The sequence below is a fragment of the Bubalus kerabau genome, chromosome 18 (assembly GCF_029407905.1).
Source record: "Bubalus kerabau isolate K-KA32 ecotype Philippines breed swamp buffalo chromosome 18, PCC_UOA_SB_1v2, whole genome shotgun sequence".
NCBI classification, from domain to species: domain Eukaryota; kingdom Metazoa; phylum Chordata; class Mammalia; order Artiodactyla; family Bovidae; genus Bubalus; species Bubalus kerabau.
This window is the reverse complement of record NC_073641.1, coordinates 29,994,039-30,066,127: the sequence shown is the minus strand read 5'-3', so window position 1 is coordinate 30,066,127 and position 72,089 is coordinate 29,994,039.

The following is a 72,089-nucleotide window of genomic DNA, read 5'->3' as shown; positions in this document are numbered from 1 at the left end:
AGCTACAAACAAATGCAAGCAAACAGTCTCCCTCCGGCTAGTCAAGGCTATGGTTTTTCCTGTGGTCATGTATGGATGTGAGAGTTGGACCGTGAAGAAAGCTGAGCGCCGAAGAATTAATGCTTTTGAACTGTGGTGTTGGAGAAGACTCTTGAGAGTCCCTTGAGAGTCCCTTGGACTGCAAGGAGATCCAACCAGTCCATTCTGAAGGAGATCAGCCCTGGGATTTCTTTGGAAGGAATGATACTAAAGCTGAAACTCCAGTACTTTGGCCACCTCATGCGAAGAGTTGACTCATTGGAAAAGACTCTGATGCTGGGAGGGATTGGGGGCAAGAGGAGAAGGGGATGACAGAGGATGAGATGGCTGGATGGCATCACTGACTCGATGGACGTGGGTCTGGGTGAACTCCGGGAGTCGGTGATGGACAGGGAGGCCTGGCATGCTGTGATTCATGGGGTGGGAAAGAGTCGGACACGACTGAGCGACTGAACTGAACTGAACTGATGGAGAAGGAGAAGGCAATGGCAACCCACTCCAGTACTCTTGCCTGGAAAATCCCATGGATGGAGGGGCCTGGTGGGCTGCAGTCCATGGGGTCACTAGGAGTCGGACACGACTGAGTGACTTCACTTTATTTTTTCACTTTCATGCATTGGAGAAGGAAATGGCAACCCACTCCAGTGTTCTTGCCTGGAGAATCCCAGGGACGGGGGAGCCTGGTAGGCTGCCATCTATAGGGTCACACAGAGTCAGACACGACTGAAGCGACTTAGCAGCAGCAGCAGCATGGAGAAGGAAATGGCAATCCACTCCAGTTTCTTGCCTGGAAAATCCCATGGACAGAGGAGTCTGGGGGTACAGTCCATGGAGTCACAAGAGTCTGACACGACTTGGTGACTAAACCACCACCACCACCATTGTTCAATAAAGTGTTAGACTTCAGACTTGGACACAGATGATTTTAAACATGGCTCTTGTGCTCAAAAAACATATAATTTGAAGACTGATGGAGATGATTACAAATGGTTGAAAACAATGATGTAATGACTGTACTTTGCATTTAATATTATTTTAAATACGCCACAAGAATGATGTAGAATGTGTTGAAGCTTGAAGTGGTACTTTAAAAATGAGTTGAAATTGAATGTTCAAGGATACATAGCTAGGTATCACTTTCACTCTCTGTCATCACTGAGACAGCCAAATATTCACTAATGTCTATCTAGCTCAGACTCCATACACATGCATTTCCCTATAACTTGAAATATTTTTCCTTAGACTTCAAATTAAATTTTACTTCCTCAGCTCCCTTTCAATCCAGATCTGGTTAATTCTCTATTTTACTTTGTTCTTTTGTTGCTTTTATCAGACCTGAAAGCAAATAATTGTATAATTATATTTTTATGTTTATCGCTTTGATCAAAATGCAGGTTCCAAAGTGTGAGGATCAGGTATACTTTGCTCATTATCTGATGCAGTTTCTAACACATCCTAAGTACTTGATGCCTAACATGTATGAATGAACGAGCCAAGCCAAGTAGAAGCTGGGAGAATAAAGATGAACAAGACTTAGTGTTAGTCTGGAAGAATATAGCATATAACAAGAAGAGGAGGGACCCATAATGCAGTTAAGATTTTTAGGGACAGCTTTTTCAGAAAAGTTTTATAATGAAGAATTTTCAATGTGGAGAGGATTTATAGTGTTCCTAACTTGTGAAGATCACTTTGTCCCACAATATATAATTCCACCTACCTAATATAAGCCTGAATGGATACACTACAAGATCTACTTGCAGATTTTAAAAGAGTTATGAGACAAATGCCTTTGAGAGAGTAAATGCATTTGAAGCACAGTACTTTTAAAATAAATTACAATCTGAAATGGTACTCTAGGGAGAGTGGAAAGATTCAAAATGCTCTTTGTTCTTTGATTTTTTTCCCCTCATTCGTATGTAATTATTCTTCTCTTTTGTCTTTGGAATTATTGTTTTATGCTTCACATTTCAGCCTGTTTATTATATGACAAGATTAATAACTGACACAAAAATAACCAGTAATTATAGGCATTTGCTATTTTATGAAGCAAAAGAGATGACAATTAGCAGGTTTTAGAACATTGGAGATTTTATTTTTAGATGTATTTTTCCTGATATTAATTGCTATATGTAAGTCAACTGCAGTACTCAGTTGTAGTAATATAATTATGTTGGATGAAAGAAATGATAATTCAGAAGTGCATATGCGTGTATACAAATATAACACCGTTGTAAAAATTGTCCTTAGTGAAGGCTTAAGAAAAATACAACTGATTCAAACAAAGCTAAGCATTTTAGTACAAAGTGAATCAAGAGAATTGATGTTTTCTCTTGTTTAAAAGAAAAACTAAAAAATGCATTATTCTGGTGGTAAACATTGATAATGGGGGAGCTATGCATGTGTGGGGGCCAGGAATACATGGAAAATCTCTGTATTTTCTTAATTTTGCTGTGACTCTAAAACTGCTCTAAAAAATGAAGTCTTAATAAAAAGAAAAATAAAAACCTGTCTGGAATGTCATCCATGATTGTGTTCTATGATCAGTCACTCAGTCATGTCCAACTCTTTGCGGTCCCATGGACAGTAGCCCACCAGGCTCCTCTGTCCATGCGGATTCTCCAGGCAAGAATACTGGAGTGGGTTGCCATGCTCTCCTCCAGGGGATCTTTCCAACCTAGGGATCAAACCCAGGTCTACCACATTGTAGGTAGATTCTTTACCGGGGAAGCCCATGAATACTGGAGTGGGTAGCCTATCCCTTCTCCAGGCGAACTTCCTGACCCAGGAATTGAACCTGGGTCTCCTGCATTGCACGCAGATTCTTTACCAGCTGAGCTACCAGGAAAGCCCGTCCATGATTATAATAGGAAATAAAAACATGCACAGGAAGATAATCGTATTGGAGAATTTAAGTCCATAAAATTTTTGGTTATCTCTATTTTATCATACTATGAATAGAAACAATTTTGCTATGAATGGGCTTGATGTGGCACAGATATTGCTGGTTCAGGAAAAGGAGTTCAGTCAAATGTTCTCCATCCATGTAAATCTTATGTCTGGGTTTTAGGTATACAGTTAGAGAATACTCTCTTCTTTTTTAAAATTATTTTTTGTTTAGGAGCAAATAAATGTCCTGCCTCTTATTTTTCATTCAAATGTATAAATATGACATATTAGGGATATGTAATGTAATATATAATAGCATACATAGCTGAATCATTCAAGGATACATTCACAATGAGTTATATAGTATCTGACAAACAATGACTTTAAAAAAGTTAAGTTTCTTATGCAAAAATAATTCTGGAGGAAGGAAACACAGGGCGAATGTAGCTACTTCAGGAAGTCATCAGAGAAACAGGTTGCTTCTTTCTTCTTTACTAGAGTGCCCTACTATAGTTTGTGGCTTTCATCCTCATGGTCTCAAGATGGCTGCCACATTTCCACAGAACACATCTAGTATATTATGTAACTCATTAGTGAAAGAATCCTTGATTGATTCAGCATGAAGAAGAAGGCAAAAGAGAAGGGGGTTGGAATGGATGTTGATTGCGCCACCTTAAGAAGTTCCTAAACATCTAAAATGTTTACTTAAGAAGCTCTGCCTAACAAGTTCTACCGTCCCTTCAAAAGATCCCTGTAACACAGATACTTAGTCAATGCAGCTGGAGGACAGCTGCTTTGGTTACTCTAGCTGTGTAACAAACTACCCCAACTTGGTGGTAAAAACAGTTAACTTTTTTCTGTGCTCACGTATTGTGTTGGTCAGAAATTTAGATAGGACACATTGGAAATAGCTTGTCTATGCGCTACAGAGTCTGGGCCCTAAGCTAATATGCTGATGGCAAGGGCTGGGGGTGACTCTCATCATGGGATGCCTGGAATCATTCAGAGGCTACTTCACTTACATGCCAGGCATCTGGGCTGGCATGACTTGAAGGCTGTACTCAGCTGAAGGATCAGCTGGAATACCTACACATGGCCCTCTCATGCTGCCTGGACTTCTCTCAGCCCGGGGGCGAGAGTCACAGAGAGAATATCCCAAGAGCAAGTGTGACAAGTAACTCAGGTTAAAACAGCATGGTGTTGTTTTTATGTAGCCTTGGAATTTCAGAGTGACTTATAGAAACAGTCACAAGTGCACCCAGATTCATGGGGAACCAACAAAGACCCTTTTCTCTCAATAGGAGGAGACTCAAGGAGTTTTTGCAACCTTTTAGCTCCAATACTTTGGACACCTGATGTGAAGAGCTGACATTGGAAAAGACCCTGATGCTGGGAAAGATAGAGGGCAAGAGGAGAAGGGGCAACAGAGAATGAGATGGTGGGATGGCATCATCAACTCAATGGACATGAGTTTGAGCAAATTCTGGGAGATAGTGAAGGACAGGGAAGGCTGGTGTGCTGCAGTCCATGGGGTCACAAAGAGTCAGACATGACTGAGCTACTGAAGAAGACAACAAAAACACTTTTACAGGCACTTCCCTGGAGGTCAAGTGGTTAAGACTCCATGCTTTCTCTGTAGTGGGTGCCGGTTGAATCTGTGATTAGGGAACTAAGATCCACCAGGCTGCATGGCCAAAAAAAAAAAAAAAAAACCAACAGAGTTGAAAATACTGCCTTAGTAACAAAAGTGAAAAGTGAAAGTGAAAGTGAAGTTGCTCAGTTGTGTCCAACTCTTTGCGAACCCATGGACTGTAGCCCACCAGGCTCCTCCATCCATGGGATTCTCCAGGCAAGAATGCTGGAGTGGGTTGCCATTTCCTTCTCCAGCCTTAGTAACAAGGATGGGACTAAACATAGAACATGATTCTCTCTTTTCTTCAATTTTCTTTACCATCTTCACCATTCCTATCACACATTGAGGAAAGGCAGTTTTAAATCTATTGGGAAAAAATCCTTTCCTGTATTTCTGAAGGGTGGTAAGCTGTTTAACCCACCAGGCAGGATGGAGCACCCAGAAGCGAGGCTGGTCCCCAGTGGCCGAGTCTGATTACGGTGGAGCATGGCTGGGACAGGGCTGCAGACATGTAATTAAGCAGTCTCATGCTCACAAAGTGGCTCTCCTCTTAAGTACTGTCAGAAATTTTTCCATGTGTGAATTCTCTGAGTGTAGAAAATCACTTTTCTATTTTCCACAGAGTGTGGAATGTATGACCTGTGCCTATATGAAAGCAGCCAGCTATAAAGTTAGATCACTGAACAGACAGTGAAGTGGAACCAGAGAAGGCTCCTCTTTATTTGAAGCGAGGAGTGGCGTGTTGTCATATTCTTTACAGCACAGGAAAAATATCACAGCAACATTTCTGAGTGAATCAGGTCCATGAAGAACAATTTCAGGCATTAGATACCATTTCTGGTCTCAAGGTCCTTATAGTAATATCCTTTGCAGCTAAGTGCTGTGGAATGATTTAATCCTGGCTTACAAACACTTACTAACTCCAGGACTCTGGACTTTTTTTTTTTTAGCTCTTTCTCTCTTTCCACTTCTTTTTCTCATCTCAGGAGGTGGGGATAAAAATGCCTATCTTAGTTACTGTGAGGATTAAATGCAAATTCTTCCTAGGATACCCTGGACTCCCCGAAGAGTCCCCCTACCTCCCCGTGTCTGTCCCTGGTGATGGACAGTCTGCAGGTCCCTGAAGGGTGTCAGTTTCGCTTGGAAAATGTCCATGATGCTAAGAGACTGGATTAACTGTCTTGTCTATGTACTCCCAAAATGAACTTTGGGCTTACCCCTGTCAGAGTTCTTAACATTCAACCATGCACTTCACAGATTCTAACTGAAAAACAATTATGTGCCAGGGACTGTACTAGGGTCTGGAAATGCAGCAATGAATATAATTAGAACAATCTCTGCTCTGGTGTTTTGCCACTCTTGTGAAGCAAAAGAGGCAATAAACAAGGAAGCAAAATAAGAATAAAAATAATTCCACCTTGTGAAAAAGGCTATAGGGATCCAGAAAACATGGTATAACTCTCTGTGTATTAACGCTCTTTATTCTCACAACAACTTCTTGAAGAAAATATTCTTTTTACTCCCACTTTACAGATGAGGAGACCAAGGTAGAAGGGTGAAGTAACTTGCATGAGATTACAGATCTAGGAAATGGCAGAACTTGGATCCAAACCTAGACAGTCTGCTTTCGAAAGCTCATATTCTCACTACTCTGTTATTGGCTGTCTCTCCAAAGGCATTTGATATTGCATTGATATTTACTTTTCACTTTGATGTTTCTCCTAGTAGACCAGGAATAAATGGATGTTTAGAGTTCAGTCCCATGAATCATGCCCAGCTTTTAGTACATTCTCAATAATTGTTTATTGAATGAATGCATGAATGCATGCCTGCAGTGAGCAAATCTAGATGAAATAAAACATTCATCCAGTGCTTAGCATCATATAAGTATATAAAATGTTAGTTCTCCCTCCCTCTGTTACTCTCCAACTCCTTATGTTAGACTCCCATAGCCTGCTGCAAACTTGAAGTAACTGGAAGATTTATAGGGGAAAGGGGGGTCACCTTCACAATGTATCAAAAAAAATAAATTAAGAAAACAAAGTCTTTTAATTTGTTAGCAAATGACGAAAAAGAGTAACTTTGGTGACTTTTGAAGAAAAACACATGGAAGCAAGGAAACTGTAAAGTAATAAATTTCCTTCCTCCGACATAAAAATGATGGCCCCTGTGTTTTAAAGGAAAGCAATTTGGAAAACTTCCACACATACACAGTTCAGGGAAAATGTAGGGAGAAATATGAAGTTGGTTAAATGTCTTTAATAGGCACTTCAAAGTCCTGGACCATTAAATCATTTCCACAGCTTTTTGACTGTTATCACCCCCTAGCCATTGCCAAAACCACTCCTTGAAAGGTTGCAATAAATTTGAAAGGCAAATCAGATTTGGAAACTTTGCATGAGAGAGAACGGTGTCTTGTACTTTAGAAATGTTTTTCAATGTCAGGACATAGCTGCCTCTTGCAAAGATGAGTTTGGGAGCGGTGACCTTTGTCAATGACTTCTCTTTGTTAGATTTTTGCCCTACAGGATTTTGGAAGCCTGGTCACAGAACATTTAAGGATACCAGGTGGTTTTGAAATGCTTGGTTGAGCTGGGTGACTTATCTAGACTTGAATGTAACATTTGAAAAAAGCAATTCTCCTATGAAGAAAGTGAACATTTTTACAAGACTGATTAATCACAGGGCTTTCAGGAGTAACTACAATGTACTTGCTGCTGCTGCTGAGTTTGATGGAAAAGGATGGTGCTTAGACTGGATGCTTGTGTCCCTCTAAAATTCATATGTTGAAATTAGAAATCTCAAGGTGATGGCATTAGCAGGTGGGGCATTTGGAAGATGACTAGCATTTGGAAGGTTCCACCCTCATGACCAGGATTAGCATCCTTAGAAAAGCGAGCTCCCTTGACCTTTTGCATCATGAGGTTACAGCAAGAAGACTGTCATCCATGGACCAGGGAGCCAGCCCTCCCCAGACACTGAATTTGGGAGCATATCATCTTTCACTTTCTTGCTTGCAGGTCTATGAGAAATAAATGTCTGTTGTTTATAAGTCACCTGGGCTATGGTACTTTTTACAGAATTCTGAATGGACTAAGACAGATGGTAAGCCTCAGAGGAAAGCAAGAGGTCATTTCCTATGCATATATTTTTTAACCCAGTACCAGGTTTAAGTTGTTTCCAGTTAAACATGTAGAGTGTCACAATCAAAATCAGCCCATGCAACTTCTGTCCCAAACACTTTATCTCTTGAAGATGCACTAAAACTGTTCGTAGATGGTCTAGCAATGTTAGGATGAGACTTTATGTTAAATGAATTACCTGAAATGAGCATAGTTATAAATTAAAAAAAATAGTATTATATATTATTAACCACATAGTTTCCAGGCAAAGTCTCTATTTTCAATCTAATTTATAATTCCAGAGTTAGAGAACTGAGCTTGCTAAGTAGAAAAGCAGCACAAAAAGAGCAGAAGAGACAACAAGGAAGCAATGTTTGCTTTACCCCAACCTTCCCTGTCAAAGAGATGACAGTGAGGAGTACAAGCAGCCACTGAGGACCAAGTCAAGGTAGGGTAGCTGGATGCAGGAGATACAAAGGAAATGTTGCTAATTAATTAGTATGTTACTGGTGATCTGAGCTTACAGCTATGGCCTTGCACATCATAGATACTCAAGAAATTTTTAAAGACTAATTGAATGAACAGTCTGGTGTGCTTGAAAAGAAAAAGAAACAGGGTTTCTCGTGTTATCTTGCTATTAATTTGGAAAAGAGGGTTGATGAAATCAATGAATGAAAATATTAAATGCAATTAGAGGTTCAGAGATCATGTTGAACTGTGATCATGTAAAAGAGTTTAGCTAGGAATCAGCTCTTTTTTTTCACCCATTCCCTGAGGTTAGCAAATACACCATCAACCACAGACAGAATGTAAAGCCCTCATAAACACAGAATGAACAGCAGGTGGCAGCAAAGGACGCTGAACGAGAAAGTGATTTCAACAAGTATATTTGGGAGAATTCTAGAAAACTTATTTTGACAGGCTGCAGGTAGAGAGGGCACTCAACATGATTGCTTTGTTACCTGTGAGTAAAGCATCTGATATAAAAAGGAAGCGTGTGGGAAGGTTGATCATGATAACTAAGTTTAGATGCTTTTCTGTCATTTTAATCACCTTTTGACTAAATGAGAGGATTAAAAAAAGCTTACTGAAAATACAAGTATTCCACAGCAAAGCCCAACTAATCCTCTTACAAAATGGACATTTATGCTGAAGAGAGATTTTTGTAATAAGATATGACATGCAATATTTATTACAAAAATTATCATTCAGACTCACATGGAAATGTGCCAGTTGGAAGGTGATTTGTCTCTTGGCTCAGAAGAAATATTAATGGAAGCATATTAATATTGTTCAAAGAAAGGATATAAGTAAAGAAAACATTAAAACATTATTAGGTGTAGGTGGACTCGAAAATGTGACAATGCCATGAGAAAAAAAAAAAAAAAAAAGAGCATGGAGCCTCTGGATCTTCTTAAGTGTGTGTTTTAGTTACTCAGTCGTGTCCGACTCTTTGTGACCCTACGGACTTTAGCCACCAGGCTCCTCTGTCCATGGTATTCTCCAGGCAAGAAGAATGGAGTGGGGATCTTCTTAAAGTATCTAAAAATAGGAAAGATGATAACACTACAAAAATGTGCATTGATTTGTTGCAGTTAGTGGGGGAGTGTGTGAAATGTGACAGTCTGTGAATATTTATAACACAGGAGATCTATTTACAAGCAAAACCCAGAGGGACCTCAATATTAAGAACTACCATCTAGGTTCCCAAGAAAGGCTTCTCTGGTGGCTCAGACAGTAAAGTGTCTGCATGCAATTCAGCAGACCCGGGTTTGATCCCTGGGTTGGGAAGATCCCCTGGAGAAGGAAATGGCAATCCACTCCAGTACTCTTGCTTGGAAAATTCCATGGATGGAGGAGCCTGGTAGGCTTCAGTCCGTGGGGTCGCAAAGAGTCGGACACGATTAAGCACCTTCACTTCACTTCACTTCCCAAGAAAACCAAAGCAGTGGTCCTGGTAGATCAATTTTGCAAAAGAATTTATTTCTTTACATTTCAGCTATTATATCTGATGTTCCAGCTGGGGTCCAATAACCTGATGAGTAATAGATGGAGTTGAGTGTTTCCCAAGATACTTAAAACAACTGAGAGAAGGAAAGGCTCATAGCATAATGATTTTAGGTTATGGCATCAGCTCCCAATGACGTCTCGGTCCCTGAATAACTGTATGATGTTGTCCAAGTTATAAAATTCCCCGAGTCACAATTTCTTGAATGTCAAATGGGCATGTAAGAGTATCTGCTCTCACCAGGCCTTGTGAGGATTAAATATGACAATGTATCAAAATGCTTGCCTCATGTTAGTTACTTAATAAAGTCTATATATTTATTTTCTCTCTTCAGGAATATTCCCAACTATGTTGAGGTACTTCAAGGAATGTCTCTAAAACATCTCTCTTACCAAAGCCTCTGTGTCAAAAATTCCTAGTTATAATATTCTGCCTTCAGATGGAGAAAAATCCCTTAGAGAAGTAACACGGTCCAAAGGTGGGCAGATGCTAACAGTGGAGGACTGCAGACGAAGTGGAAGCGGTCAAGCTGCGGCTCCCAGGTGACTCGCTCTCTGTTTTAAACACAAAGACTGTCTAGTTAACTTTATCTGGATTCAAGGTCATAACCTTGATAGAGAGACTGAATTCTCCCTGGATCCTTGAAAAAGAGATTTACTCCTTTCTGGTCAGTTGTGGGGAGGTGGGAGGTAGGCATAGTTGGAGTTAAATAGGCTTCTGGAGTGAAAACATGGCTGCCCAAGTTCATGTCTGGCTGGAGGTGGAGTGGGTGTCATTCCCCCCAAAACATTACTATTGCTACACACACATTAATACACACTCACATTCTCTTCTTTATTTCTCTTATGTTATCAGAAAAATTATTATAAAGTGACAGAAGATTATGGATGCTTGTTATTTTGCTTAAACATTACAGATGAGAGGTTTTCTTTGTTAAGCAACCATGAAAAATAAGTTTTTTGAACTAAGTTGCCAAGAATACTGTGAAAGTCTTAAATATCAACAAGACTTCAAAGCAAGTCCCTTGATCAAACTGGTACTTACTTACTAGGAAAAAATTCACCAGGCTGGGAAGCACAACACAGATAAACCAGTCCTGAAGCCACTATGATGAATGAAGTAGGGGCTGTGGACAATTTCAGAGCTGTGTCTTTGAAATGTTCCTTCTTATGGTAACCTTAGAAAATTCACCTCTCATGATGAAGAACACCTCTATTTTACATGGTTAATGATTTATTTTACTACTTAAAAAAATCAATATGAATGTTCATGTAACTATAGATCACCTAAATGTAATACTATGTTATGATTCTTGGTGAGAATAGATGAAGTGGGAACCCCACATTCTGTTGCTGTTTATAATTTTTTCTGTTTCTTTTTAGATATTTTATCTCTAGTTGCTTCCTCCCAACGCATCCTTCTGTTGTTACTAATAATGTCAGACTTCTCTGCTAACATTTCCATCAGTGATATTGCTCTGACTCTTGAGAAGGGAAACTTAGAAAAAGTTTCAAAGATTTTATACAAAGACATTTTATACAGAATGGGCAATCACAAATCTTGGCTCACTACTTGGTCAGAGGCTCCAAAGTCAGCTGTTTATTCCCTCCTTTATATCAATTTATTTGTGAAGATCATTACAAAACTGTCAAAAATAGTATTTTTGGATTGCAAGACTGGGGGTTACATTGGATGAATGGGGGTAATAATAAGTTATCTAATTTTATCTTGGTATGTTAACGGTATATTTTCCTTAAGATATATGTGTCATTTTTGGGGGGTGGGTACCATGAAAGCATTTCTAGCTATGTTGTGACTACAGAAAAGACCACATCTCAGGACTCAGCATTTTCAGTAATAGTTGTTATTTCAGAGAATGAATAGAATAATGATACATACATCAACTTTTTCATTGAAATAACACTGTTTTGTTAAGTGAGTTTTAAATTAACAAAGTCTAGAAAGTGCCTTAAAATTACCTAGTGAGATTACTCCATTTATTGAAGAGAAAATTGAGATACAGAATGATTAACGGATTTGTCCAAATTGAGACAGCAACTTACTGCAGTGCAAACACCGGAATCCAGACTCTAGCTGTGAGCCAATTGCTATTTCTAGCCTTTCTCACAATTACAATTTGATACTAACATTATTATTTTCATCATTATTGAAGCTCTACCTGTGTTTACCCCAAGAAAGGAAGAAACTAAGAACATAGTCTCAAAAATCTTAAATTATTTCAAGATACAACCTGCCATTAAAATTCTGAGCAAGGTTCTCCAATAAATTGAAAAAAATCAGTTGAATAACATCTCCCAAGTAGCCTGGGGTAATGATGAGCCATGGTTTTCTAAGCAGAATCAGTAGCTATCTATCAAAGGATGTATATCACAGTTGTGTTAAACCAATCAACTTTTTCACGTGCACTCTAGTAATTATTTTGGAAAGAACCAGAAATTTTCAAATATTGGTTCTTTACCCTGCCTGCATATTAAATTATCTGGGGTGGGGGTGGGCAAAGTGCCTGAGTTCCACCTAAACTCAATGTATCCGAATCCCTGAAGAATTCAGACTGCCCAAGGAATATGTGTGTGCGTGTGTACGTGTGTGTGTGTATGTGTACAGTTTTGTTGCTGTTGTTTAGTCGCTACGTCGTGTCCGACTCTGCGACCCCATGGACTGTAGCCCACCAAGGCTCCTCTGGTGGAAGGAGAGGCTTCCTCCGTGGAATTCTTCTGGGCAAGAATACTGGAGTAGGTTGCCATTCCCTTCTCCAGGAGGTCTTCTGCGTCCAGGGACCAAACCCTCGTCTCCTGCTTTGGCGGCGGCTTCTTTACTCTGGAATCCACTAGGGAAGCCCGTGTACAGTTTAGGCTACAATTTATTAAAACTCCCTAGGTGTTTCTAGTATGGAATCTCATCCTCAGCCGTATCCCACTTTAGTCCGCTAAGGGACAGCATCCGACCGCTGAAACTCAGGCATTCCGCCAAGGCATCTCTTACAGTTTGGTCGCAGTAGGGGGCGCTCGGGCACCGAATTTCCTCCTTGGCCACCTCATCCCCCCCCATTCCCCTAAAACGCAAGAAGTCACCGCAAAAAAAGGCATTCATTTGGAAGCCAACGGAGAGGGAAAAGACAGGGAACTGCCCTTCATGATTTATATATCCGAGAGCCGGCAAGTGGTCCTTTAAACAGTATCCCCAAATTTGGCTTTAGGGAACAGCTGACCCAAAGGCAGCCCCCTTTCTTTTCATCCTTTGGACTTGGAAAAACTTAACTTCCCGCAGGGGTAGAGTCCCAGCCCGGCGGCGGGGTGGGATGGTTTATGGCTTTGGATCTTGAACAGTTCACTGTTTAAATAAATCTTGGTGAGCAATGGAGAACAATCTCCACATTAATCTTGTGTAATTAGCGTTATAACCCTCAGCAGCCTAAGAAGCACTAAAGACAAAGCTTTATGCAAATATCCCTTCCCTCGCCAGCCGCCCCTTCGCCTAGCAGGATCCCTCTCCCCCAGCTCTTTCTGCCCCTCCATTTGGGCTCTGGCGCAGTTTGTGAGCCTCTTTTTAATGACAGGCTCCACCGGATACCTTAAAGTTAATGATAAAGTTCCTGACCTTAAAAATTAAAAAAGGAGAAGCAGGAGCAACCTAAGGAAGGGAGGGGTTTGAGCCTGCCGAGGCTATTAGAACGATTTAGCCTATTGGAAACTGGCACCTGCCTTTGGCAGCCGGTATTGTCCACTTAAGGATAGAACCTACTGTGTGGAGAGAATTAGGGGCTGGGAGGAGGCATTTTCTCCAACCAGCCGCTTTGGGGGGGGGCACACCTAGAGTGGGCTCTCTTTCGACAGGAAGGGGTGGCTATCCAAGTTCACCCCCAAGGACCCCACACCGCCCTCCAGACGCGCATATTTCCCAGGCATTAGTCAGGAACTGAGCCCTCGGCTGAGAATCGTTGCTAAAAGGAGATACAGCCCTAAAGGAGGAGAAGAGTGTGGGGAATTTCAACACACAAGTCTTTACTTGCAATTGCGGGGAGTATGGGGGAAGCAGTGCGCAGAGGCCGAGATGCGCGCACAGCCCGCACAGACACCGAGCCAAGGGCGTGCAGATCCCCTGCCTGGCTGTGGATTATCTGCTCTGTGTTTACTGTTTCGGAGGGCTTTACGTGAAGCGAATAAATTTTTACTTGCTCCCAGGGACTGGCTTGTTGTTTTATGACATGTACTTATTTAAAGCCTCTTTGTCGGTGTTGAAATGGTCCAAGCTCCCAAATACTGTGCAGGACTGGGAGCATGGAACAAGCCGGAATGCAATGAGCATCACTGGCGTAGCCAAACGCGGTGGAGAGGCGAGCCTTATTCTTTTCTTACACACACACACACACACACTGAATGCTTGCTTTTCTTTTTCACAAACCAGAACCTAATGTTTTTTAATGTCTTATGCAGAGAGCTAAGGGAATGCAGTCTAGAGAATTATACCTGAAATACTGCAGGCATTGAAGAATTTCCACAAAAACTGTATTCTGATTAAAAACAAACCTCAATACAAATCTATTTATCCTCCTTCCATCTGTATCCGCTTAGAGTTTATTCCTCCCTTTTCCGACTCTCCCTCCCCCCACCCCGTACCTAAAGGTAAGCACAATGCTAGGCAAAAGCTAAGGTTTGGCTCTTTTAACCCGTAATAACTGTCGTCTCTACACTTTGTTTATGAAATGGAATAAGAATGGGAGGGGGACTTCATTTAATGGCACAACCAGGCTGTATAAATACAATACTCATTTTTTTTAAGTGAAGTGGATTTGGTTTACTCTGAAGAACAGTAATTCAAACAGCACCTATCTGCTCCAGATAGAGTAGCTATGCACATCTATACAGGCAAGTTTGAAATTTAGAACAAGGCTTTGATTTATTCCCTTTCTATCAGTGATTAATGCCCCTTAATTAGCTAATCTCAAAGCCATTATTTACAACCAGGGCAGACAAAGGGAAAACTGATGATCCAACACTTATGTCAGTTTGAAATTTTGAGACAACAACAAAAAAAATGCTTTATTCAGAGTGCAGTCCTGAGTCTTTCAAATGAACCTCAAAATAACAAAGAAACCCAAAAGAAAAATATTAAAAGCCAAAACAAAATAAAATAATTAAGACCAAATCAAACCACCCCTCCAAACAATCCTAACTATATTCTTCCCTTTCTTACAGAAACTTGAGAATGTTGATATTTAAACAAAAAGTAATCAATCCTTTGTATCTTCCTCTCACTTAAAATCTACGAAAGTTCTCAATTTTGGTGGGTGAAGATGGGGAGGGGTTTATAGTTGAGTTTTTGAAAATCGTTGATGGGGAGTTTGGGAGTTTGAAAACAGTCTTCTCTTTGTAGGTTTTCAAGGTAGGCGTTCAGGGCTAGGGGACCAGGCTTGCATCTCAAAATCGGGTGCTTCAAAACCCCTTCTCTCTTGGGCTCCTAAGGCGCCTCTTAGCCCAGGGGCGGGACCTAGGTTGAGAATTTTTGTTTTCACTCCGCCAACGCGACGGGCTTTCAGAGGCTCAATTTCAAGTGACCCTTAAAACTCATTTCTCGAGAGAGTTACAATTTCTTCGCTCTTTCTTGGGAGAAAACCAGATAGATCGTGTATCCTTGAGGCGTTCGGAGCTTCCTTCTTGGGGGGCTTGAGCGGTTCACCTCGGGAGCTGGCCTGGTTGCGGAAAGCCTTGGCGTTGCCTTGGAAAGGGGAAGAGTGGGCCAAGCCTGAGCTTGGACCTTGGATCTCCACAGGTCGGTTCAGGCCACCTGGCTCGTCTCGTCTTTGAGGCTCGTCAAAGAGGGCTCGTCTGGCCCTCTTTGTTCCCTTTCAGAACCTACAGAGATGAGAACATCCCCTCATCCCCATCCCTTTTCTCCGGGGAAAAACCGTTCCTGCGCTGCATCTATAGTCCTTTTGCGCTTTGGCTTGTTCATAAATAGAAAATACAGAAAGAACAAGAACCCGGGAAATGTTTCCAAGCCGACGTGGGCAGACAAACAAGGGTGGGACTGAGGGGCGGGGAGCTTGAAAGGCGCCCAAACCGAAAGGTTTGGAGGGAAGCTGTGGATTTGTTCGTGGACTCCTGAATCCAAGACCAGAACCGGAACAGAAAACGATCTCCGGAAATCGGAGCGTGCCCTTCAGGCAGCAATATAATGGGTGTCGAAATCCCGTCTGGAAAGTAGCCGGCCAAGGAGTGGGAAAAAGCACAGGACTGGATCGTAGAGAAGGGGAAGGAAGGGCTTCGGAGCGAGGCGTGTGTGTGTGTGTGTGTGTGTGTGTGTGATTGAAAGGGGGGGGCGGGTGGGCTGGGGAAGTGCCTAGGGGAAGAAGGGAGGAGGGAGGAAACGAGAAGGTAGAAAGAACCTACAGGAGCGAAGGAGGAAAAGCAAGAGGACCCGTGTCCTTTGTTTGAAAGCACTCGCATCCTAAATCGTAGGAACGAGGTCGTCATTAGCGCTCTGACCCGGAGGAGAGACGCATTAGAGACAGAAATGAACAGAGAATCTCCCCGCCTGGTTTATTTCGCTTTCCTTGAAATCCTCGGCCTCGAGGTTCCCGTCGCCTAAGCTTGCCCCCTCTCTCTCCCTCCTCCGCCCCTTCTCCGCACAAAGCCAGTGACTGAGAAGGGAGGGAAGGAAGGAGTCAGTAAGAGAAAACCAAAAGCCTTGCCGGATAGAAAATAAAATCTGCGCATCCAGATTACCAACATGTTCCCCCCCCCCCCCCATTTTGCGTCGAGTTCTTTGGAAACAGTTGTTGGAGTGATAATTTAGCCTGAGAGATTATTAAAGTCTGAAAGTTCCCAAAGATTGTGGAATCCTGCTTGTAAAAATACTTTTTTTTTTTAACTGTTTCTTTTTTCTGTCTTTACCAAAAGAACCCCCGAGAATGCACTTCGGTCTTGGGGACTGAAGGCGTGGTGGGCAAACAGCTGTTGAATGCAAACAAAGACTATTCTGAATCCGACTCTGGGGTTCCGTCTAGGAGATTTTCCTTCTCCTTCCCATTCCAGTGGAAAGAAATGAACTGGGAATGGGCTGGGCAAAATTGTGCGTTTATGGCAGACAGATGGGACAGGACAGAATGAACCTTAAGCAACAAAAGGATGTTCAAGATTTGGTTTCTAGGTGTACAAATTTGGAACGAACAAAATAACCAAGGAAGCACAGAGATACCAACACTGGGGAAATATCTACAATGTTAACTCATAAACAACTCATCCCTCTCCTTCTCTACCTTCTTATGGATCAAGAATTGTGACCCCATCTAGCAAGCTGCCATGGAAGCCAAAACTGCAGGACATTTTGAGAAACAAGGCTTCAAACCTGCCTGAAACTAACAAAGCAATCCTTTAGTCTGCCAGATCACCTCTTTTTTTCCCCCTCTTCTCCCCCCTCTCTCCTTCTCACCCTCCCTTCTCCTGTCTTTCTCCAGCTAGCCTCACCCCAATTAGCCCCCAAGAGCAAGTCAGTCTTACACCTGCTGGCTGGATCTTGATGGGGGTGGAGGGAAGAGGTGGGTTTGGTTTTCAGCAGAGCAGTGGAGGCACCTTGTCAAGCCTGCCCACTTCCCCCCACCCCACCACCAAGGATCCTCTTCGGGAGTATCTCGGAGCCAGAAGCCAGGCAGGCTTTCTTCCGCCTGCGTCACTGCTCACAGCCACTTTCAGTTTCTTCTATCCACCAGTGCCTGCCACCTCTTTCCTCTGTCCTCTCAATGAGCAGTTCTAACACAGAGTTTGCAAAGCTCTTCTGCTGACTTAGGGTGCCAGGTTTAAAAGGGGGAGAATAGAGTGGCTTGAAAGAGAAGGAGAGATCCTTCTTAGATGCTTTTTAAATTTTTAATTTTATTGACACATCTTTGAAAGATTTGTTTTGGTATAAGGCAAAGCTGCCAATTCCAAATACAAACAGATGGACACACACTGTGTATATCAGATGTTGGGAATAAAAATGGTTTATTGATTGAAATAATAGAGGCATTATTTTGATTTGTCTTGACATGAATGCTGATTTATAAAGCTCTTCCCCCACTGATTTCTTCTTGTAGTCCAGACACATGGAAATGATCAAAATCTCACCAAAGCTCACCTTGGTGCTAATCAAGAGTGCTCAATGCACGTTATAAATCTGATATTATATTTATTGCTTATCTTTATTTGAGAGGTTAGTCCCCATCCTAGGATTGTCCCCTTTCCAAAAAAATGGGGGGGGGGCGGTGCATCTGTTTTCACTTTGCACTTTCAACGGGCTGGAGCAGACAATAGTGTGAAAAACATCTGAAAATATGAGGCGACAGAGCTGCATGTGTGTTTCATTTCTACAGTGTTAGGAGGAGAAAAATAACAAAAGAAACACACCACACACACGCACACTGGCCCAGGACCATGCACAAAAGGCTCGTTGACCCAGGGCTAACATACAAGACGAATTAAAGAGAGGAGCACATCGTAGGAGGGGCCAGGGCAACCTGGGGCCGGGCAGTTTGGGAAAAGATCAAGGGCAAACGATAGTTAAGAAATTGGACACGGGTAGGGAAAGAACAGAAGGAGAAAGCAAAGTGTCCAGGACTGGAACTCGTGTCCCCGAGGAAGAGAATAATAAGTTTTCTTAAAACACTGAGTGTTTTCCTTTGCTGCACGATAAAAGAAAGTCATAAAACATACACAAATCCGTCCAACGAAAGCAGCCAGTCACCCCAAACCTAGCTGTCTCTGATTAACTGTTGCTGGGTCACAAGAGACCCCCATCTGGCTCCGAGACTGCCTCGACGGGACAGGCTGCGGGTAGGCTGAGGAACGCCTTATCCCTGAGGGAGGCAACCAATATTTGTGGGGTTTAAAGAGGCAGGAATACAAAGGCAGGAGTGAGTTTATCTGAGTATCAACGGATCCCCAACAGATAACTACGTAAAAAATAACAAAGCCCAGTTGGTAAGAGGGGAAAAGATTTAGTATCGGGGAGAGCATCAGAGGGAACGAGGTTGAGCACGGCTGCTCCAGAGCTGAACCTCAGCTGCGAGAGGCAGCCAATCCCCGGGCCTGCGGGAGCCGGGGACAGAGCCCTCGGGCCACGGAGAGCTCGCGGGAGCCTTCCCGCCGTGGAGGAGCGAGCGCAGGGACTCGCCGGGACCCCCGCGGGCGGGCACTGGCCAAGCGTTTCTGGACCCGCGGCCGAGGAGGCTCCTAGGGAAAAGAGGTGGCGCTTGAGCAGCGAAGGAGATGCCTGTATTCCCAACTTCTTCGTGCCGTGTCTCTGCCTCTGTTTCCCCCTCGGTCTGGAGGATGCGCTATCAGCAGAGACATCGCCGCGGGTAGGGGATCGCTTTCCTGAGAAAGCCCGGCACCCCAGAGTTAAAGAGCAAACTTCGGTTCATCCTGCTCTGCAGACCATTTTCTTTTTCTTCCCAGTGTCTGAATTCATTGCTCAGCCTGTTGCTCTCGCAGAGCCCCTGGGGGCTCCTTCCCTCCTACCCCCCGCACCGATCTCCAGTAGGGTGTCTTTGCCGGGACGCCGGTCCCCCACCCCCGGCCCCAGCAGGGACACGCGCGTGTTTTCCTGTTGAAAGCAGTCTCCGACTTGGCGTGGCCGGTCCCCTCCTGAAGCTCACCTCTGGCAGTCGCAGGAAGTTCCTGTCCAGTCGTTTGCTTTCCTCTTGCAGGGTCAGGATCGTCTTCAACTCCCGAGGCTGCCTTCTCCGGGCGAGTTCCACGATAACTGCACATTTCTGTACATTTAGTTCTTAGGAGATTTAGAGAGCGCGCTTTCATGTGTATGTACATCGTCTGCCGACAGCCTCTTCGCGTTAGGAAATCTTGTTCCCCCTCCCCACACGTACGCGCACACATTTTTATTTTTAATAAATGATTTAAAAAATCAAAACAAACCTCTGAATCAGTCCGCCTAATTTTATGCTCCATCTCCTCTGTATGTGCTACATCCTCTCTGCCAATCGATGGGAAAGAGTGTTTAGGGGCATTTGCAATTTCCTTTGTCACTTGCCACTCTCTGTGTATAGATTTTACATATCATTTGTTTACCAAATCAGTTGGTGTGTTCTCAGCCCAGGATTCAGGATTTGCGTTCCTGTATTAATTAATTGCCCAATACTCGAAGGAGAGGACTTGCAGAGCAAGCCACCTGATGCAGAAAGGGTCAGCCCACATTAAGGCGCTACAAAGAGACGGTTGTGACAGATCCCGGCCCTGTGGAGGCTCGGAATTAACTCAGAGCCCTCTGCCTTCCTAGGACTTTTTAGAAAAAAACACCATCGTTTGAAGAGGGGGCGGGGTGCCGAACGTTCCCCAGCTTCTATCTCCAGGCATAACAAGATACTTCTTGCCCAGCCCAGAGTTACTGTGTAGTTTCATTCCCCTGACTGCAGATAATATGTAGCCACTTCAGATCCTCTGGCCGGATGATGCTTTTACCTACATACTGGTATTGAATAGCCTCAGGTTCTTCCTTGGGTCTCACTGGTTTATTGATTGACTTCTTCACTAGACTAAGATCATGATTTTGTAGGGCTGAGTGATAGGGAGTTTGTGGATGATCTTCTTACTACCCTAATTAAAATTCACACACAAAAAATTTAAAGGTAATTTGGCAATGGTGGCATCCTCCGAAAGCTTCCTTTAGTTTATTTCATTTGTTCAATATTTATTGCTTTATTCCACAAAATGACCTTTACATTTTAAGGCTATCAAAATTCCTCTTTAAATGTTTGCATGCCAATTTGAAGTATTCACGGCCACACTACCCTAGGCCGGGGGTGGGGGTGGGAATGGCAAACTGGAGCGAATGATCACTTCTCTACTTCTTAAGCAAATCTTGTAAAGAAAAAAACCTTCATCACCATTCCCATGCCAGTTGAACAACAGGTATCTCTTTGATGGATCAAGAGTTTTGTCTGTTTCAGCAGGTACAAGAGTCTATGGCATTTGAAATTTGTAAGAAAAAAATAACTATTTATGAGATATATTTTGGAGACTAATTTTTACTTGGACCATTTGGTCTATCATTTATGAAAGTTATCTTTGGGTGTAGTATCTCTTTATACCAAGCTTTCAGGAGTAACTAGAAACACTGAGGAGAGGTGGCAGTGCTGTCTGAGATGCTAAGGGCAAGGGCTCCTGGGTAAACACAAGGAAGCCCTGAGGCAACAACCTTACTTTGGGGCACAGCTGTCACAATGAGTTCAAGGTGGCTTCTTTTACTCTTGTCTTTACCATTGAACACAAGTTGCCCTTATCTAAGATTATAATAAAAACCCTGGCACATCAAGGCTGCTTCTGGACCAGGATATAGACTATTTCTTTGGAATGAAAGAACAGTTGATAGAAACCCTTTTGGTTTTCCACGATTTTGTCTTTGTATCCTGTGAGCAGAAGTGAGTTAACAAATGGGATTTGGAATAGACTACAAATGGTTGCCCTCCAAATATTAAGCTCCAGATCAGCATATAAGGAATCTGAGAAAAGAGGTAGAAGGTCTTCCCATCTGATAAAAGTTACATTGTAACCTGATTGAAGGGTTGGCAAAAAACAGTAACAGACACAAATGCTAGCTTGTCCTCATCCAAACATCAGCTAGGCCAGAACAGCTTTGGGCCGAAGAAATTCCAGCCCAGTTCCCTTTATTATATAATCCTATGTTCACTAGGCAATTCACTAATTATAATTTAGCTTGCTATATATATTGGCTTCCCTGGTGGCTCAGACAGTAAAGAATCTGCCTGCAATGTGGGAGACCCAGGTTTGATCCCTGGGTCTGAAAGATCCCTTGGAGGAGGAAATGGCTACCCAATCCAGTATTCTTGCCTGAAGAATTGCATGGACAGAGGAGCTTGGTGGGCCACAGTCCATGGGGTAGCAAAGAGTCAGACATGACTGAAGCAACAGAGCACATATATCTGCTGAGTTATGAGAATATGAGTATTGAGATCTCTGAGATTATCTATCGCAAAGGTTATTCTGGTTTTGACATTGGTCTTAATGACATTGGTCAAAGTGATTCTACTCTGAGTGACACAGTCACTCTTGGTTTGCTAAGAAATAAGTGTTCCAAGCTTCCAAGACTGAGGATTAACCCTTGATGCCAAAGCAATTTCTAGGAAAGGCACCCAGCCATGTCTTTGGGCAATGATCAGTTATATCTTCTTGGGAACAACAGCCAGTCATTAGCCATCTGTTCTAACATTTCAACAGACAAAATTTTGCCACTGTATACCCAGTGTCGAAACTCTAAAAGTGACTAAGTATTATTTTCTAAGTGAACAAATGAAAATATCAAATATGTCCCTATCTTTTATCAAAAATTAATTCATATAAGCTATTCTTGATATTAATGATAGTTTTGGTTCTCCACCAAATCTTGGAATTATTAAGTATGATATCAACCTACCCCTATAATTTATTGTATCCTTTTGTGTTTCAATGCAGTTTAACTGAATATGCTTTAGATGCTGAATTCTCCTATTTGATCAGAATGTGTGTTGATATTTTATTATTTTATAGGCTTTGTTTCTAATTCTATTGACTCTCATTTTTCCCTAGTGAAAGGAACTACAAAATTTATTTAGCTGTCCCCACAGAAAATTTTTATCTCTTGATTCTAACAGTTGCCCATCACTGAAAATTTTATGTTAGGTTTCCCTGGTATGGTGGACAATATTACATCCACTACATCACAAATGAAGGCATCTAAATTTTGTAAAAGTTTAGATCCTACCTCTGGGGCTATTGGATGATTTAATCAGATAAAACAAGCCAAAGATATTTCTGGCACTTAGTGCTAAAAAAAATGCATTAGTTGCCACCATTTTTAGCACAGACATCCTCTGACTAATACTTTTAGGGAATAGAGGTATATTGACACCTGTTCCTTTTTCCTTGCTTGTAGCTAAGAGCTTAGAATTCTTCCTCTTATAAATATATTTGAAGTTATTTTTCCCTAAATACATTTCATTAAAGCTGTTTATGCTCAAGGATTTAATATAAACGTAGAGATTGGTGCTTGCCCTGTGCAACTGTTTTTACAAATTATTTTAAACAAAGTTAAAATAAGGTACAATCCATCACTGAGCTCTTGTTGACCTCATTTTTCACACGTCTCTGCTTATGGATAGTTTACTTACCTTTCCCGTTTCTCTGAATTGTGGAGTTGGAAGAAAACTTGAAGATCAAAAAATTATGGAATCATTGAGTTTTCAACTAGATATGAATTTAGAGATATCTGGTTTCTAGAATACAAGCCAATTCTTTAATCATTCATGGTAACTATTTTTTTTAATCCTCTTAAATGTTCCTTTAAACATGTACCTAAATTATATCTCCTAATTTCCTCTTTTTCAAACAGGCTCTTCCAGCCTTCTTAACACTTTTCTATTAGTGGGTTCATGATTTTTTCTTACATATTCCATGCTACCTTTCCTCTAATAGCTAATTTTTTTTTAAATGACCCTTTGCATTTAAATATATTTTCTCTAATTGCTAGGAATTGAAACAAAACTCCCTGGTTATCTCCAGTTAATTTTTTATAGATGGCATTTTGCTAGCAACTCATCAGAACTGCAGTAGATAGGATTTGCATGAAAAATTATATATTGTCACTCCAAATTTCTCAATTTCACATTTCAGTTTCTTTTTTTAAATAGTATTTGAATGAATATCATTCCATCCAGATTTATGACCTACCTTTTACTTAACTCTTGACTATTCTGTCCTGCTATAACTATGATGACTCACTCTGCAAAATTTTCAGTAAATTTTGAAGCAAAGAAATTCTTCAATTTTAACATCATTTCTTCCCCCTTTAAATGCAGTTTTTATGGATTACTTAACATATATGAAAAGATGAGAAAGGGCCAAAAATTTGAGGATTTGGGCCAGGCTCTGTCATTATAATTTGCTGTGTGACTGTAATGAACCCCATAAGTTGTTCTTTGTCAATTTCCTCATCTGTTAAATGGAGATAGCAATTATTTCCTCCTTATTATAAAGGTTATGTGATGTGTATGAATGTGTGTGTTAGAAAGAGAATCAAGTTAGACCACTTAATTTAAAGACCCAAGGAAGGACCACCTCCAGTGGGCCATACCTTGAGTTAGGTATGCTACATATATTTTTCCATTCAATAGTATCATCAGTCATATTCCTGAAGTACATGCATGTATGCTAAGTTGCTTCAGTCATGTCCAACTCTTTGCAACCCCATAGACGGCAGCCCACCAGGATGCCCCATCCCTGGAATTCTCCAGGCAAGAACACTGGAGTGGGTTGCCATTTCCTTCTCCAATGCATGAAAGTGAAAAGTGAAAGCAGAGTAGCTCAGTCATGTCCGACTCTTTGCAACCCCATGGACTGTAGCCCACCTGTCTCCTCTGTTCATGAAGTTCTCCAGACAAGAATACTGGAGTGGGTTGCCATGCTCTTCTCCAGGGGATCTTCCTGACCAGGGATCGAACCCCCATCTCTTCTGTCTCCTACATTGCAGGCAGGTTCTTTACCACTAGCTCCACCTCGGAAGCCCCTCATGAAATATATTTTGAGGGAAATGATTCAGCTTAAATTTGCAACTTGCTACTTTCTTCTCTATCTGGTTCCATGTTGCCAATCAAGGTACAAAATCTTGATTTGGTCTTTTTTTCATTACTAGCCTGTGTTTGTTTTACAGATGTGGTGGCCTCTCTTAATCCCATAGGAAAATGATCACACAGATATGCTGAAAGCTCTATTTGTTTTAGAAACATTTTCTCCCTGACAGATGCTTCAGACTTTAGAACTGGGAATCTTGCTGTTAAGGTTTTGGCTTTGCCCAAATTCTTGTTGAATTTTGTTTTTCTGTTTTTTTTTTTTTTAGAACTTGAAAAGGAAAAAATAATTTTTAAAATTTTATTATAGTTCTTGAAAAATTATTATTATTTTATTATTATTATTTTTAATTTATGAATTTTGGTTATGACTTTGTCTTTGTACTTGAGTTTCCCTATTGGTGTGTGACCATATCTTCCGTTTAATGGTTGCAAAGAAGGTTTAGGCTGTATTGTAGGGTAGGGTGTGTAAGTAGTCCATCATCTGAGCTCAGAACATCTTTGTTGTGTTTGGGTTCATCTGCCAACAGGATGCAGTACTGTTTCTTGAAGTCAAGAGTCCACAAGCTCTGGGGACAAATGTTTCTGACACTCCCTCTTGCCACAGAGTCCTTTTGGAAGTCCTCTTGGACTTCCCTGGTGGCTCAGATGGTAAAGCGTCTACCCACAATACAGGAGACCTGGGTTCAATCCCTGGGTCGGGAAGATCTCCTGGAGAAGGAAATGGCAACCCACTCTAGTATTCTTGCTTGGAAAATCCCATGGACAGAGGAGCCTGGTAAGCTACAGTCCATGGGGTCACAAAAAGTTGGACATGACTGAGCGACTTCACTTTCTTTCTTGGCACAAAGAGGAGAGATTTCTGACAGCCTAGCTATCTGGTACTCAAATACCCTGGACACCATAATAAACTCACAGGGGCATCATGGGATATTTTGAAAGAAACAGTGACATTCAACCATCTGATAGACACTGCAAAACTACTATATCAGGACTCCCCAGGTGGTCCAGTAAGGGAGGCTCCATCTCCCAATCAGGGGGTCTGGGTTTGATCCCTGGTCAGGGAACTAGATCCCACAAGTGGCAACTAAAACATCCCACATATCTCAACTGAAGATCCCACATGCCACAATGAATATCAAAGATCCCACATGCTGCAACTCAGACTTGGCACAGTTAAATAAATAAATAAAATACTGATACCTTAAAAAAAAAATCTGAAACTATCAGATCCCATTTTCAACATAAGATCATGCTACATTCCTTTAGATAATACCATATTTTTGTGAAACTGGTATTTTGGAGTTTGCTGTGACAAAAAGCAAGTACCACATCAAAATCAATGTGGAACAGGAAATAGAGGTGACAGTGTCCAATACGTTTCCAGATTTGTAAAGTTGCATGGTGCCCAATATAGATACACATCCTATTTGCAAATATTCGTGGTTATTTAGGAATAGAATTGGAGAAGGCAATGGCACCCCACTCCAGTACTCTTGCCTGGAAAATCCCATGGATGGAGGAGCCTGGTAGGCTGGAGTCCATGGTGGTATCTAAGAGTCAGACACTACTGAGTGACTTCACTTTCACTTTTCACTTTCATGCATTGGAGAAGGAAATGGCAACCCACTCCAGTGTTCTTGCCTGGAGAAGCCCAGGGACGGGGGAGCCTGGTGGTCTGCTGTCTATAGGGTCGCACAGAGTCGGACACGACTGAAGCGACTTAGCAGCCAGCAGCAGGAATGGAGTACAAATTTTTTCTTTCAATCACATGTGTTCAAGTGGCCATTAAGTTGTTAAGACATAAATACTTAAGTGGTTTGTATCCAACTACTTGATTGCTGTTGCTGTTTAGTTAAGTTGGGTCCAACTCTTTTGCGACTCCATGGCCTGTAGCCCACCAGGGTCTTCTGTCCATGGGCTTCTCCAGGCAAGAATACTGGAGCGTGTTGCCATTTCCTTCCCCAGGGGACCTTCTTGAGCCAGGGATCAAACCCCGAGTCTCCTACATTACAGGCGGATTCTTTTACCACTGGGACACCTGGGAAGCCCAACTACTTGATAAATAGAACTATATTTATTGTTTATTTCTTTTGACCACAGGATAGGATGAGAAAACTACTGAGACAGGAATAAGAGTGTGAACATGTAATTTTGGGGAGCATCTGGTCTTTCACTGTGGTTTCTAGATCAACTGTTCTAGAACCTTTTCCCTGAGTTGGGCCTCTCAGTGCTGAAACTGAAGCAGACCTGAAACTGCTCTCAACATTTGCAACAGTTTTAAGCTGTGGTTCCCTCTATTTTATTTCCCACCTGCTTTCTGTCTTTTAGAAATCCCTAAAAATTTCTGACCCACTAACATCAATCCTTTATTTTGCAGTGATATTAAGGATTTTCAGAGTGGAATGGAGTAGGATGATGGGGGTGGGGTGGGGAGGATATAATGCCTTGTGTTTAACCTCTCATTTTTATCCCATAAACACATTGGAGTCTTTAGGTAACACTGAGTTTACATACATTTTAAAAATCATTTTTCCCCCTTTATTATTTTTCTAGGTAGTCCCTCAATTATTTATCAGCTATTTTTTTTTCTTGCATTGGATGTCATATTTTGGAAAATTTCTTCTTTACTTTACTTAGAGATATTTGGTACTTTACTAAACACATCATTTTGTATAGAAGAAATAGTTTTTCTTTGCCAGTTAATGTCATTTTATTTCCTTGAAATTTTACTTTTTGTTTCACTAATGTTTACCAAATTATGTTTTTAATTGGCATTTTATTTTAGGTCCTTTGCTGAAATTAATTTCATGAAGAATTATTTGGCCTTTGATCTCCACCTTGGATGTTGAAATCACTCTCACAACCATGTTGACATCTTGATTTACTTATGAATATATCTCATACTAATTTTTGGTCACGTTTCATTAGAAAATGGAATGTTTTCTTTTCTGACCTATCTTTACTACAGATATGCAGTCATAAACACTGACAGATGATTAATGATCCAGTTTAGAAGTCTGAAATTCTCATGAATTGCTCTTTTCTGAATTGAACTTTTTAGTAAAATAGCTCTCCTTTTCATACTTGGGACAGCACTAAAGATTTCTCTTCATAAGAGAAAAAGTCATCCCTCTATTTTAGTCATTTTGAGCTGCTATAGCAGAATGCTACAGTCTGGGTGGCTTAAACAGCAAACATTTATTTCTCACAGTTCTAGAGGCTGGGAAATCTAAGATTTGGGTACCAGTAGATCTGGTATCTGGTATCTGGTGAGGGGGTTCTTCCTGGATTACAGACAACTGCTTTCTTCTTACCTCCTCATATGATGGAGAGAAAGCAAGCAAGCACTTCTGTCTCTTCTTTTAAGGCCACTAATCTCATTATGAGAGCTCCACCCTCAAGACCCAGTTACCTCCCAAAGGCCCCATCTAAAAATATCACCACATGAGGTGTTAAGACCTTAAGGCCTGTATTTGGGAGGACTCCTTCCACCACTGTTAAGACCTTAAGGCCTGTATTTGGGAGGACTCCTTCCACCACTGTTTATAGATTTCCTCAGTTGGCTAGCACTAAGCATAGAAAAAGCCAAAGAACTCTTTAGCCACGTGTATCTGCATCTGCAGATTCAGCACTTGTGAGAAAGTCAAATGAGATTATATTTACATGACATAAAATAACTGATTAGAAACTTCAGTCACGTTGGCTATTAGTCCTCACACACACACACAGACACACACACCCCCCCCACTGTCAGGCAGGTGCGCACACCAAAACACAACCTGAGCCACCCGCAGTTAAGAGACAACAACATGTATCAAAGCTGCCGTAGCATGTACCACCTGGAAAATTTCAGTGGATTATAAAAAACTCAAGACACATCTTTGCTCCTACCCCTGACTGCAGTCTCATTTCTCATCAGGATACTGCAGTGCCTAGTGCTAACTTGTCTAACTGTACTGTTGGAATCCATTAGTTTAGTCTACCGAGTGAGCTGTAACAGAGAAAGCCCTGAAGCAAAGAGACACTGAATAGGTTGATTTTGGTGAGTGGGCAAGAGGGTGGAAAACTTTCAAGGCTTTTTCAGTGTCAGGAAGGTAGTAAGTAAAGTTGTCATGGCCCATGCTAAGCCTGGATTTCCCAGGGTGTAAGATGAGCACCCAGCCATCCTGGAAGTGGGTTTACGATATAGAAAGTGAGATACAAACCTTAGCTATGTTGAAATTTTGCCTTGTGTCAGTCCTGTATGTCTCTTTGAGTTTGTTTCTCCAAATAACAGATTTCTTCAATAGACCCTGGAGAAGGGAATGGCTACCCACTCCAGAATTCTGGCCTGGATAATTCCATGGACAGAGGAACCTGGCAGGCTACAGTCCATGGGGTCACAAAGAGTTGGACATGACTGAGTGACTTTCACTCACTCACTCGGACTATCATTCTAATATGTATCTTTTGCTAGTAATGGGTCAACTCAAAGAAGCTCCTGTTTGAATTAATACAAATTCCAAGGTAGTGGTTCCAGTTTCTATAGTGGGGTTTTACTATATATTATTTCCTTTGCAGAACTCCTGGAAATTGATGAGATTGTTTATATAAAGGACTTGGAGTAATTTTGCTAAAAGTTCTGAGAAATAACTAAGAGATCTTTCATCTCATGGGACTTTGGGGCATAGGGCCCTGGCTAAGGCTTATATTCTATTAGCCTATTAAGTTTTGGATGGTTATCTAAGGAATGTAGGGGAGAAACAAACTCAGAGAGACACACAGGACTAAAAGGAGGCAAAATCTTAACATAATTAAGGTTTGTACTTCATTTCCTTTTTCACAAACCTACTTCTGTGACGACTGGGTGCTCATCTTACACCCTGGGAACTCCACGCTTAGCATGGTCCATGACAACTTTACTAACTTCCTTACACTAAAAAAACATGAAAGTTTTCTTTCAATTGGAGTTTTCCTGGTGACTCAAATGGTAAAGAATCTGCCTGCAATGCAGGACACTCAGGTTTGATCCCTGGGTTATTAAGATCCCCTGGAGAAAGGAATGGCTACCCACTCCAGTAATCTTGCTTGGAGAATTCCATGGACAGAGGAGCATGGCAGGCTACTGTCCATGGGGTTGCAAAGAGTCAAACATGACTAATCGACTAACACAAGGCTTCAATGAGAAAAATGTGGAAAACTTAAAAAAAAAATTGCTTGGGAATAACTTTTACTTCTTTATTCTTCATTTTGTTGGTCTAATTAAAGTTTATATGCTAATTCAATTAGACTCTAAAAATTGCTTAATTAAAATTTCACTATTTCCACTCTTTTCTGGAAGGCAGATTGCTAGCCTATTGCTACAAAATTAGTGGTGCATCTTGACTGATAAGAATTCTCAATTTCTTAGCAGAGTTTTGTCCACAACTACTTTAGAGACGGAAAACTTGAACATACGTATTTAAGGGATACTTAAATCAAACTTGAGTTTCCTAATTTTGTTTGTATGATTGGTCATGCATGCCTAAGCTAGAAATATAAACTAGTGAATAAGTTCAAAAATATCCAGGTAATGCTAGCTGAAATGTTCCCAAACTAAGATAATGATCTTGATCATAAGCTCAGCTTGGCAGGCGAAGCTCCTTATGTCCCATTTCTTATTTAAATATTTGATTTCTTAGAGGATTGCTTAGAACAGGGCCACTATAACCTGGGGGAGAGAAAACACTCACTCAAAATGTAGTTACTAGAACAAAGACAGACTTCTTTGTAAAGAAATCCTATTTTGGGTATGTTTGAGTTGTCAGTGGTTGAGGTACGCTAGAGTGAAGGCATTACTGTGTTTGATCTTGTGATTCACTGTTTAGCCAACAGAAACTATGTCCCTATCATTGCAGCATTGTAGAAAAATAGCATTATATTTGAGAAAACATGCTATAGAAAAATATTGTATTATAAAAAAATAGCATTATAGAAAAATATTTTGATGGGTCTTTCTGGTCATTGTTTAGCACATTTATTTTCTGTCACAGGCCTGCCTTGTGGTCTCTTCAAATGGCAGTTCATCCCCATTACCATGGATACTTTTATTTAGTCAATACACAATAGCACATTACAACCGCAACTGTTGTTTCAGAGATGAGGAAGCTGGGACTCAGAAAAAGAGAGTGAAGTACTCAGGGTTACACAGAATTGCTTGGTTGGAAACACAACAGGAACAACAACCCAGTTCCTCTGGTTCCTAATCAAATTCTCCCTGATCTCTTCAAAGCCCTGTTCTTTCTGATATCATTTCAAAATGCCTAGCTATTGCTAAAGTTTCACTTCCAACTTTTGATATAATTTGACCCTGGAAGGGCAAGTTAGATTGAGTTGATTCATGAGCAAACAGTGTACAGAAAGTGATAAATGCATTTTAGAGATAAATATGTTTAATTAGAGAAGAAGTATGAATACCTATAAAAGGAACCTCACTTACTACTTCCAAAGCAAGATAAAGCATAAGTGTAATTTTTCATGCTCTATTGTTTAGAAAATGAATTATGTATAAATTGTTCTTAAAATAGCATAGTAATTTATTAACATACTTTCAATGAATTCTGGGAGAATGTTCTAAGACACAAAGCCTATGCCAGTATGCAATCATGGAATTTACCATTTTAATGTAGATTGAGTTTTTGGCAGGACATTGTATCAGAACACTTTGGAATGACAGTGGTACAGATGAACTGTCTTCTTTGTCTGTTGTTTTGTTTTATAGAAACAAACAAAAGTAAAAAAAAAAGGAATGAAACACTACTGAATCAGCTCCATTTGAATGTGCTTTAAACATCCTCTGTGGAACTGGTTCACCTTTTTTTTTTTTTTTTCCAATCTTTATCTCTGTTTTTTCTGTTTTTTTTTTTTTTTAAGTAAATGTAAGAGATGACAAAAAATGTGAAATTTTTATGATGTTTCCATTTATGTCAACTCATTCCAATACATTCATTATTTATTTGGCAATTAAGAGATTCTGTACTGCTATTCAGTTTATTGTGTCAATAAGCATTTGTTATAAAGTTACCAATTTTCCTGGGTTCAAAAGAATTAGAAGTCCTGGAATATTCCTGAATGCCATAATATTTAAGAATTCAAAATACTTAGTAAATAATATTCTATTATTTAAATTGCTCTGTTTGGATGTGGGAGGGTACAGTTTCATTAGAAATGAGTTCTGAAATAAGTTCAGAACAAGAGCAGGATGGAAGATGCACATATTATACCATCACAGTACAACATATTTAACATTGAAAATTTGACTCTGTATCACTTCTTTTGAATATTAAGTGGATATGTTCTACTAAGCCTGGCTCCAACCTTCATTTAGATATTATGATGAGGAATACAATTTTTCACACTGCTGTTTATAAAAGACTATTTCAGATATGAGTTCATCCTAAAAACCCCAAATATAAGATCTGATTCTTTTTCAGAACTGTAAAACCTTGACCATACAAATTTCATAATATTATATATGTATTAAATCCTCTAATATCTCCAACATTTGAATAATCTAAGCTTTGTGTCCCTCACCCTTCTAAGATAACTCAGTGTCTTGTGTTCAGAGTGACAAGACTGAAGAACATTTGATAAAATAAGTTTTATGTATTATTTATGAGAAAGACACTTAAAGATTTAAATAAGCCTTTAAAATATTTACATCTTTACTTCTGACTTTCTGCTTTACACTTTTTTTAAAATGGGCTTTTCTCCTATATTTGATGTAGATTTCAAACTTTAGATTTATAGTTCAACACCTTGCAACAAATTTTGTAAATATTCGGTGGGGACTTAGTCTTGAAATATAAACATTTCTTGCGATTGAAGCACTGAGGAAAAACAGAGCCCCTCATTCATTATGAGACATTCAGAAGACTAAAGAGATTTTGAACTTTTTTTCCTTTTTCTGGAACATCTTCTTCAACAAGAAAAATGAAATGTCATCATGCTAAGGTGAATCATAATAAATGTTATGTCTTGTCTGACACTGAAAATAAATCCAAGTAAGTTTGGAGAAATATTGGTGGCTTTTTCCCCCATAGAGGTTTAGATCAGCTTTATAAATTAAACAGTATGCGTTGACAGCTCAGGGGCAGTAAGTAAACTATTCAGTAGATAATCTCCATAGAAACCAAAAAAGTTAACCATCTCAATCTAAAATTGCACTTCTGGGCTCAAATGATGGATATAAAAATAGTGAAACTTTCTTTACTTCAAATTAATCACTAGGAACAAAAGTGCCATTAAAACAAGGTCTGATATCAAATAACTTAGAAGAAGAAACACACAGATATAAATGGCTGTGATGGTGAGCTCGGTATGAACGTTTTCCTCTGACGTTTTCTAATAACCTTTGTTAACTTTTAGAGACCATTGCTTGTTTGTTAGGCATTTTTCTGAACACTTCATACATATACACTCATTAAATCTATATCAATATTAGGAGATTTTGTCATCCCCATTGCATAGGTGGGGAAACAGGCACAGAGAGTCCATTCCTGCCCTCCCCTCCCTGCCCCCGACCCAATGTAAGTGGTGGAGTTTGGACTTGACTCTGGGCTCTGTGGACTGTCATATTTCCTAGGTAAACCACATAACTTTTTTACAGCAAAAACCTATGTGAACATTGGTAGCAACTGTTTTGGTGACAAGGAGAAATATTAAGTATTTGCAATTCAATGATAAAATCTTGAACTGCATTTAGTTATCCATCAACCTCTGGCAGTGTTTTCTGAAGATATTAAAAGGCAACTTCTCCAAGATTTGCCTGCTTTGGAGTCTGCAAATTTCTTAAATGTAACTTATTTTTCCCTTCTTTGGTGATAAAGGCATTGTAGAACATAACAGGAAATCTTGTAAATTGCGAAGGCCAACAAATAAGCATGTTTTGTGTTTGTTTAGCTACTATGTTTGGTTGACTCATGTCCCTCTCATATTTATGTCCACTTGCAATCTGTGAACATGACTTTATTTGGAAAGAGGGTGTTTGTACAGGTAATCAAATTAAGATAAGGACAGGCGCTATATCCAATAAGAGTGGGGTTCTTATAAGAAGGGGAAATTTTGGACACAGAGACACTGACACACAGGGCAGAGGGCCATGTGAAGACAGAGGCAGAGACTGGAGGGACACAGCTGCAAGACAAGGAACACCAAGAATTGCTGGCAACTGCTAGAAGCTAGAAGGGGCAAAAAAGGTTTTTTCCCTAGAGCAGAAGTCCCCAACTTTTTTGGACCAGGGATGGGTTCTGTGGAAGACAGTTTTTCCATAGACTGGGTTGGGGCTGAGGGATGGTTTAGGGTTGATACAAATGCATTATATTTTTTGTGCACTTTCTTCCTATTATTATTATATCAGCTGCACCTCAGATAATCAGGCATTAGATCCCTGAGTTTGGGGTCCCCCTGTCCTAAAGCCTTTGTAGGAATCAAGGCCTCACTGTATTACTGAATCCTGGGAGCCTTCACTTCAGTGTTATCTGTTCTGGGTGGGCCAAGACACTGCTGTCAATTTTGCAGTGTTTTCTCTCTTTTTCTTTCATTCTCTCATCACTTGCCATGGCTACTACCCTTTATTGACCATTGTACCCTCGATATTTAGTATTTGTTTATTAAAATTAGCATCTCTGATAGTTAACTTTATATGTCAACTTGTCTGGACTAAGAGATGCCCAGATAGCTGATGAAACACTATTGTTGGATATGTTTGTGAGGGTGTTTCCAGAGGAGACTAGCATTTGAATCAACAGACTGAGAGTGAAGATCCACCCTCATCAGAGCAAGTGGGCACTACTCAATCTGCTGAGGGCTTAAAAAAAAAAAAAAGTAGAGGAAAAGCACCTTTGCTTTCTCATTGAGCTGGGGCATCCTTCTTCTGTCCTTGATCATCAGTGCTCTTAGTTATCAGACCTTCACACTTAGACTTAATTATACCACTAGCTTTCCTGGTTCTCCAGTTCACAGATGAAAGCCCTATAATAAATCTCTTCCCTCTCTCTATCTCATGTGTATATCTGTATCTACTATTGATTCTATTTCTGAAAACCCTCATATGGTATCAAAAATATGGTTTTAAATAAGGAATGCAGCAATAAACAAGATGGCTTGTGCTTTCAAAGCATTACTGCTTAGTAGGGCAGACTGATGTGTGTGTATTAGTCAGTCATGTCCAACTCTTTGAGACCCCATGGACTGTAGCCTGCCAGGCTCCTCTGACCATGGAATTCTCCAGGCAAGGATACTGGAGTGGGCTGTCATTCCCTTCTCCAGGGGATCTTCCTGACCCAAGGATTGAACCTGTGTCTCCTGCACTATGGGCAGATTCTTTGCCATCTGAGCCACCTGGGAAGCCCTGTACATACACATAAATAGATCACTACAATTCACTGAGATGGTGCTTGGATAGTATGGAAGACCTAGAGTAGGAGTGACTTCTCTCTTGGAGAAGCTGTTATAAATACAAGTGAACCCTATCCATGTGTTTCTGTGTCTAAACTGCAATAGGTAGGCCTGTTAAGCACTATTTACAAGGAAATATAAATGGTTATCAGGCCCATTGTCGTATTTCTCCCAGATACAGGATTTCAATGGACATGAACCCATAATTATAAAATTTTGGTCTTTTTGCTGGTCATAAGAGATATAGTTTTTTGAGAAGTAGAACTGAAACAGAAGGAAAATGGGCAGGACAACCTTTAAAAAAGCGACATGGCCCAAGGACACAATGTAAACTGATTAGAACCAAATAGGTCCAAGATGGCAAATGAGTTGACTTCCACTAGACTTTGAAACTCAGTATACACTCTATGACACACTCACAGGAACTATGACAGTTTCAGCTGACCATAATGGTTAAAAAGTAGATGGGGCCTAATTCCTGGAAATCCCCACTCCTTTACCAAAATAACTGGAATACTCTTCTGACTCCAGACTATGAAACAACCCAGCCCTATAAAAACTGACAACCCCATACCCTGGCGGTGCTCTCACCTTCTGAGATGACCCACAATCTCTTTGTGGAGTGTATTTCTCTCTAAATATATCCAATTCTTACCTATCACTTTGTGTCTCACTCAATTCTTCCTGCTCAGAACCTGAGCCTCATTAAGTCCTGAGACCAGGTATAATGTCAGCTAAAAGACCATAGGTTCAAGTCCCAGTCTGAGTTAGATAATTTCAGAACTCTTTTTGTGCCCTTGAATAGCTGAAATTCAGTAACCTATGATTTTGCCTTTTGTGTGACTAATATTTTTTTTACCTCTTTGTCTAGAACTTGTTATTTCCTCTGCAAGGTTGGTGAGAAGCCATTCTGGTAGAACCTTAGCAAATATCTAGTGATATCACTCTGTGCCAGCTTCAGCACAGTCACTGGGAATTCATCCATCAACAAGTGAGACAGGTTCCCATCCTCCCTGCAGCTTGCTGTCTTGGAGGAAAAAAAGGAATTGCTTCCCTGAATTACTTGGGTCCTCCTTCAAAGTTTCAAGGCTATGCTAGAGTTGATATTGCTAGAGCTTTCAGCCATTTTAAGAGTATTCTACAACACCCTCAATAATGGTTTAAAAGGGAAGCATTCTGCTTGTTTTTGTCTATTTAAATTAAGCGAGCACTTGGTCTGAGATACTCCTCCTACCTCCAGCAGAATTTAAACCAAGCAAAGAACTTGGTCTAGTGTATAGATATTTGTACCTTTGTAGCTGCCAAAAAAAAAGAGACCCCCAATTAAATGCTCAAAAGCCTTTAATTACTTTCCTTTGAGACTTTAACTTTAACCCTGTTTATTACTCTTAAGCCACTCCAGAGGGCAATATTTTTTATTGGTGACAGATTGCCCAAACTGTTGCCAGTGACCTAATCTCTCTCTTCACAGACATGACTGCATTTTACTGAGAAGTGTTCTCTGCAAGGACAAGAAGGTGTGTGTCTATATTAAGGCAACTTCTCTGCTCTTTGTTTTTCCAAATCTGGATGTGGTTTTGTACAGATCCATTATGTAGACATTACCATTTTCACTTGAAATCTAAGCACTGGATATAGTGAAACACTCATCGTTGTAGGCTTAATTCTCTGCATCAGTTCCTCCTTGTGTTAGTAGATTGGTATTTGGTATCTGAAGTTAATTGTAATGTGATTTTTGGAGCCTAGGAGGAAAGGTCTATTTGGGATGGTGGTGGTGATTTAGTTGCTAAGTTGTGTCTGACTCTTTGAAACCCCATGGACTGTAGCCTGCTAGGCTTTTCTGTCCATGAGGTTTTCCAGTCAAGAACACTGGAGTGGGTTGCTCTTTCCTTTTCCAGAGGATCATCCCAACCCAGGGATTGAACCTGGGTCTCCGTCTTGGCAAGCAGATTCTTGATCACTGAGCCGCCTCTGCAGTCCCTTCTGTTTAAGATATGTCAAAACCAAGTGTCAGAAAAAGGGGGCCTATTTTTAACTTTGCTAATCAACTTTAGATACATTACTGACCTTTGCCCCTCAATTTTTTACATATACTAAACATACTATTCACAGCTGTGGAGTTTGATGAGCATAAGTCCATAAAAGATTAGAACATAAGTCCATAAAAGATTAGAGTTAACTATTGCTGCAAAGGCAGTGGCAGTATCTCCTGGCTTATAATCACATTTTATTATCTCTACCTTTCCCAGTACTTCACATGAAGTTAGTGTTCATTTGTTTAAATTACTTGAAAGGGAAAGTGTTAGTGGCTCAATCGTGTCCAATTCTTTGTGACCCTTTGGATTGCAGCCTGCCAGGCTCCTCTGTCCACGGATTTCTCTGGGCAAGAATACTACAGTGGGTAGCCTTTCCCTTCTCTAGGGGATCTGTCAGAATAAAGTTAGTTTAATATGTTGCATCAGTTAAGAAGCATGTAATGACAGATTTAGATACAAATAATATTAAAGACTATGAAATCTTTTCGGCCTTATCTCCTTGTATATAATATATATAATCATATATGTGTATAAGCACATAATTTCTTAATTATTATCATTGCAAAAGATTATTTGGCACTTGCTATTGATTTGGCACTCGCAGGCACCTGGCACAAGAATTTATACAGAGATAACAAATGACAAAGTATTTTTGAGGCAAAAAAAGTATGCCCAGTTCTGGCACATAAAACCCAGTCAATTTCCCACCCAGTCCCCTGCCCTTATTGGACATGGATTAAAATGAGGACAAAAAGAAGGGGGAAAAAAAAACAAACAAACACAGAAATCTTCTGTATCTAAACCATTGTAATTTTCAACCTCAAATACTATGATGTTTCAATGTCATGTTTGGTAGGAAAATAACTGGCTTTAGATTATGCAGAGTTACTTTCAGAGGGGCTGGAGAACTTTACTAGGTAGGTATGACCTATAATGGACTTCCCAGGTGGCCTAGTAATAAAGAATCCGCCTGCCAAAGCAGGAGATTCAGGTTTGATAGTTGGGTTGGGAAGATCATTTGGAGAAGGAAATGGCAACCCACTACAATATTCTTGCCTGGAGAATTTCATGAGTAGAGGAGCCTGGTAGGCTTCATTCCAAAGGGTCACAAAGAGTTGGACACGATTGAGTCACTAACACTTTCATTTGCAAGTAATTTAAACCAACAAACACTAACTTCATGAAGTCCTGGAAAAGGTAGAGATAATGAAATGTGATTATAAGCCAGGAGATACTGCCACTGCCTTTGATAGCAATAGTTAACTCTAATCTTTTATGGACTTATGCTCATCAAAACTCCACAGCTGTGAAAAGTATGTGTAGTATATGTAAAAAATTGAGAGGCAAAGGTCAGTAATATATCTAAAGTTGAGATTAGCAAAGTTAAAAATAGGCCCCCTTTTTTCTGACAGTTAGTTTTGACATATCTTGAACAAAAGGGACTATACAGGTGGCCCAATGAGCTTCTTGTTATTTTGAAAGAAAGACTTTCCATCCTTAAAAAATTATGTGCATATATAAGAATCAGTAGTTCTGTTTTAAAAGGAATTCCTGTGCTTTAAAGGCACATTTGTGTTTGCTCATAGAAGTGAATTAACTTCTTAGACACTCTTTATCTGACATTCAGCATTGTCCTCATGAGGTACAACTGTTTTGGAATTCTTACATAATCTCCAATGGTAGTTGAAATATATCCACAAATTAATTGTTGCTCCTCTTAAAAACCTGGCAATTAATTTCTCTCTCCTTAACTGTTGGCTGTTTATTAAGTTCAGTGACTTACTTTTGACAAATTGAGTATGGTAGAAGTGACTAGGCGTGATCCAGGACTAACCCTAGAAGATGTTGTGCTTCTGCCTTGCTCTCTCTTGGACCCTCCCATCTGGGGCAAAAGGCAAAGGTAGGCAATGGAATGGAGGAACGTGGATTTCAGGCAGGTGATAATTGTACTGGTTGTTGAGGAGACTTCAGTTTTGCAAAATGGACCTCTTCACAGGCTGCTTGAATGTCAGTCTGATGTCCCTGTTGGCCCCTTGGCCAAATGAAATGGATGCCAAGGAAGCAAAACTATGGAGTAATTTAGCTAAAATTTAGACTCTGTGGAAAAAGAAGAATTTTGAGAAGATATTTTGGGGACAAATAGCACTAATATTCTTTTCTAATTATATATGATTAAAACAGATGACCAATAAAAATAATTGAATAAATAAATGATGGAGATAGTGGAAAATTTGAATTTAGTCCAATGTTAGTTTTCAAGATCACTGTCTGTCTTAAGTATGAATTAACTATGAACTCAGTTATACATGATTTTTAGTAAGACGATGTATTTTGTAGGGAAATGAGCTGAAAGAAGAATCAAGATGCAGAAGGCAAAATTGTAAGATGGCTCCTAAGATTTCTGGCCTCTGGGGTATATGCACTTTTGGTTATTTACTAACCAAAGAGATTTTACAGGTGTAATTTACTTCCCAAATCAGTTGCTTTAAGATAAGAAGATTATCAAGATGACCTGACCTAATCTCATGAGCTCTTTAAATATGGATTTAGAGTTCAAAGCCAGGAGCTGCAGATTTGAAGCATGAGACTAAAGCATCGCTGGCTTGCAGATGGAAAGGGTCACATGGAATGGAATGTGGGTAGCTTGTGGGAGCTTAGAACTGTCTTTGCTTCCACGAAAGTTGTTGAACTTCTGACCAAAAACTGCAAGGAACTCAATTCTGCCAATAACAAAACTAAATGTGGAAGTAGATTTTTCCACAAAGGCTTCAGATGGGGACTTCCCTAGTGGTTCAGCGGTTAAGAATCCACCTGCCAATGCGGGGGTCATGGGTTCCATCCCTGGTCCAAGAATATTCCATGTGCCACAGAGCAACTAAGCCCAAGCGCCACAACTACTGAAGCCTGTGTGCCCTAGAGCCTGTGAACCTCAGCAAGAGAAGCCACCACAATGAAAAGCCCGCACACCACAACTAGAGAGTAACCCCACTGGCCTCACCTAGAGAAAGCTTGAGCATGGCTCAGCAACGTGATCCAGCACAGCATAAACGAGTGAATAAATAAAAAAAAGTGTGAAGCAATCTTGTAACCTCCAGCCCAGCCCAGCCATCAGTTAAATACTACTAGTGAAAGTGTTAGTTGCTCAATCCTGTCTGACTCTTAGAGACCCCGTGTACTCCTGTAGCCCACCAGGCTCTGTTGTCCATGGAATTCTCCAGGCAAGAATACTGGAATGGGTTGCCATTCCCTTCTCCAAGGGATCTTCCCAACCCAGGATCAAAACTGGGTCTCCTGCTTTGCAGGCAGATTCTTTATTGTCTGAGCCACCAGGGAAGCCACTAAGTGATCCAATTAATGTCATGTGGAGCAGATGACTTATCTAGCCAAACCCATCTGAATTCTTGACCTACAAAATCATAAGAAAAAAATTAAAATTGTTGTTAAAAAAAAAAAAAAGACTTCAGATGAGAACAACATGGCTGACACCTTGCTTTTCATCCTGATACCCTGAGCAGAGAATCCAGGCTGACGGTATTAGAACTCTCCACATACAAAACTGAGCTATAAATGGGTGCTGCCTTTAGCTGCTAAATTTGTGGTAACTTCTTACACATCAATAGAAAAACTAATACTAAATGAAAAAATTAGTGTCACATTCATACTTGATTTTGGTTAATGGCCACAGCAAGAAAGAACAATGAACAAATTCTTGAGATGGGCTGCTTTTGGTATAACAGAACACAATCATTTATATTTAGATGTGTATCAGTCATGCTCCCTGCTCCAAGCTTCACATGCTCCAAGCCAGTAAAAACAATGTATGTGACATTATGAACAATATACTAATCTGAATTATCTGTTAAATGAGGGAGAAAAGAGCTTAACAATGAAAGAACAAATTTCTCTATGATATACTTTCACCAAAGTGCTTTTGTGGGAAAAATAAATATCATAGGAAAAAGAGAAATGCATTATGGTAGAAAATAGATACAAAAACCACAAGTGACTCTTCAACTCTCAAAAGGTCTCTGGTTTAAGAAACACAGAACTGTGTTTATTGTGTCCACTCTCTTTAAAGCATTTTTAAAACATATATATTTGATAGATGCTTTTGGTCCATCGAACCTATAATTGCAAATGTTACAATTCAAAAAAGAGACTTAGGATTCTCTATGTAATTGTTTACCTTTTCCCTGGAAGATTATTTTGTGTATGGACAGTTTTTGAATCTTGTAATTGCATCACACTAATGCTGGGAAAGACTGAAGGCAGGAGTAGAAGGGGATGAGAGAAGATGAGATGGTTAGATAGATAGCATCACTATTTCAATGGCCATGAGTCTGAGCAATCTCTGGGAGATGGTGAAGGACAGGGAAGCCTGGAGTGCTGCACTCCATGGGGTCTCAAAGAGTCAGACACGACTGAGTGACTGAACAGTATTGCATCACAAAAACACAGAAAATATTTAAGCAAATGTCAGTTCCTTAACACAGCTAAGGCAGAACAATGGCCTATATTTTCAATTATTTATTAGGTTAGAAAAGTTTAAAAACTGAGTATTAGTACTGTTATTCTCTGATTGTTGTTGTTGGAAAAAAGCTTGTGAGGAATTGTTCTTGGCTCCTTTTGAGATTTTCTTTCTCCCTCAAAATGTAGATTATAATTCATGCACGTACATCCATATATTATCAGTTTGAATTGATTGCATACTATGCAACCCCCTCCCTCACTTTGTGCTGGTCTCAGCATATCACACATACAGCTTTATCTCACTTATTACGCAACATCTTGGCCCAAGAAACTGGAATCTCTCTCTCTTTCTTACACACACACACACACACACACACACACACACACACAATAAAGCTAGCACATGGCTGCACAAGAGCCAAGAGAAATGGGGATGAAGTTCAGAGCAGTCATGTAAACTTCTGCATATATTACCCCAGATGGTCTTAATGCTTTGAGAAAATGGAAGTACTCCATCTGATTTCTGCTCTAGGGGTTCAGTTAGATAAAAATAAATCACCAAACCTTACAGTTCCACTGAAAGAATAAGGGGAAAAATGAGCTTTTTCCCCACTGCCACTCATGAAACCAAAAATATTAGGGAATGTATTTCTGAGATAAGCCATTTTTGTCCTAAGTTCCAGAGCCTGGTCAATGTAAAAGTAATTGTCTAAGTCATGTGACTATTGTCTTAAGCAATTACAACATCTGCAAGGTGCTTTAAAAAACACTTAGACCTGATTTCTAAATCATTGAGACATAGAGGAGAATTTATTTTGTGTGGTTTCAGGCTGCCAATTCTCTTTTCTTGTTTTACATGGTGTTGGCATGGTGCTACTGAATTGGACCGGAAATGCAAGATCTATTGCTGTAATCAGTGTCTCGCCATTAATCACTTCCTTTGTCCCTTTGCTCCACCATCACTCCTTCTTGGCAATAGCTCAGGGGCTATTTCAATCACCTACATCTACTGGAGGATCTCACAACCAAAGGGCTTAGTGCTGAAAGAGTCAGGGGCCTGCCAGAAGTTAGAAGCCAATTTGAGAATTTAAAACAAGGAATTTAATATGGGAATTGGTTACCAAGAACTGAAAACCCACCAGAGACTGCAGGTAAACTCAGAAATAAGCAAAAGCATGAAGCTGTATTGTCCCTAGGCTGAAGGCACAAAGGCAGAAGGGTTGTTGTCAGAACAAGAAAATGTCTAGGAATAGAGCTGAGACTGAACAGAGTTTGGATATACACAGACACCATGAAATCTTTAGTAATGGCCATTGGAATTTCAACCCTCCCATCTTCTTTGTCAGCCTCCAGCCCTTCTGGAGAAAGGCGCTTGCAAATATTCTCCAGATGTCCAAATATTTGGCTTTTGCCAAATCTCTCTACCCTACCATGTGGCCCCTCACACACTCAACTTGAAACTCCTCATTTTCATTACAAACTCACCCATCCTTGTGATCATCATGGATGCACCATCTCTGTCCTCCTAACTTAGTTATCCTCCCTGCGCTTTGAATTCAATCTTCCTTCTTTGCACCAGGGAATTTAGATCATCAACTTTAAAGCTCTTCTGTGTCTTCAAAACATTCTGCTAGTCATTGCCAGTAACATTTTAACAGTCTCCCCTATTCCTCACGGCATCTTCCTCCACTCCCGCCCCCCACAAAAGACAGCGAAAAAGCCCACCTCTCTATCCTCCCATTCACAGTCAAGATTCTGAAAACATTGTTTGTACTCACTGTCTACTCACCTCCTCACTTTCCATTCACTTGTCACCTCATTGGGATCTGCCTCTTGCTTTCTCTCCTTCTGTTGAAATGGCACTCTCTAAAGCCACAAATGACCTTCTGTCTTGCTGTAATGAAGAGAAGTCTTAGGAGTAGGACAAAAATTTATTTTTGTCTTTTGTAATTGCTAAATTCCAGCTTCCTTTAGTGCCCATTACAAGAGCCATCATAGAAGGTTTCAGAAATCTGGATTTTAATAAACCCACCAGCTTATTCAGATGTGTGCTAAAATTTGATAACCACTGAGGAAGGAAGAAAAATTGGAAAATAGAGAAGAAGTAGAGGGGAATGAAGTTTATAGGTTCTAAAATCTTTGATTTGTTCTATTCCTGTTGATGGGATGGGAATGAGGAATATCAAGAGCCAAGGGGTGTGGCAGAAACTGCCAGAAAAAATTGTACGTATGTTGAGGGGAAGGTGAGTGATGAGCCAGGTGCTTCTCCAGGCAAAACCTGGGGATATTCATGCATCATGACAAATTGTGATCCTGAAGAGGCCATAGCCTCAAATTCATTGCAGCCAATGGATAAATCTCATCCAACCTTGGTGACCTGAGAGCATAACTGGAATTCTAGACCAGGTGAATCTTCAGGACAAGAAGAGCAGGCAACTGAAGGCACAGACCTTGGTAACTGGAAGCAATCTTGTATCAAGCCATGGTGGATGTTGGTGCTTGGCCAGAAGTCCCTATCCAATCAGTTGTAACTTGGCAGTGATCAGTCCCAGTGTAGAATAAAATAGACCCTAACTACAGAGACACGAGCACAGAGTATACTCCACTATAGGGACCCAGTAAACTTTTGTGCACTCTCACCTTCTGAAGGATGGGGAGGGAGGTTATTTGAAAGACTAAAAACTTAATTAAAAGGAACTTTTGTAAAATTAGGGAGAAAATTTGAACTAGAAGGTCTTCCCTGTAGCTCAAATGGTAAAGAATCTGCCTGCAACTCAGGAGATCCAGGTTCAATCCCTGGGTCAGGAAGATCCTCTGAAGAATGGAACAGCAATCCACTCCAGTACTCTTGCCTGGAGAATCCCATGGACAGAGGAGCCTGGCGGGCTACAGTCTGTGGGATCACAGAGAGTTGGACACGACTGAGTGACTAACACTACTACTATTACTACTTGAACTAGAAGAGTTGGTGATATTATGAATTGGAAAGTATGTTTCCCTTTTTCTCAGCAGGGTGAGAGCTCATGGAGAAGTTTAGATCACCGGTGAAAAAACAGAGAAGAGAAAATTCTCCCTTCCCCTCCTTTTTTTGTATACCTGTGTGTCCCTTGGCGTCTTGTTGTTTTCTTGCTATTCACCACTACCTTTTTCCTGAAGATTCTCTTCCTTTGACCTCAGTAGCACTGTGCTTTCACTGTCTTCCTCCTATCTTTGTGTCAGCTCCTTCCCCAGGTGCATAGTAGGCTGAAGTTTCTCCATTCATTCTTAAAACATTGATAGTCTACAAAAAAATGATATCCTCAACTATTATCTTTCTGTAATCTTTAATTGTGTTTTTTACTGGCATAAATCCAAGATGGTTCCAGTATCTTCAGAATCATCTACATCTAAGAAAAGAAGAAGAAGGAAAGGAGAAAGAGGAAAGGCAAAAATCCCCCTACTTTTGAAACTTTGCTATTTTAATTAGCAAGTGAAGCTCTCTCCAAGGGAACTCTGTATACATCTGATTAGTTAACATGTTGGAAGGTGGAAATATTGAATAATATCTTCTGAGCTGAGAAGGAACCATTAAGTCAAATGTTAAGTTTATTGTGGGTAACTTACATACAGGGTGATGAGACGAGGAGGGGATGACCATCCAGAAGCATTTGAAGCTGCACTCCTTAAGGCCGCAAAGGCTACATGGGGATTTAAGGAACTGATAAGAGATTTAAGAGGGCTGCCTACTGTGTTAAGAGGGTGGGCTACAGGGAGATTTAAAGGGGCTGAAACTAGAGATAGAATCTGACTACTAAGGAATAAGCACAACCAAGCTGATGGGAACCAGGGTTTTCTACTCCCCTTAGGGGTGCCATGACCATTATTCTTTGCAGATCATTATTACCATCTGTGTCAGAAGAAGGCATCCCTCCAGTTTTCATATCAGATGTAGGCAAGAGTTAAGGTTGATATGGAACTTATCTGTCTTGGGAGAATTCCTTTTGTGTAGGTTAGAGCTCACTTACATAGAAAGGCAAGAGGGTTGGATTTCAGGTCTAAGATAGAGCTGACAAAATGGCATCAGTGTAGTTCAGCCACACAAAAAATTGCATCCCATCACTATTTCTAGCTGCAAGAGAGTCTTGGAAGCTGACTGTTTTAGTTTGGTTTGTTTACATTAAAGCAAAAGGAGGAGAAAGACTTTTAGGTAGGAAATTACTAGTGTCTGCCTCAATCTCTTTGTAATTAGTGTTTCATAAACAAATCATAGTGATTGGACCCAAAATGAGAATCTTCTTCCAATTCCTAGGAAAAAAAAAATCCTTCAATCATTTTGATAATATTACTCATTATTGATAAAAATCAAAATTATTTATTATAGCATGTAAATAAATCCACTCCTGATCTGGCCTTTGTTTTGTACTCCTTCCTTGTCTCATCACATTCTCCTGCCATCATTTCATGCTTTAATGCAATTGAAGTGATCCTGGTATTATTTGTATATTTGCCTATATGACTTCCTTTGTGGAGAACATTGTTTCCTGCATTTTCATCTGGATAAATCATATTTATTCATGGGGTTCTAATTAAATGACAGGAAGCCTTCCTTGACACCTGAAGCTGAGTCAGAAACCCTCCTATGTCTCTCTTATCCATAGAGGCATAATTGTACTCTCTTGCAACTTTCTGTTTATTCATCTGCCTTCCCATGAGACTACAGAAAGTAGTCTCATAAGCATTATGCTTTATTTATGGTTGTATATCCATCCTGGCACATAGCATGCACTCAATACATATTTGTTGATTGAACAAATAAGTAAAGTAGGATCAAAGTTCAGGTTTGAGTCAGTGAATTATATAAATCAAATATATAATAATGCCTGTAAGTGTTTAAACTAACTACAATTTGCATTTGACCTCTATTTTACTGCTAGGGAAGCCTATAAGAACTGCTTAGGACTTTTCTGGAGAAAGAGGGTCATCAATGAATAATTTTGATTCTAGTTGAAAGTGTTGTCACTTTTAATCAACTTTTAACTTTCATTCTTGTTAGTAGCACATTCATGTTCCTGATTTCTTACTGTGAAAAATCTTTCAAGTAATCTTAATATAATCAAATTAAATAGGTACAAGCTGGTTATTAAGATTAATAAGTTTTGGAATAATTTAATGCAGTTTAGGTTGTCAAATAATCATTGTTTTTGATGGAATTATAAAGCATTTCAATTGTTAAATAGGGACAAAATATGAACCAAACACAAAGATTTGGTTCAGAGAGGGTACAGTAGAAAGACTATGATATTAAACCACTATGTTTTCCATAGTAAAAGCTGAAGCTCCAGTATTTTGGCCATTGATGCAAACAAATCACTTGTTGGAAAAGTCCCTGATGCTGGAAAAGGTTGAGGGCAGAAGGAGAAGAGGGAGTCAGAGGATACGATGGCTGGATGATGTCAACAATTCAATGGACATGAATTTGGGCAAATTCCGGGAAATGGTGAAGGGCAGGGAGGCCTGGTGTGCTGCAGTCCTTGGGACCACCAATGGTCAGACACTACTGGGCGACTGACAAACAGCAACAACAATGGTTTCCATATTACATATAAACCTACATATGACACTCATATAGATAAACTCATGTTCAGATAAAAATAAATATACTAACTTTCAAAAGTACAAACTCACACAAGATCAGTCATTCGCCCAAGAAGCTATAGAAATCTTATTAAAGACATTGTTCTCTATATCAGTCAATACTGACAAATTTTCATTTTCCTCCAGGAGATGGTGAAGGACGGGTAAGCCTGGTATGCTGCAGTCCATGGGGGTCACAAAGAGTCAAACAAAACTGAGCAACTGAGCAACTGAACAGAAACAATAACAAGTTGAGAAACTTCCTTCATGCTTTCTGATTTTTCTTCTTCCTCGTCTTTAAAGACAGTATGCCTTATATACTGATTCTCTTTTTTAAAATTAATTTATTTTTTAAAATTAATTTATTTATTCAAGAATAATTGCTTTACAGAATTTTGTTGTTTTCTGTCAAACCTCAACATCAATCAGCCATAGGTATACATATATCCCCTCCCTTTTGAACCTCTCTCCCATCTCCCACCACATCCCACTCCTCTAGATTGATACAGAGCTCCTGTTTGAGTTTCCTGGGCCATACAGCAAATTCCCTTTGGCTATCTATTTTACGTATGGTAATATAAGTTTCCATGTTACTCTTTCCATACATTTCACCCTCTCCTTTCTCTCCCCCTGTCCATAAGTCTATTCTCTATGTCTGTTTCTCCATTGCTGCCCTATAAGTAAATTCTTCAGTACCATTTTTCTAGATTTCATATATATGTGTTAGAATATGATATTTATCTTTCTCTTTCTGACTTACTTCACTCTGTATAATAGGTTCTAGTTTCATTCACCACATTAGAACTGATTCAAAGGCATTCCTTTTTATGGCTGAGTAATATTCCATTGTGTATATATGTACCACAACTTCTTTATCCATTCATCTGTTGATGGTCATCTAGGTTGCTTCCATGTTCTAGCTATTGTAAATACTGCTGCAATGAACAATGCATCTTTTTCAATTTTGCTTTCTTCAGGGTATATGCCTAGGAGTGGGATTGCTGGGTTATATGATGGTTTTATTCCTAGTTTTTAAAGGAATCTCCATATTGTCTTCCATAGTGGCTGTATCAATTTACATTCCCACCTACAGTACAAGAGCATTCTCTTTTCTCCACACCCTCTCCAGCCTTTATTGTTTCTAGTCTTTTTGATGATGGCCATTCTGACCAGTGTGAGGTGATATCTCATTGCGATTTTGATTTGCATTTCTCTAATAATGAATGATGTTGAACAACTTTTCATGTGTTTTTAGCCATCTGTATGTCTTCTTTGGAGAAGTGTCTGTTTATGTCTTTTCCCCACTTTTTGATTGGGTTGTCTGTTTTTCTGGTATTGAGTTGTATGAGCTGCTTGTATATTTTGGAAATTAATCACTTGTCAGCTGTTTCATTTGCTATTATTGTCTCCCATTCTGAGGGTTTTCTTTTCACCTTGCTTATAGTTTCCTTTGCTGTTCAAAAGTTTCTAAGTTTAATCAGGTCCCACTTGTTTACTTTTGTTTTTATTTGGGTTACTCTAGGAGGTGGGTCATAGAGGATCTTGCTTTGACTTATATCATCCAGTATTCTGCTTATGTTTTCCTCTAAGAGTTTTATAGTTTCTGGTCTTATATTTAGGTCTTAATCCATTTTGAGTTTATCTTTGTGTATGGGGTTAGGAAGTGTTCTAATTTCATTATTTTACATGCAGCTGTCTGGTTTTCCCAGCACTATTTATTGAAGAGCCTGTATTTGCCCCATTGTATATTCCTCCCTCCTTTGTCAAAAATAAGATACCCATAGGTGCATGGGTTTATTTCTGGGCTTTCTATGTTGTTCCACTGGTCTATATTTCTGTTTCTGTGCCAGTACCATATTGTCTTGATGACTGTAGCTTTGTAGTATAATCTGAAGTCAGGAAAGTTGATTCCTCCAGCTCCTTTCTTTTTTCTCAAGACTGCTTTGACTATTCAGGGTCTTTTGTGTTTTCATATGAATTGTGAAATTCTTCGTTCTAGTTGGGTGAAAAATGTCATTGGTAATTTGATAGAGATTACATTGAAGCTGTAGTTGCATTTGGTAGTATAGTCATTTTCACTATATTGATTCTTTCTACCCAGGAACATGGAATATCTCTCCATCTGTTTATGTCATTTTGATTTCTTTCATTCAGATCAGATCAGATCAGTTGCTCAGTAGTGTCCGACTCTTTGCGACCCCATGAATCGCAGCACGCCAGGCCTCCCTATCCATCACCAACTCCCGGAGTTCACTCAGACTCATGTCCATCGAGTCAGTGATGCCATCCAGCCATCTCATCCTCTGTCGTCCCCTTCTCCTCTTGCCCCCAATCCCTCCCAGCATCAGAGTCTTTTCCAATGAGTCAACTCTTCACATGAGGTGGCCAAAGTACTGGAGTTTCAGCTTTAGCATCATTCCTTCCAAAGAAATCCCAGGGCTGAGCTCCTTCAGAATGGACTGGTTGGATCTCCTTGCAGTCCAAGGGACTCTCAAGAGTCTTCTCCAACATCACAGTTCAAAAGCATCAATTCTTCGGCGCTCAGCCTTCTTGACAGTCCAACTCTCACATCCATACATGACCACAGGAAAAACCATAGCCTTGACTAGACGAACCTTTGTCGGCAAAGTAATGTCTCTGCTTTTGAATATGCTATCTAGGTTGGTCTTTCATTAGTGTCTTATAATTTTCTGTGTACAATTCTTTTGTCTCCTTAGGTAAGTTTATTCCTAGATATTTAATTCTTTTTGTTGCAATGGTGAATGGGCTTGATTCCTTAATTTCTCTTTCTAATTTTCACTGTTAGTATATAGAAATGCAAGTGATTTCTGTATATTGATTTTGTATCCTGCAATTTTGCTAAATTCACTGATTAGCTCTAGTAACTTTCTGATACTATCTTTAGAGTTTTCTATGTAGAGTATCATGTCATCTGCAAACAGTGAGAGATTTACTTCTTTTCCGATCTGGATTCCTTTTATTTCTTTTTCTTCTCTGATTGCTGTAGCTAGGACTTCCAAAACTACATTGAATAATAGTGGTAAAAGTGGACACCCTTATTTTGTTCCTGATTTTCGGGGGAATGCTTTCACTTTTTCACCATTAAGAATAATGTTTGCTGTAGGCTTATCATATGCAGCCTTTACTATGTTGAGGTAGGTTCCTTTTATGCCCATTTTTTGAAGAGTTTTAATCATAAATGGGTGCTGAATTTTGTCAAAGGCTCTGCATCTATTGAGATTATCATGTGGATTTTATTTTTCAGGTTGTTAATATGGTGTATCACATTGATTGATTTGCATATGTTGAAGAATCCTTGCATTCCTGGAATAAACCCAACTTGATCATGGTGTAAGAGTCTTTTGATGTGTTGCTGAATTCTGTTTGCTAAAATTTTGTTGAGAATTTTTGTGTCTATGTTCATCAGTGATATTGGCCTGTAGTTTTCTTTTTGTGTGTTGTCTTTGTCTGGTTTTAGTATCAGGGTGATGGTGGCCTTGTAGAATGAGTTTGTAAGTGTTCCTTCCTCTGCAATTTTTTGAAAGTGTTTTAAGAGGGATAGGCATTAGCTCTTCTCTAAATGTTTGATAGAATTCTCTTGTGAAGCCATCTGGTCCTGGGGTTTTGTTTTCTTGTGAGATTTTTGATCACAGCTTCAATTTCAGTGCTTGTAATTGGGTTGTTCATAATTTCTATTTCTTCCTGGTTCAGTCTTGGAAGATTTAACTTTTCTAAGAATCTGTCCATTTTTTCCAGGTTATCCATTTTATTGCCATTTGGTTGTTCATAACAGTCTCTTACAATCCTTTGTATTTCTGCATTGTCTGTTGTAACCACTTCTTCATTTCTAATTTTGTTGATTTGATTCTTCTCTCTTTTTTTCTTGATGAGTCTGGCCAAAGTTTTGTCAATTTTGTTTATCTTCTCAAATAATCAGTTTTTAGTTTTATTAATCTTTATTGTTGTTTCTTTCATTTCTTTTTCGTTTATTTCTGTTCGGATCTTTAGGATTTCTTTCCTTCTACTAATTTTGGGGTTTTTCTGTTCTTCTTCTTCCAATTATTTTAGGTGTAAAGTTAGGTTGTCTATTCGATGTTTTTCTTATTTCTTGAGGTAGGATTGTATTGCTATAAACTTCCCTCTTAAAACTGTTTTTGCTGCATCCCATAGGTTATGGGTTGTCATGTTTTCATTGTCATTTGTTTCTAGAAATTTTTTTTTATTTCCCTTCTGATTTCTTCAGTAAACTGTTGGTTATTTAGAAACATATTGTTCAATCTCCATGTGTTTCTTACAGCTTTTTTTCTTATAACTGATATCTAATCTCATAGCATTGTGGTTAGAGATGATGCTTGATATGATTTCAATTTTCTTGAATTTACTGAGGTTTGATTTGTGACCCAAGATGTGGTCTATCCTGGAGAATGGTCCATGTGCACTTGAGCAGAAGGTGCATTCTTTTGCATTTGGATGGAATGTCCTTAAGAAATCAATGAGATCCATCTCACCTAATGTATCATTTAAGACTTTTGTGTTTCCTTATTAATTTTCTGTTTTGATGATCTGTTCATTGGTGTGAGTGGGGTGTTAAAGTCTCCTACTATTATTGTGTTACTGCCAATTTCTCCTTTTATGTCTGTTAGTGTTTGTTTTATGTATTGAGATACTCCTATGTTGGGTGCATAGATATTTACAATTGTCATGTCTTCCTCTTGGATAGATCTCTTGATCATTATATACAGTGTCCCTCCTTATTTCTTGTAATCTTATTTATTTTAAGGTCTATTTTGTTTGATATGAGGATTGTTACTCCAGCTTTCTTTTGCTTCCCATTTGCATGGAATATATTTTTCCATCCTCTCACTTTAATGCAATTGAGAAACCAAAGATGAACCCCAGACAAAGCGCAGTTATAAAATCAGGCAAATAACAATTAAAATGATGGAATATACACATATACTTATACACCAATAAGGAAAGTCAAAACAGTCCAGCTAAAATAAAGTACAGTAGATTGACCTGGCAAATAAAGGAAATAAAAAATTATATTTACCAGTTAAGAACAAAACTAACTAAAGCACAAACCAGAAAACAAAACTAAAGCAAGGTGCTAAGTGGGGAGTAAAGCAATGAAAACAAAGCTAACAAATATGTTGAAAGGAAAGGAAAGAAAGAAAAGAAAGAAAGAATAGACATGCCAAGTTAAATAGTGGTAGATGAAGAAGATTTATATACATTAAAGATTAACTGCAAGGGGAAAAGAACAGTAGGAAAGGCAAACAAAGGAATAAATGTAGAAAAAATATAATGGGTGTAAAAAATTAAAAATTGTAGAAAAGAGAAAAAGGAAGGAGAAAGAGAAAAGAGGAAAATTCCACAGAACTGCAAAAGCACAACAGAGTCAGAGGTTTATAACAACAATAAAAAGTGTGACTGAATATACACATATACATATACACACATAAGCAAAATCAAAACAGTCCAACAAAAGTAAAGTACAATAGATTGACCTGGCAAACAAAGGAAACCAACAAAGTATCTACCAGTTAAGAACAAAACTAACTGAAGCACAAAGTGAAGTGAAGTCACTCAGTCGTGTCCGACTCTTTGCGACCCCATGGACTGTAGCCTACCATGATCCTCCATCCATGGGATTTTCCAGGCAAGAGTATTGGAGTGGGCTGCCATTTCCTTCTCCAGAGGATATTCCAAACCCAGGGATCAAACCTGGGTCTCCCACATTGTAGGCAGACGCTTTACCATCTGAGCCACCAGGGAAGTTACAAACTGGAAAACAAAACTAAAGCGAGGAGCCAATTGGGGAATAAAGCAATGAAAGTAAAACTAAGAAATATGTTGAGAGGAAAGGAAAAAAGAATAGATATGCAATGTTAAATAGAGGTAGATAAAGAAGATTTATATGCATTAAAGGTTAACTGCAAGGGGAAAAGGACAGGAGGAAAAGCAAACAAAGCAATAAATGTAGAAAAAATATAATAGGTTTAAAAAATTAAAATTAAAAAAGAGAGAGAGAAAAAAAGGAAAACTCCACAGAACTACAAAAGCCCAACAGAGGCAGAGGTTTATAACAACAATACAAAATATGACTGACAAAATATATAAAGCTCAAAAGCTTAATTAGATTTCATAGTGCCAATAAAATTGTCAATTACAACAGTGGGAAAGAAAAAAAAGAAAAAAATCCTAAAGAATCTACATAACAAGTCAAAACATAAGAATAATAAATGTTTTCCTTGTGTCACTGCTGTCAGGGTCCTTGCTGGGAGTCAGTCCACCTCACCTCCGGAGGATGTCTTCCATCACTGTGCTGATCTCTGTGCTGATCTCTGGACCTGCTGTGGGTCAGCTTAGATTCTAATCTGGTCCTACTCCTGTGTGTCCTTGCCTCCAAAGTCCACTGCCATCAGAATTAGTGTGTTTTCTTTTGTGGGAGCTCTCAATGTCCTTTTATATATTCCATAGACACAGAGTCTGCCTAGTTGATCGTGTGGATTTAATCTGCAGCTTGTACAGCTGCTGGGAAGGTTTTGGGTCTTCTTCCTTAGCCACACTGCCCCTGGGTTTCAATTGCGGTTTTATTTACACCTCTGCATGTGGGTCGTGGGGTTTGCTTCTGAGGCTTCCCTGAGGACTTGGGTTTGCCCCTGTGAGGGCCAGGTGTGGAGGTGGTGCAGCTGCATGGGTCGCAGGGGTTCGGGCAGCACCAGGTACTCAAGGGAGTTGGTGGCTAGGGCACCAGGAAACGCAGTGCTCTAGAAGGGTATGGCAGCCAGTATTGGCCAATATGCTCCAGTATTCTTGCCTGGAGAACCCCCTCCCCGACAGAGAGGCCTGGCAGGCCACAATCTACAGGGTCGCAAAGGGTTGGACACAACCAAAGTGACCCTGCATGCATAGGCACAAGATTTTTTTTGCGTGTGACAGCTCTCTCCCAGTGAGAGTCGAGTGTGAAGATGGTGCAGCTGCTTGGCTTGTGGATACCCTGGCAGCACAAAGTGTTCAGGGACACGGACTGCCTCCGCCACACAAGTTATGGCCCTATCAGAGTCTTTTTTCGAACCTCTTGTAGCTGGTGATCAGAAGGCCTCTTTGGCCAGTCTCTTCACAGCTCCACCCATTCAGACACTTAGAAGGCTCCCTTGCCTGGTGTCCTTCTCTGTTGTTTGGTGCATCAGGCACATAGAGGTGTCCCCCTGGGTGGGGTTCTACTCTGTAGATCAGTGCATCAGGCACTTAAAGGGGCACCCTGGGTGGGGTCCTACTCTGTAGCTCAGTGTGTCAGGTGTTTGACAGCCTCTCTATTGTTCAGTTACTGTTGCTGGCGTGTGGGGAGAGAGGCTATGGTGATGGCTCCACCCCGGTCCTGTGACTCTGCAGTACCACCTTGATTCCATGACTGCCTGGCTTTCCTCCACAGACATTTCCCTCCACAATCTCCTCCCGCACATCCCCTCGATCTGTCTCTCTGCAGTCAACAGCAGCCCTTGCCCTGGCATTCCTCCACAATCCCTAAACTCCAGCTCCCAGCCCCTGTGCCTTCCAGGGGACCTGAGTCCTTGTCCAGGGTCTGTATGGCTGCAGCAAGGACCGTCTGATTCTCATTCCATTTAGGCTGCCACAGATCAGCTGTTTCACCCTTAGCCTTAAATGTTTCTCCTCTGACTCAGACAATTGCCCTGATGTGGGGATTGGACCCCTGCTTCAGTTCCCCGACCCACTGAGGGCAAGTCCAGTCCTACTAACACTCCTGTTTTTCCCCCTAATTCCTTCATCCTACCAAGTTTTGCGTGTGTCTATATATTCTTTTCTGCTGGTCAGGTACTCCTGTCTGCTCTTAGCTGGTGTTCTGCATGCACTTCTGTGTCTGAAGGTGTATTCCTGATGTATCTGTGGAGAGAGATGTACTCCATATCCACCTACTCCTCCACCATCTTGTTCTCTATATACACTGATTCTTTAATGCCAATAGTGATCAGAGCTAACTCTAAAATTCTATTATTGTATTTACATTGGCTCTTATATTTTGATTTTTTGTCTTCTAAGTTTACATAGTCTTGAATTTCTGGCTCAGCTTATATAAGCTTTAAGATTGCTTTCATATCTCTATTTTATTCGAATTTTATTACATACAGTCTGTTGTAATTTTTCTTAAATCTTCATGGAATGAGTCATGGTATAAACAAACAAATATTCTTTTCCATACACACTCATACTTTCATGAGACTGAAAATACTTAAGGGAGATACTTGCCTATGCCTGTGCTGAGAATGTTTCATAGAATCATTCTAAATGCAACTAATTAGGACAGTCAATATCCTGGTTGCATGTTTTCTTGGTCAATATTCTCTTGCCTTACTGATATATCAGTATGCTGATTGATCTGACCAAAACTTATATCTCCTGAAATTATTCTGCTTGTTTAAGTATCAACCCAACAAGTGAGAATTGAGGTTTAGTGAAAAGCAATGACATAGTAAAAATTTAGGTCTGTGAGAATTGATTTCAGATTTTTTATAGCAGGAGAATAAAAAATGAATTTATCAGGCATTTAAAGGTTTTCTATGGTTGAGGAGCTATAATGAACTTTACATATCATCACCTTCCTGGCGGCTCAGATGATAAAGAATCCACCTGCGATGCAGGAGACCCAAATTTGATCCCTGGGTGAGGAAGATACACTGGAGGAGGGAATGGCAACCCTCTCCAGTATTCTTACTTGGAGAATCCCATGGACAGAGGAGCCTGGTGGGCTACAGTCCACAAGGTTGCAAAAAGTTGAACATGACTGAGTGACTAAGAACAAAGATATTCTGTGGTTGAGAAACTATAATGACCTTTACATATCACCACCTCTCATTTTATAGATGAAGAAATTAAGACTCAGAGTGGTTAAAGAACTTGTCACTGTCACAGAAGTGGTAAGAGACATCCTTCAAAAATGTGATGACTTTAAAAAGTCTCTTGTTACTCTTCCTCTGGAGGTTAGAATTGCCATTAAAAGAATGCCCTTTGTTTCAAAACACATCTATAAATCTTTTAATCTAATCCAGCTGTGTGATCCTGGACAATTATTTACTTCTCTGTGGTGGTGGTGGTGGTTTAGTCACTAAGTCATGTCCAACTCTTGCAACCCCATGGACTATAGCCTGCCAGGCTCCTCTGTCCATGGGATTTTCCAGGCAAGAGTACTGGAGTGGGTTGCCATTTCCTTCTCCAGGGGATCCTCCCAATCCAGGGATTGAACCCCAGTCTCCTGCCCTGCAGGTACTTTCCTGCATTGCAGGCAGATTCTTTACCAGCTGAGCCATGAGGGAAGTCTTAATTCTCTGTGCCAGAGCATATTTACCAGAGTTTGATTATAATTCTATTTATCTCTATTAAATTATTTTGAAGAATAAATGAGATAGTAAATATAGAATTGACAGTGCAGACTCTGGCATATAGGTATTGTTTAATAAATGTTAACTCATAAATGAAAGATGAGATTTTAAAAATATAAAACAGTGAACAATGGATACCTTAAAAGATTTACATAGAAAAGAGATACAATCATAAGTTCTAACTGGTAGGTCATTTTAAGTATGAGCTACTTTATTTTCCCTTTCAGTAAATTGAGTATATTCTTAACTTGATTTTAATTTCCCCAAACTTCCTGTGTTATATAAGAAAGTATATTATTTCCCAGGTTTTTATGTGAACTTTTTGATTCGCTTAAATGGAATCAGATAGCCAGTAGGATACCTTGTGTTTTCATGGGCATCTTAATCATTCATACTGAGAAGAAAAATTCCTCCAGTCAACCTATATTCTTATGTTTCTTTGATTATCATCATCATCATCAACAGCAACAAACACTGATTTATCATAACCCTGATATAATAATAATCTAAGATGGATTGACAGATCTATGAATAGCAAGAACAAACTGATACAGTATGGTTCCTGACGGCAAGAGAGCAGGCAGAGGTGAATAAATTGAACCGGAGTTTGAATGAAGTAGAATTGTGATAAGTAAAGTGGGAATGGGAGAGGCTCTGGGAGAATGGCCAAGAATAATAAGGGAATTAAGTCAGTGTGAAGTGTCTGTGCGTGCATGGGTGGTTATGTGGAACAGTGGTGGGAATAAGAGTAGCAGGAATGAAACTGAATAGGTGGATTTGAACATGATTTCAGAGGGAAGGACTAAAAAATTTGAACAGGATTCTAGTGAATTAGGATCAATAAAATTCTGTCCAAAATAGATTCTGTCTGATTTTGAAAGATACTTCCTAATTAGCTCAAGTTTGATTTTTAAGTGATCAGCATTCTAAGATGAGTTTTAGTTTGATGGACATTTACCTTCTCAGTTCATTAAGAAAAGTTTCCAAGCCCGAATAGCCATGAAATCTTGACCAAAAGAATAAAGCTGGAGATATCATACTCCCTCACTTCAGATTATACTACAAAGCTGCAGTAATCAAAACAGTATGATAGTGGCACAAAAACAGACTTTTAGGTCAATGAAATAAAATAAAAAAGCCCAGAAATAAACCCATGAATTTATGGTCAATTAAACTATGACAAAGGACATAAGAATACACAATGGGGAAAAGACAGTCTCTTCCATAAGTGGTGCAGGGAGAACTGGAAAGCTACATGCAAAAGAATGAAATTAGAACATTTTCTCACACCATATACAAAAATGTGCTGTGCTTAGTCACTCAGTTGTGTTCAACTCTTTGTGGCCCCATGGATGGAGCCTGCCAGGCTCCTCTATCCTTGGGGATTCTCCAGGCAAGAATACTGCTGTGGGTTGCCATACCCTCCTCCAAGATCTTCCCAACCCAGGGATCGAACCCAGGTCTCCTGCATTGCAGGCAGATTCTTTACCATCTGAGCCACCAGGGAAGCCCATACACAAAAATAAAAGACCAAAATGTAAGACTGGAGACCACAGAACTTTTACAAAGAAACATAGGTAGAACACTTTTTGACATAAATCACAGCAATATTTTTTGTATCTGCTTCATAAGGCAAAGGAAGCAAAAGCAAAAATAAACAGATGGGACCTAATTAAACTGAAAAGCTTTTGCACAGCTAAGGAAACCCTCCAGTCAACACAACAAAAAGAAAGCCTACAGAATGGGAGAAATCATTTCTAAATAATATGACCAATAAGGGAATAACATTCAAAAGATATAAACAGTTTATACAGTTCAGTGTCAAAAAGCCAAATAATCTGATTAAAAGATGGACATATGACTTAACGGAATGTTTTCAAAGAAGATATACAGAATGCCAACAGGCACATGAAAAGATGATCAAAATTACTAATTATCAGAGAAATGCAAATCAAAATCACAATGAGATATCACCTCAGACCTGTCAGAGTGGTTATAACCACTAAGACCATAAATAACAAGTATGGAGAAGATATGGAGATTTGGGAACTCTAGTACATTATTCTGTGTGTGCAGTCACTTAGCCACATCTGACTCTTTGCAACCCCATGGACTGTAGTCCTCCATCTTCTTCTGTCCATGGAATTTTTTAGGCAAGGATACTGGAGTGGGTTGCCATTTCTTACTCCAGGGGAATTTTCCTGAACCAGGGACCAAAGTCATGCCTCCTGGGTCTCCTGCATTGGCAAGTGGATTCTTTACCACTGAGCCACCTGGGAAGCTCTTAGTACACTTTTAATGGAAATGTAAATTGGTAGAGCCATAATGAAAAAAATATGGTTATTCAAAAAACTAAAAGTATAACTACCAGTAATTCTACTCCTGGGTATATATCTGGGTATATAAGTATACACTGTTGGGTATATAAGTATATACTCCCAGGTATATACTCCTGGGTATATAAGAAAAAGAAAACACTAACTAAAAAAATACATGCATCTCAATGTTCATAACAGCATTATTTGCAATAGCTGATATATAAAAGCAAACTGAGTGTCCATCAACAGATTGATGTATAAGAAAGTTTTATATATATACAATGGAATATTACTCAGCCTCAAAAAAGAATGAAATTCTGCCATTTGTAACAACATGAATGGACCTGAAGGGTGTTATGCTTAGTGAAATATGTCAGACTGAGAAAGACAAATACTGTATGTTACCACTTACATGTGGAGTCTGAAAACTAAAACAAATAAATCCATATAACAAAACAAACAGACTCACAGATAACAGACAATAAACTAGTGGTTACCAGTGAGGAGAAGGAACGGGAAGGGGCATGAAAGAAGTAGGAGATTACCAGGCATAAACTACTATGTATAAAGTAAATAAGCTACAAAGATATATTGTACAGCACACGGAATATACACAATATTTTGTAATAACTTTAAATGGAATATAATCTATAAAATATTGAATCACTTTGTTGTACACCTGAGACTAATATAGTAAATCAATTTATACTTCAATAAAAAGGTTCTAATTCCACTTTCTTTCAAATTTTATGTAAAAAATTTGGAAAATCAAACTGCGGTGGGAGAGTGGAGAAAACCACTGGGTTATAAAATAATATCTTTTCAATTTAGAGTTGGTATAAGATCTGAAATATCACCTCTGGAGTAAGAATTCAGACGATAAAGGACTACATTTCTACAGGCTTAACTCTGAAAAGCTGTTCAGTTTTTCTTATAGAAAATTCTATAATCTCGTATGGCTATCTTGGCTCAGTTGTTTATATGCTTTTACCAGTTGGCTTATGATATTTGGAATGTGAGATAATAAAACTTGCCAGAGATTAATTTTCTCATCATACAAGAATATCTTTAAATTTTTCTTTAGACTGTTATTCCTGACCCCCTTAATATCCTAGTTCCTATGATAGACAAAAACATAGATAAGATGTCTGGTGGTCTTATGTATTAATGGGAACTTGGACCAGTAGAGTAAATACTGTGCAAACATGCTCTACTTGGGCCCATGTGGGTGGGGAAGAAGTAAGTAAACCATGCTGTGTCTGCCAAACACCTCTGATGATAATGGAAATGGGACTATTATATTTCTCTTCTAAATGGCTGGTTATTGCCCATCTTCATAGCAGAGACAAATGGATTCACTTGAAGAACCCTGACTGACTACATGGGTGGCCCCATGTAACTGGTGCAAAGAATCTTATCCATGAATATGCTCACCTCCTAAATTAAGTGCATGTGTACACACACTCACACAACTTTTAAGAACAAAAAGTCCATGGTTAACTAGTCATCATGGAATAGTTAATGACTATTATCCCTTTTAATTTGTGAATATGAGATCTATATTTCTGGGCCTAGCATAATACAAACATTGTGTATGCCTTTGGTGTTCCTTCTATGGGTTGCAAATATAGTTATCATTTGTATACACATCCATTAACACAAATTCATTTACACTTGTATACACAGTCTTATCATGCATAGAGTAAATAACATCACTCTTTCTGACTGAACAAAAAGCGCAATACATTTAAATGAAAATCTCTGCAAGGTCAGATATACAAAAATAGCAGTGATACATCACACTTTGAAAGAGCATTTCATTAATAGATGGATGAAAACACACTTCTTGTTGTATATCATTTAATTGTTATGTATTTAAAATGAGACATATTTCTAATATTCTTTCCAGGCTTTCATATACTTCAGATTTATTGTATCAGTTGTTAGTGGCAATGACATCACAAGATGAATTCAAAGCAATGATTGCTTTAACATTTAAAAAGCTTAGAGTGTGCTGATTATTCAGGCTGCTAAGTGAAAGTACAAATGTCAGTTTAGCTATCTATAATCTCAAACTGTTTAAAGGTTCATGAATTACACATGCAGTGGATAGAAATGGCGGAACTGAATTTGACTAAAAGAGCTTTTTCACAAAAAATTCGCTGAAACGGTTTCTTCTAATGTATTTTAGTAATTAATCAATTTGATTTAACATGTTAGAATTATTTAAGGTCTGGACTTTGGATTTACTGTGAATGTGAAGCATGTTTATATTTATTGCATCTACTAAGTAAACAGCATATGCTTAATGCTTTTAAAATGCTCTCCAGTAAAATTTAGGTCAGTGCTTACTTGTTAGCTATCAGCCACGAAGATCCATTGACATATTTGATTAACGGTGTGCTTCCACCCCAGGGCTTGGTGTAATTTCTGCCGTTTTATGTCATTGGCAAAAATTCAGTATCAGCTGTTATCATAGACTTAAAGATGTTTTACTTACATTAATTTTCTGTATTTTTCAATGTTTAACAATTTTCTTTTCTAAATTATGTTTATCTTATTTGAAGAGCAAAAAATTCTACTATGGAACATAAAAATTGAAATACTTGGGATACATTGATTTCTTTAACACAGAGTGCTGCTGGATATAGCTTCAAAAGCAGTGAGAATCAATAGTGACTGAAAATTAGGATTATTTGAAATTTTAGCTATTATCTGACCCTGTTAAACACTACTATTACTATGTAGCTATATTAATGGGGCCACAAAACCAGATTGTCTAGAAAGAAAAATCTTATTTCCCTTCTCCAGCAAACAATTTCTGGTTTTGGGCCAGATTATTCCTATAAATAGTAATGGATAAGTGCTACAGTGGACCCTAAGAAAAATAAAAGGAGATAACTCAGCTAGAGATTGAGGAGGAGAAACAGTTTGATTATATGTTGGGATCTACCAAATACCTCTTCTCTCTACTCAAGATATTTCTTGGTTATTAATCTTCCTATTCACCAGGGAAAGAAAAGAAAAAGGGAAATTGATGAATGTTAGTCCAAAACATTTAAATCTGTCAAGTGAAAGGGAGAATGACTATATTAATAATTATACAAGTGTGGGCACTGAAAAACCCTGCTGGCTACATTTATCCAGAGTAAAATGCCATGCTGGATCATGGTCGTTTAGTTTAAGATAATGGAGTGTAGAACCATGAGCTGAAAAATGGGAATTACAAGGCTGAATTTACTTAATTAAAACAATTGAGGCCACCAGACACCCCTTGCATGGCTGCAAAGTCTTGTAGAGTGAATGCTGCTAGTCTACACTGACCAGATGTACCAGTACTGATATCTAAGAGAGACCAAGAAGAAATTAGCACAGGATCCTTTTAGCTTTAGTTTTGAGAATGGTAGAGGAGTCAATGAACTGAATTCATTTATCAATTCATCTTGGTAAAGGAGAAAGACAAAAGATTCAAGGATTCTGCCTCATGCTTTGGAATAGTCCCCATTGTCCCTATGTTTCTAAAACATATTTCCCACTTGGAGTTATTTGGATCAGAGCATCCTTTATCTTCACCCAGATATCTTCCATCCCATCTTATTTATTCCAAAATCTTCAGGTTATTTCTTTTTGGAAGTCATTTCAAAGCTAGCATATTCAAATCGGAACTCAACTTTGTTTCTACCCCAAGTCAACCTTCCTTTCCCTTTGTGGATTGTTTAAGTCATGGAGAAGTTCCCAATAACTCACATCAACATTTACTTCTCCTCTCCATCTTTTCAATCTGCCTTCACCCCAGCATCTTCCTGTTATTTCTACCTTACCTGGATTTAAATATTCAAATTTTCTTTTGTCACTGGCCACCTTTTTCAGATAATTCAGTCACTACTGTGCTTTTAAACATACAATTAATGTAAAGAAAATATTTTCATGTTAAATAGTTGAAATAATATACTTGTGATTAGCTCTGGTTTTGACAAAGTCTAGTTTTCAAAGATCTTTCTAGTTTGGCTCCTTGGGTCTTACATTAGTTTTCTTTGGCTCCAGCCATATCACGCTCCCTCCTGAGCCCTGCCCGCATTATTCCAATTGCTGATCAGAATTCAGATTTCACATCCAGAAATAACCCATATGCTTCCTTGCCCTATTCCAAAAACTATCTACTCTTTGAAGTCCCTTCAAGCCTCCCAGACTTACCTTGGAGGCCCCTGAGTACAGTTCTCTTTAATGTGTGTGTATGCACTTATCTTTGACAATCACTGTCCCAACCTGAAGCCATCAGAAGTATCCAGAACCGTGATTACATTTTCTAAAATCCCTCTTCATGTCTCTGTTGACTAAAAAGATGCACAACACGAGAGTTGTGAGTTAAGTTTTATTGGGGGCAAAATGAGGACTGCAGCCGGGGAGACATCACCTCAGATAGGTCTGAGAGACTGCTCCAAAGTGTCAGTGGGGAAAAGTCGATATATATGATTTTGTTGAATAGGGATTTCAATGCAATCAAATGCTTATTATACAAAAGGTTTTCTACTAGTCATGAAGAAGAGCTGATGTCACCAAGAAGGGATTTAACACTTTTCTATATATGAGGAGATACAAGGATTGGGATCATGAAATCAATTCCTGAAAATATGTAACTATCTAAGGACCTGTTCTACTAGTTTCCCTGGAGCACAAAGTGCCTCACTCTCTACCCTGAACTGCCTTAAGGGCATGTCAGGGACCAACAGCTGCATCAACACACTATCAGTCTTCACAGAGGCAGATGGCAAATGCCCTTGGCAAGCACCAGTTTGTAGTTGACATCTTTTAAGAATCCCTTTTTCTTTCCCCTACTACTAACAGTGTTCCAAGTGTCCTAGGAGTTTCAAGCTCCCAGACCTGATCTTAAAAGCCCTGCAATTGTTGAGCTTTCCTAAGTCAGTTTGGTTGTGCATGCACTAGCGAGAGCGAGACTTAAAGGTACATTTTGACCTCAAGTACGTGTTGGAGAAGACTCTTGAGAGTCCCTTGGACTGCAAGGAGATCCAACCAGTCCATTCTAGAGGAGATCAGTCCTGGATGTTCTTTGGAAGGAATGATGCTAAAGCTGAAACCCCAGAACTTTGGCCACTTCATATGAAGAGCTGACCCATTGGAAAAGACTCTCATGCTGGGAAGGATTGAGGGCAGGAGGAGAAGGGAACAACAGAGGATGAGATGGCTGGATGGCATCACCGACTTGATGGATGTGAGTCTGAGTGAATTCTGGGAGTTGGTGATGGACAGGGAGGCCTGGCGTGCTGCAATTCATGGGGTCGCAAAGAGTCAGACACGAGTGAGCGACTGAACTGAACTGAACCATCAGATTGAAAAAGCTTTTCTAACAAACTAAAATCAACAACACTATTCTGGGTAGGATTTGAGTATGGAAATTTGCAGCACTCTACAATAATTTTCTAAGTTCTTGCAATAAGATCCAACTCTCCTAGCATGTAGGGCTTTTGGTTCTCTTATTTCCTCCATGGTGTGTGTCAGGCAATTAATCAGTACTTAGGTGGCTGAACTGAATTGAAAATGAGTAGAGAGAGAGGAGTGATGTAATAGAGAGTAAGAACCTGGGTGTTGAGTTGACCAGGCACCAAAGAGGGGGAAGAGAGACTTAGCTTGTTATGAAGACTTGGCAGCTGGTGGAATGGGGGAGATAAACGAGGGCAATTTGATTTCCCTAGCATTAGGATATAGATTAGTGGGTCTGTAACATAGATACACATTTTAATCAGTAGGGAGGTTTAACAAACTTGCTTCACTCACTATATCCCTCTCCCTCATTCTGATTTATTTGATCTGGGAAAGAGTACTTGTTTTTAAAAAAGTTTTATAGGTAATTTTAAGGTGCAGAGAGGCTTAAGAACCACTGATACAGGACTTCATTACTCAGAGTTTGGGCTCAGGGTCAATATCACAGGCATCATCTGGGAGGCTGAATCTCCAGCCAAATCTGAAACTTCCAGAATCAGAATCTGAATCTTAACAAGAATTCCCAGATGACTCCTCTGCACACTGAGGGTTGAGATGTACTGCTCTAAGGATCCATGCTGATTTCAACCTAGGGGACCACCTTCACAAGTTAAAACTCTAATTTTTTAAAAAAGAAAGACTCTAACTTAGACTTTGGACACATTAACTTACTTTGGACACATTTACTGGGCCTGGCTCCGACCCAGCCCATCAATCGTCCCAGGGTTGTTCACATGCTGAATGGGTCTGAGAGGCAGGGAAGGTAGAAGAAAGAAAATGGGGCCGATAGGCAGATAGGGCTAGAAATCACTGCAATTATCCTTACATCTTTCTATTTTTTTCAGGATCAATTTTGTGTACTGTGACTCAGCACCTCTGCCTCCTTCCTGTCTTCTCTTCTAACAATTTCACTCTCCCCCAAGAAAATCTATTTCTTTGTTGATTATCCAGAGTTTTAAAGCTATTTATCCAAAGCTTCTTATGAGGCACATTAATGCTAATGGATTTAGTGCTAACCACACCAGTCAAGAAGGGAACCACATCCATGAAAGGATATTCCTGCTTCCTGCCTTTTTCATTCTGGGGAAGTAATCAATGTGAAATTTGAAAAGGATGTGAGTGTGGCAGTGAGAAGACATAATCTCATAATATTGACAAGGGCTCTCTGTCTTGCAATAACTAACCCAAAGTTTGTTTTTAAACTTTGAAAATTTTAAATTTTCTAATTTTAAATTTTCTCCTCTAACCAAGGAGATCATTCTTGGTTCACCCCCAAAGTCATCAAGTAGAATGGTCCAGTACTTCACTGTCCAAAAGATAGCTATTCACCACTGATACAGGACGACTGAGTATTCTGAATGTGGCTAATCCAATTTGAGCTGTGCACACTGCATTTTGAATGTAAAACCACTGACTAATAATTTTACATTGGTTATATGTAATTGCATATGTTGAAACCATAATATTTTGGATGTATTGGGTAGAAACAATAATAAATTAATTTCAACTATAACTTTTTGGTTTTCAAAAATGGAACTACTAGAAAATTAAAAATATACATGAGGCTTATGCTATATTTCTATTGGAGAGCACTTATCTAAAAGAACTAAGCAGCCCTTTCAGGCCGTAAAAGTCTAGGTCAGAATTTACTCTCACCCTAACTTAATTACAAAGCTAATTTACAATTAAGTAGGAAACTCATAGACCTAAGCTACAATTTAGGAGGCAGCTATGATTTGGGTTGTGCAAGCTGGGACAGAAAATAGCAGAAATATTAAATTATAGGTAATTTGCTTTGAATACATTTTTTCCTCTTTACACAAGACTATCCAGAAAATGTATAAGCTTTGACAGTCTTAGGGTGACTTTCACTATTTCAAAAAATATTTTGGAAATGGTTTTGCTTGTGCTAAAATAATGGCGTCTATTGTTTGAGGACGTATTCAAGAGATAAATCATGTTTAAATAATGAGTAATTGAACACTGATTATGTGCAAGGCATGGTGATGCTCCATGCTGAAAAGAGTACATATCTTAGAGAAAGTGAAAGTCACTCATTCAGTCATGTCCGACTCTTTGTGAACCCATGGATGATACAGCCCGTGGAATTCTCCAGGCCAGAATTCTGGGTGGGTAGCCATTCCCTTCTCCAGGGGATCTTCCCAATCCAGGGATTGAACTCAGGTCTCCTGCATTGCAGGCAGATTCTTTATCAGCAGGGCCACAAGGGAAGCCTAAGAATACTGGAGTGGGTAGATGATCCCTTCTCCTGGGGATCTTCCCAACCCAGGAATCAAACCAGGGTCTCCTGCATTGCAGGCAGATTATTTACCAGCTGAGTTATCAGGGAAGCCCTGTCATATCTTAGAGGGGAGATGGCAAATGGGAGACAATGAAGACATTGAGTCTATTAGACCCAGTATGTCCAAACAAAACAGGTGGGGCAATGTCAAGAACATGTCACACACAGAAGTTGTGTCTTTATGAATCGGGCACACTAAATGTTCCACATCTGCACCCAGTTTGCTCTTGCCATATTGACATTTTCAAATCAATTCTCAGAATTATTTCTTTTCTTTTCTATTCTCCACCTATTGATATATTACTGAGAGTGTTAGCTATTTTCCTTCTTAGGCTTAGGTGGGCCAAGTATCAAGCTAACCTTGTGTCAAATCTTACTGCTTAGAATAAATGAATTGTCAATAGTTGAAACAAATATACTGTATACTTGCTTTTTTGGGGGAAGAATGTGATGATGAAATTAGACTCATATTGGTCTGTGGTTGCCAAATACTAAATTCTTAAGATATCATAGGTAGGTCACTTATTTCTCTTTAGACTATTAAGTGAAACAACTTTTCCATGACATAAACAACTTTCAGTATCTATAGCAACTTTTCTTTTGACATTTTAAAAGGAGTATTTAAAAGACACAATATAAGCTACCAATACTATACAAAGAAATCATATACTGTGAACAGAGATCAATAATTGTCAGCCTTGACAAGCTAGTTAAAATGCTAATGCAGGACTTCCCTGGTGGCATAGTGAATATGAATCCACCTACCAACACAGGAGATACTGGTTTGATTCCTGGTCTGGGAAGATTTCACAGCCCATGGAGCAACTAAGCCTGAGCGCCGCAACTACAGAGCCTGTGCTCTAGAGCCTGGGACTCACAACTACTGAAGTCTGTGTGCCCTACAGCCTGTAGTCCACAAGAGAAGCCACTGTAATGAGAAGCCCTCACACCACAACAAAGAGTAGTCCCCACTCACCACAACCAGAGAAAGCTTGTAAGCAGCAAAAAGACCCAGCACAACCAAAAATAAATACATTTTACAAAATGCTAAGACAGATAAATTCTAAATAGAAAAATAGGAAAGCCATCCTGAGCCCAAAGAGAGTTGATACAGTGTAATGCCATTCATAGCAAAAGTGAGCAAATACAGAATCCATCAGATACAGCACATTCACAGAGTCCGTTGGCAGGAAGGTGGAGAGGGACTGTGCATTAGACATCATTAGGCCAGTGAACACACATAGACACACACACACATTCAAAAATCACTGAAGAGCTTAGGACCTCACAGATTCTCTTGCACATGAGTTTACAGATGAGACAAGTAAGAGGGAAGTACACTGACAGAAGGAAATGGCAACTCACTCCAGTATTCTTGCCTGGGAAATCTCGTAGACAGAGGAGCCTGGTGAGCTACAATCCATGGGGTCTCAAAGAGTCGAACACGACTGAGTGGCCTGAACAGAATATTGATAGAAAAATTTCTTCTAGTCATATATTAGGTTTAAGTAACAGCAACTATTTTCATACTGAAAAAAAGGGTGGCTGCTGATTTTGTCTCTTCTGAGCTGAATCTTGGTGATAAAAACAAGTGGAAAGACAGGGATTACCAGACAGCAAATTTGATACGATACAATGAAAGCATTTGCTGCTTTTCTCAGCTCTTTAGGATTATTGGATCCAGTGGAGAGCGCAATCATGAATTTTAACCAACTGCCAAACGGTTTCTTCAAGTGATTTGGGAGCAGGATTCAGTAAGGTTGGTATGGAAGCTGAAAAAAGTCTGAATGGGAGTACTTGAAAGTAAGACATTCTAAGCCATTATAAACTAATGTAAACCACTATTATTGCAACAAGTTAAATGGAAGAGAAAAAAATGTTCTGCAACCATAAAAATATATGTTCCAAATGGAAAAATGGTTCAACATGTTTCTTCAAAATTGGGAATCTAAGATAGTCAACTTTTTACCATATTATGAAGACACATTTGTATGCATCCTTAAAATCATTAGCATCTGCTTTAAGTGTATATTAAGAATGCAGGGACTTGATGCTTTAAAAATCCCTGTAGAGATGAAAACCAGGCTAAGACAAAATGAAGAACTTTGGACAAATTTGGATTCATTCTCTTCCTTGAATCAACCCACCCTGAACCACTGCATCTTAGTAAGATCCACACAAAAGTAATTCTATCATTTCTAGCAACCCTGGCAATTTGTTAGTTTCTTTTCAGTAATAAGAATGAAAACATGAAACTCTTTCTAGGAAAGTAGTCTCTTACCTTTTGATTTTATAAGCATTTTAGGACTTGGCAATTTTTCTTCCAAAATATTTATGAATGGCTTATATACATGTATAGGTGTATACACGCATAATTTAGACAATTATATTAGGATATTTATAGAATTACTTTTAAATTACTGGTAGAATAAGTATTTTTTCAGTGCAGCTGTATTAACCTCACCAGTATTTTTATTGACATCTTAATTGTTGTAAAAACATGTATTTTCATATAATTATCATTAACCTACAAACAATAACCTTCTGCATGTTTAAAGTGGTTACAGAGCTTGTTATTATAGACTGCTTTCAGTACTGTTCATTTAGTATGCTGTGTTTTTAACACAAATGTAATCCACTCTGCATTTTCCATTTAAAATGCATAAGGCAAAGTGCATCATAACAGGATGTAACTATGTATTAATCAAATTAGCACAACACTTCAAAGGCTTGGGCTTTTTGCTGGGTTACTGTTAGATCACAATTCATGAAGGAGAGAAGCAGCATAATGAACGGCTTGGCAAGAGAGCAGTTTATTTTCTTTCCAGAAAGATATAGAGTGGGTTAATTTTCATGATGGGAAAACATGTCGAGAATGGGGTAACAATAAGCATTAAGCTAAAGGATAATAAGTAGAATTTAGGGTACTACGGTGGGTTTGCCACTGATAAAACATAAATTCTATAATTATTTGATGACACAACAGAACTCCAATGACCTATTGTTAAATTATTAAATCTTCATGACCCAAGCAAATACAAGTCAGTATCATCAATATTAATATTAAGAAGATGGCAGATTATTCCTGGTCACTGTGAGCAGCATGCTCTATAACAATGGAAAATATAAAAGATACGGTGTGTCAAAATGTAGAACTCAATACAAGCATGATATATACCATGCAGTTTGTTATAATTCTAATTAAATAATTACTGATCTTAATCAGTGTTGGGCTCTGCATAATCTTAAATACCCACTCAGCACAGTAGACCAAAAAAAGAAAAAAGAAAATCACCTGAATGAAATTTTTGGTCAGTCATGTCTGACTGTTTGTGATCACATAGACTGTAGCCCACCAAGATCCTCTGTCCATGGAATTCTCCAGGCCAGAATACTGGAGTAGGTAGCCATTCCCTTCTCCAGAGGATCTTGTCAACCCAGGGATTGAACCCAGGCCTCCTGCATTGCAGGCAGATTCTTTATCAGCAGGGCCACAAGGGAAGCCCCAAAGAAGAAAATAGACAAAAAAATGGAAGTCAGTTATTTCATTAAACATTCAGCTAATTGCTATCATTAGATGCCTAACACATGCAAACTTCCTCCTCTCTGCTTCTGACAAATAACAGAACAAATAAACAGCTAATTTCCTTTTGATCTAAATTTTTTTTCTTGCCATGGGGGTTAGGACGAGGGGAGCATACTGAGAAGCACTCATCTACTTTATGAGTTTCTTCATAAAAAGGTATACAAGGTTATTTTCATGCTAGGCTCAGATTTGTTTTTTCCCATGTACAAAGTCCAGGATTGTAGTCAACTTGGAGCAAGAAAGCAAACAGAGACTTTTCAAAGCCAGAACTGCATTAAAGTAATTGTAATTTCTGAGTGATTACAAGTTAGATGCAACTCTACATGAAAGAGGAACTCTTTTTTCCATTCTGCAAGTCCAGATATCTGCCCATGTACAAAGGTGCATGGTTTTAAGAGTAAGAAGATGAGAAGAAAAGATAAAGGTTGAGAGTGTGTTGGAATATGGGCATAGGCAAGAGACAAGAGAGAGGAAAGAAATGGGAAAGGAGACCACTCAAGCAAGATAGGAAATAATAAGAATATACAGACCACACTCTGCATCCATGATTCCACATCACGGATATGGAGGGCTGAATAAGGGACTTGAGCATCCTAGAATTTTGGTATCCACCAGACATGGTGAAGCAGTTGGTATCCTCAATCCCCAAAGGATACCAAGGGACGAGTATAATGGCAAACGGAGAGGAACACAGAGACAATGGAAAGACCTGAAGGACTCACTACCAGAGCAGACAGGCGAGTTTAACTGGATGTCTCACTCTGTTCTCAGTCTATAGAATGATAGTGGTGGTGGGGATGGATTACAAAAGCTCTGAGGAGTTTATGATTTGTGACCCAGTGGCCTTATGACTAGGAAGTTCTTCTACAAGTGGCCAGCAATAATTCTCTCCTTCTTTACCCTGTTTATTTTTAAATAAGAGAGAAGATTTCCACTTTAAAAGGGAGGTTACTAACAAAATCAAATTCAGGGGCATTCATGTTACTAAATCCTACCATTTGCCCTTTTTTTTTTTTGATTGTTCAGTTTTCTCTTTTATACAGACTGGAATTCAAATACACCAGTTTCTCTACCTCCACACAACTGACATTTTGGGCAGAAAACTGCTTGTGTGCCATGGGTATCGTAAGGTTTAGCAGCATCCTGTTCTCTACCTACTACTTCATGCGTGTGGTACCACCTGTGAGCTGTGAATAACTTAAAATGTTTCCAGACATTACTGAATGTCCCTGGGGATCAAAAATTGTACCTCTTTGAGAACCAGTGGCTTAAACCAAAGATAGAGCATATAGTGAGGACATCCAAAGAACAGAGATAAAAGTAGAAAACCTGTTTATATTTCATAGCATGTATCATCAAATGTTCAGGTAAATTGAAAAAAATCTCCAGGCCAAAAGTTAAGTTTGTGATAGCCAGACTCCATTATAAACAAAATAGACTGTTAGAGTAAGTAAAACTTCAGAATTTTAGGGAGAAAATAAATTTGAGTTTTAAATATTTTTAGACTGAAAGAAGAAATGCAAGTATGGTGCAAATGGGTTTGAGAGAAAGAGAGAGAGAGATCGACAGACAGAGAGAGAGATTCCCCCTTTAAGTCAAAGACCACATGATTTAAATGTGACACATTTTGAAAGCACCTATATCAATTTGGCTTCCCTGGTGGCTCAGACAGTAAAGAATCTACTGGCAATGCAGGAGACCCAGGTTCATTCCTTGGGTTGGGAAGATTCCCTGGAGAAGGAAATGGCAACCCACTCCAGTATCTTTGCTTGGAGAATCCCATGGACAGAGGAGCCTGGTGGGCTACAGTCCATGGGGTCCCCAAAGAGTCAGACACGACTGAGAGACTAACACTTTCACATTCATATCAATTTAGTAAAAGCATCATGAGCAGTCTTGAAAATTGTCCCAGAGAGACTAAAAGCTACACTTGGGTCAATTTATACTCACATCACTCACTGATTAGAATCCAAGAGCAGCAGGAGCAACATGGCATCAGCTTCTGGGGAGAGGAAAAAACAATTCTGTGCAGACCTTGCCTGACATTGGGGTTTCCTCATAGCTGTGCTCAAGGTAAAGATATTTAAGTAAAAAGACTTTGGTACTGGGGCTATTCTGGGGATAA